The 72,089-nt window shown below is 39.1% G+C and overlaps 1 protein-coding gene across 2 annotated transcripts; it reads right to left on the minus strand.

Annotated features, from left to right (window-relative positions):
- Window positions 1–290: 290 nt before the first annotated feature.
- BTLA (B and T lymphocyte associated) lies at window positions 291–36,549 on the minus strand. Of its 2 annotated transcripts, XM_005201353.5 has the most exons (7): window positions 36,410–36,549; window positions 32,896–33,075; window positions 17,374–17,697; window positions 13,334–13,369; window positions 11,282–11,422; window positions 9,734–9,780; window positions 291–4,631 (listed from the first exon to the last, which is right to left on the minus strand). In XM_005201353.5, exons 2-7 carry the CDS (start codon window positions 32,981–32,983, stop codon window positions 4,356–4,358), a joined length of 912 nt encoding a protein of 303 aa, XP_005201410.1. In that variant the 5' UTR covers window positions 32,984–33,075; window positions 36,410–36,549; the 3' UTR covers window positions 291–4,355. The 2 variants fall into 2 exon arrangements, with proteins under 2 accessions (XP_005201410.1, XP_015326794.1); XM_015471308.3 differs by lacking the exon at window positions 11,282–11,422.
- Window positions 36,550–72,089: the final 35,540 nt, after the last annotated feature.

Here is a 72,089-nt window from a genome sequence, read left to right on the forward strand (position 1 = left end):
GTCATATCTTAGATTTCCCGAATTAGAATTTCTTAGTGCTGGGAGCTGGTAATCTGCAGTTTTTAAAGTTCTTCAAGTTGTTTTATATTCCATAAGGTTGGAGAATCATTCTTCTCTTTCATTTTCACACTTTATATAAAGCAATAACAAATTGATTCCAAATGTTTTTAATAACTTTATCTTATTGGGAATAATCAGCAAGTTTAATATTCATTAAATTATTATATTTTTCATATTTTATTAATGATATAAACAATGTAGATAATACTGAAATAGATTTATTGGGGACATATATAACTCTGACACATTTTATTAAGAAGGAATAAAAAATGTAAATGATTTGTGGTTTGGGCAGTGTGGTACAAATGTTTAAGTATAAATCATGTAAAGTTGCAATCATTATTAATGCTATCTTTACCACAAGATATGCTAAGAATGTCTCAATAATAGAAATATTTTGTTGTTTAAATTCAAGAAAATCATGAAGAAACTGTTCAGCTTTGTGTGTTCATCTGATAAGGACAGCTAAATATATCCTCCCCATACTTCCTGTTTTTATTTCTAAAAGCATAGCAGCCATTCTAGTATATCTTTTGCAGTTAGTTGCCCATAAGTGTGTCTTGGCTGAAAGAGCTTACCTAGAACTGGTTGTTCAAAACGCTAGGAGAGGTGCTATCATACTGGCTAGATGACAGTGACTCTAACACAACTTCCACAACCCAATCCTATGCAGCAAAATCTGAACGCCAGTGTTAAATAAGAAAATCTCTGCTACCAAATCTCAATTGTGTCTTTCTGGAACAAAAACTTTTATGGAATGTCATACTCCCATCCCCACATCTTGTGGAATCTTTCCCCAAAGCCACAAGGCCTTCACCGAGGCCACAAAGGCGGAGCCATATCCAAAGTCATTTCCAGAACTGACTGAGCCCCTTTGGACCATTGCCAAAGCTCTGCTGAACATCACCAGGAAGCTTCCTGACCCATATTAGGCAAAAATGCTCACTCTGGTACTCACCTTATAACACCCTAATCAATCACCCAACCTTCCGCAGGAATTTTCTTTATCTTGAGGCTATAAAAATTGGCTACTAACCCACTAAAAGAATCAACTCTTGCTAGCCTGTCAGGAGGTCAGCCCTCTGTGCTTGCAGCGACCACATTCTCTCTGCCCTTTATTCTTAATAAACCCACTCCTTTCTGTGATACTCTGTGTCTGGAAATTCTTTTCCAACCAACATATTAACTGCCATGACATAATACATTCTTTTCATATATTTTCTTTAATGACCCATTTACTCTAATAGTTTGAGTTTCTTTAGTAAGCTTAAATGGAATGTCAGTTTTTTCAGTTTTTTTTTTAACCATTTCTGTAAATCATCTATCCTCCCTTCTATACAATAACACACACATACTTTCTCACAGCCCACATTCACTTGTGCAGTAGTTTATGTATTTGCTCAAATATATCCTAACCTTTGTTATCCACTTTGTATGAGATCTATTGCATTATTCTCAGAAGCATCTGAGCATCCTAAGAGCCTCAAGCTGTTGAATGTTACAAGCTATTTTTGAAATAATTAGACCATGTACATTGGAAATTCATAAATTCATCTCTTCTTGCTTTACTTTTAAGTGGCTGCAACCTCATTATTTTAAAATAAATAGCTATCAAATTGCACTACTTTACCATGTATGATCTGCCCCTAATCTTTGGTAAGAAAAACAGCAAGATACAGATACAGTAAATCAAAGTATGTTGACCCATACTGGCCAATTAAATATTCTGGACTTTTCTCCATTCCATCAATTGTGCTTTTAATTTGGTATCAGGTAAACAACGATGCAGTTTAAGCCATTAATCTGCACTTACTTGATTATACCTGTTGACAATGATTTTTACATTTATTCAGACACCCACTAGTATATTATTGAGTGTGCATGTGCACTCAGTCATGTCCAACTCTTTGTAACCCCATGGACTTTAGTCCACCAGACTCCTCTGTCCATGGAATTTTCCAGGCAAGAATACCAGAATGGGTTACCATTTTCTACTCCAGGGGATCTTCTTGACCCATTGATTGAATCCAGGTCTCCTGTATTGCAGGCAGATTCTTTACCAACTGAATCACCAGGGAATCCCATGCTGCTGCTGCTGCTAAGTCACTTCAGTAGTGTCTGACTCTGTGCGACCCCATAGACGGCAGCCCACCAGGCTTCCCTGTCCCTGGGATTCTCAAGGCAAGAACACTGGAGTGGGTTGCCATTTCCGTCTCCAATGCATGAAACCCATAGGTTGGTGCAAAAGAAATGGCAGCTTTGCACTGTTGAATTTTGCTCTTTGATATTGGAATACATTCTAAATAAATATGGTTATGTTATACATCATTTTAATGTGCATTTCTTGCTTTATGTTTTTCTGCTAATGACTCATTACTTGCTATTTATTTTATATTTATTTTAGACTATAGAAGTGATGTTAGACAAAAAGCAAATTCGTGAGATCCTTTTATTCGAGTTCAAAATGGGATGTAAAGCAGCAGAGACAACTCGCAACATCAGCAATGCATTTGGCCCAGGAACTGGTAGCAAATGTACAGTGCAGCAGTGATTCAAAAAGTTTTGCAAAGGAGACGAGAGCCTTGAAGTTGAGTACAGTGACTGGCCATCGGAAGTTGACAACGACCAACTGAGAGCAAGCATTGAAGCTGATACCCTTACAGCTACAGGAGAAGTTGCCAAAGAACTCAACGTCAACCATTCTATGGTCATTTGGCATTTGAAGCAAATTGGAAAGGTGACAATGCTCTATAAGTCAGTGCCTCGTAAGCAGACTGCAAATCAAAAAAAAAAAAAAATCATCATTTTGAAGAGTCGTCTTCTCTTACTCTATGCAACAATAACAAAATGTTAATGATTGAGAAATGTCTCAATCAGATTGTGATGTGTGACAAAAACTGGATTTTATATGACAGCCAGCAATGATCTGCTCAGTGGTTGGATGAAGAAGAAACTCTAAAGCACTTCCCAAAGCTAAACTTGCACCAAAAAAAAGGTTATGGTCACTGTTTGGTGGTCTCCTGCTGGTCTGATCCACTACAGATTTCTGAGTCCTGGCAAAACCATTACATCTGAGGAGTATGTTCAGCAAATCAATGAAATGCACAGAAAACTGCAACTCCTGTAGCCAGCACTGGTCAACAGAAAGGACCCAATTCTTCTCAATGACAATGCCTAAGCACATGTTGCACAACCAGCATTTCAAAAGTTTAATGCATTGGGCTATGAAATTTCACTTCATCTGCCATATTCACCTGACCTCTTGCCAACCGACTACCACTTCTTCAAGCATCTGGACAATATTTTGCAGGGAAAATGCTTCCACAACCAGCAGGAGGCAGAAAATCCTTTCCAAGAGTTGTCAAATCCTGAAGTATGAATTTTGTGCTACAGGAATAAACAAACTTATTTCTTGTTGGCAAAAATGTGTTGATTGTAATGGCTCCTATTCTGATTAATAAAGATGTCTTTGAACCTAGTTATAATGATCCAAAATTCACAGTTCAAAACTGCAATTACTTTTGTCCCAATGTAATAACTCAGTAGCATTATGTCACATTCATATATATTAGTCTATGTTATCCACACACAGTCACTTTATAAATGCATCATACATTAATTGCTATATTTACTACCTCTATTTGCTTAGTAATCTAACAGGATAGATATAAGCATTTGCTTGTCAGGCATGGGGAACATCTACCCTGTATCCAGTTGGTATATTCCACATCTTTATTGCATCATTTATTCTTTCCATTCTTTTCTTATATCATCAAGTTTAAAATTATTTCTCCTTTACATTTAAGAAATTCCAATATTAGATTGATAAAAATTTCTTATTATGGAAGACTGGAAACAGACACACAATCATCACTGTATTTATGTTTAGTTATCTGAATTGGGACTTCTTTTTCAAGAGTATATAGTGAACTGATCTAGAGAATCTAAACCTTTCTGTCCTACATTCTCTGTAGTCCCAAAGAAAATATTGAGTTTGTGTAGCAGGTTAAATGTAGCTGGTTCGAAAAATGATGTCTAAAAATGACATCATTTGGTTTTGGGAAAAAAAAGATTTTACTGCCCAAGGCTATAAATATAAAAAAGTCCCAAAGAAGTTTCTGGGAGAAATTTTAGTCATTTGTCCTGTGGATGCTTAAGACCCAAGCACTGAGGTGAACCTCCTGAAAGTGAAATTTCTCAAGCCAAGGACCACTGTTTGACTTTCTGTTGGTCTTCAGTAGTGGTGCTGACTAACAGATCAGTTGCTGATCACTGGTGGGAGATCAGGACCGGATTTAGCTCCTCACACATATGGTCGCATACTCCGTAGGTGCTTCTTGTACATGTGTTGCCTGTCTTGGGTTCATTCCAATGACCGAATGCTTCAGGGAAGCATAAATAATGCCCTGTTTGTTTTCTTCCAGACTTGGGTTAAAATAAACCCCAGACTCTCTCCGGACCCTGAACCAGGGGTCGTTATCATAAATTCCAGTTTCCAAATGCAATGTTTGGGAACTTTCCATGATGTCGATTTCAGTTGGCTCACTCCTAAAGAACTGGGGAACATCAACCTAAAAGAGAGGAAAAAAAAGATTTCTTTAATTACAACTTAAGGATGTGATAGTGCATATCCACTAGGAAACCATGAGTGTAGGCTAAATTGAGTGGTTATACATGGAGAGAAATAATCTATTCTTCATTGTAGGTGTTGACATCTACTCCTTAAAGCAGATTCTCACTTATTAAAGGGTGAAAGGCTTAAAGACCACTATGTTCTTCTGAAAGAGTTATTTTGTGCTTTAAAAAAATTATTTATTTTTAATTGGAGGATAATTGCTTTACAATATTGTGAAGTTTTCTGCCATACATCAACATGAGTCAGCCATAGCTATACATATGTCCCAACCCTCTTGAACCTCCCTCCCATCTCCCACCCCATCCCAACCTTCTAGGTTGTCACAGAGCACTAGGTTCAGCTCCCTTTTATTTATGGTCATTTTTGAGCTCACAGAACCCTTTTTGACCCCTCTTTGAAATGGAAACCACACATCAGATTAATGAGAAAAGCATAAAATATCCCTTCAGAACATCAGGAGATGTGTAATATAATGTATAGCATTAACACAGTTTAGAATAAAGCAATTAAAGATAAAGCAGAACCATTACTCTCTAAGGGACAAAAAGAATATACTATGAAGAATAAATATTATCCAAGATATATTATTATGATTTGAAACCTGGGACTGGAAGTTGCTGTCAATTTGATGTGGGTGGACAAAGCTTGGGGAAAAGTTCTAAAGATATTCCAGTTGTTATTTCCACCACACGGATTTTCTAACACTTCCAAATTGAGTCAAATATCTTAAAGTTTTCAAGAAAGATGTGAACTTACGTAAACTAAAAGTACTGAAACCTGATTTTTTAAAAAACTTTTTTCAATTATTTGTTAGCTGTTTCTACCTATACAAGGGACCCGGCTGGTAAAAAATGAAGATACCATGTTAATGCTAAGGCTTATTTCAATTTTCTAAATCCCAATGTTACCAATTTATATTCTTGAGGTTCAGCCTAATTTCTTTGAGGTATCAGGTCCTTAACCTGATATGCCTAACCTGATAACCTATATCCCTTACCTGCTCTTTTGTCATCCACATTGTGATGTATACAGAGTTCTATACTGGTGGCTCAGTGGTAAAGACACTGCCTGCAATGCAGGGTACCCTGGTTTGATCCCTGGAGAAGGGAATGGCAGCCCACTCCAGTATTCTTGCCTGGAGAATTCCATGGACAGAAGAGTTTGGCTGGCTATAGTCCACGGGATCTCAAAGAGTCAGTGTTGACTGAGTAACTAACACACACCCACACACACACACCATGCAAACATGTCTAACTTTGTTCTGACAAATGAAGTATTAACTGTTGAGTATACTGCCTCCCTCGGATGGCCTAGCTGCCTAGGAAATAACACCAAGGCTGAATGATTGAAAGAAGCAAGATTCATTTAAGCGTCTTCATCTCTTGACTCAGATGGAAAGTGTCTCAAAGAAGCCCTACTAAAGTCTCTGGAGGAGCTCTGGAGAAGACTGTCATGTGACCTAATAACTGAAAGGTTGTTGCTGAACCACGAAAGATGCCAGGATTCTTGGCCTTCAGAGGAGAAGAATTCAATGGGGGGCCAGAGACAAGGCTTGATGGCTCAGAGCTTTTGTGTAATAAAGTTTTATTAAAGTATAAAAGAGATAGAGAAAGCTTCTGACATAGACATCAGAAGGGGGCAGAAAGAGTACCCGCCTACTAGTCTTTAGCTGGATGTTATATAGTTACTGCTGCTGCTGCTGCTGCTGCTGCTAAGTCGCTTCAGTCGTGTCTAACTCTGTGCGACTCCATAGACGGCAGCCCACGAGGCTCCATCGTCCCTGGGATTCTCCAGGCAAGAACACTAGAGTGGGTTGTCATTTCCCTCTCCAATGCATGAAAGTGAAAAGTGAAAGGGAAGTCGCTCAGTCGTGTTCGACTCTTAGAGACCCCATGGACTGCAGCCTACCAGGCTCCTCTGTCCATGGGATTTTCTAGGCAAGAGTGCTGGAGTGGGGTGCCAATGCCTTCTCTAGCAGTCTGTTAATGAAAGAAAGGAATGTCTCAAAACTCAGAGAATGGCACTAGGCTCCTTACCCACAAGACTCATTTTGAGATAGTTTTGGCACCAGGGGAGTCATCCTGGGCCATGAAATGATTGATTTGAATCTTGAAGAAAAGCAGATTACCATGCAAATAGTTTTGTTTACATGGCTTAAGAGAGCAATGTATGACTATAACATATTGTTTTGTCAAGTCAGTTCTGAGCCTTTAGGTGAACTGACTTGAGGACAGAAACTGGGGTAGATGCATAGTACAGAACATGGCTTAAGACAAACATTTCCATAAGAAAAATGTATTGGTTAGCTCAAAATTTGAGAAAAGTTAAGTTCAGGCGGAACCAGGTGTCATTATGGCAACACAGTATTTTAAGAAAAACCTCTTTTTAAATTTGTATAGAGAAGGGGAAAAAATATATCACTAGTTTGTTTCCTTCTGCTACTTAAGAGAGAGAGAAAAAAATGTCTGACACTTGCAGCCTATTTCCTCCGTTTGGAGACCCCTGGCCTTCCTGCCTGTTACCCTCTCATATCTAGCCGTAAATCTTTAACATATCAACAAGGTCTCTGTTGTATTTTTCAATCTATGTAGTTTGTCAACTCAATTACCTGCCTCCCATCCCCAAAGGTGGCTGGTTTCCATGGAAAACTTTGTTAGAGTAAATTAGGTAAAAGAAAGCATGGTGGCTGAACCTATTCTGTGGCACCTGATCAAAGTGGGTGGGTGCCACAAGGCTGGTGCACAATGGTATGGTGGGTAGAGATGGCAAAACTGAAGCAGCTGTCTTATTCTATATTTGTATAGCACTCCACAGTCTGTAATGGAGAAGGCAATGGCACCCCACTCCAGTACTCTTGCCTGGAAAATCCCATGGATGGAGGAGCCTGGTGGGCTGCAGTCCATGGGGTCGCTAAGAGTTGGGCACGACTGAGTGACTTCACTTTCACTTTTCACTTTCATGCATTGGAGAAGGAAATGGCAACCCACTCCAGTGTTCTTGCCTGGAGAATCCCAGGGATGGGGGAGCCTGATGGGCTGCCATCTATGGGGTCGCACAGAATCCGACACGACTGAAGCAACTTAGCAGCAGCAGCCACATTCTGTAAAGCACTTCAGAAAATATGCAATTCACTTGTTTATACTAAACAAGTACTTTCATACCCTCAAAGGACATCCTGGAATAGGATTAAAATTTTGACTTTTAAAAGTATGTTTCATATTATCCTTTTTCTAATTTGGATTTCTATTCTGCTGGTTCACATACAATTCCCTCTTGACAAAATTTGAGTCTCAAAGATCTAATACAGTATCTCTTTGATTATTTTCTGAAATGCTTGATAACTCAAATGGGGCAAAACTCTGAAATCCTATGAAATACACGAAGATCATAAAACAAAATTCCCCGATAATTGTACACATAGAAAAACCCCCTCTTGAGTTCAACTGCAAATCATAAATAATTCATCCAGTTTACAGAGAAAGAAATGTAACTATATTTTAGCCAACCTGGGCTTTACATGTCCAGTAAATTATTTAGATTTTTGTTTTTACCTTGCCAAAGCATGATTGATCTTAGTTCCCTGACCAGGGATAAAACCCAAGGCCCCTGCAATGGAAGTTTGGAATCTTAACCACTGGACTGGTTAAGGAACCAGGGAAGCCCCTAGACCATTGTTTTAAATGTTGTCATAGCTTTTAGGGCTGATTGTAACAGAGTGTATTTTGTTGTTGTTCACTATAGAAAGAAAGGAAATCACATTTAAGAAAATTTCCCTATGTGAAGAAACAAAACCTTAGCACCCAACACAATAATACTAAAAATTTCATACAAGTTTCTTAATTTGAATGTATTTACTTTTATTTAATATTAAGCTACCTGGTGGGGAATGCTGAGTACCATTTAATATTATATGTAGAACTATTGGTTATATCTGCCTCTGGCATTTCTGGAAATTTTAAGACGTTGAATACATCTTTATTACTACTCCTAATGGAAAAACCCATATCCACATAAATTCTTTTTGTGGTACCTTGTTTATGACTACTTGTTTTTAATCAGAGCTACATAAAATTTTTTTCCAGAAATATGTTGCTTCATTTTGCATTCTATTTTGAGTTCCAGTCTTTACAGAACATTGAATCCAAAAGAAAGGTCTAAACTGGTATTCCAAGAACTTGGGAAACTGCTCTGCTTCCGGAGAACCCTTTGCTTTGTCTACCAGGTCTCCTCCTTAATGAGCCCACACACATTATGAGTGATTTTTGCATAGTAACTAGACCTGTGATCATGCTTCTTTATCTGCTGGTATGACTCATTAAGAAATCATACTTGATTTTATGAGGTTATTTATAATTCATTATTTTATTTACTCCCACCTGCAGGAGATAGTGAAGGGCAGGGGAGCCTGGCATACTGCAGATCATGGGGTCACAGAGAGACGGACACGACTTAGTGACTGAACAACCCTTCTGGAAACACTTAAGGCACTTTTGTGAGAATAAATCAATAGCCTGAAGTCACATAACAGGTTGAGAACAGAGTCAACGTTGTATAGTTCAGCCTCTGACTTTTCTGCTTAGGTTCTACACTGCCTTCTATGCCTTATAAGCCTCACTTATGAGATTTGCTAATCCCAAGGAAGAGCTTCCCAGGTGGCTCAGTGGTAAAGAATTTGCCTGCCAATGCAGGAGACACAGGTTCAGTCCCTCAGTCTGGAAGATCCCTTGGAGAAGGAAATGACAACCCACTGCAGTGTTCTTGCCTAGGAAATCCTTGGAGAAAGGAGGCTGGTGGGCTACAGTCCATGGGGTCGCAAAAGAGTTGGATATGACTTAGCCACTAAGCAACAATCTGGAAGCATCTTTGCTACAGACTAAAGTAAACGTAAAATAAACACATTTTAAAAAGTAGGTAAATATATATAGCATTTAGAACACTACTTGGCACATGGTGTTACATAGACCCAATTAAATTTTTAAAAAGATATAAATATTAGCATGGCATAACACAGGTTGTGTTATATACCATCAAACATACCAGGTTAGTATCCCTTCCTGTTGAATTAGAAAGCTTCTTTTGTCTCCCTGCAATTCAAAAAGAAAAATAAAATAAAATACCAAAAGAGGTAAAGAATAGCACAAAATAAAATTCTTCCTCAATTCCTTGTAAGTTAGGGTCATTTAAGAATATAGGTTCTAGAATCAGATTGCTAGGTTGAAATTCAGTCCCAGAGGTGGGGACACCTCCCCACGCAAACTCACCCATGTGCACACCATCCACAGCGTTATTATTAGTTTGGACTTCTTTATTTGCTATGTCCATCATGATACACAAATCTCTGTTTGTGAGAATTCGTGCTGTCCATTTTGTTCATTGGTTCTTCACTCCTCACTCCAGAACGGCCTATGGCGTAGCCAAGAGGAGGGCACAGGACCTAGCCCAGCACCTTAAAAACCTGGGACTCTTTTTTCTGGGGACATTCTGTATGTAATGCCACACTCACAGCTTTCCTTTCACCTACACAGCTGGGATCTCCTCTGGCCTAGTTCCCTTGGATGTGGTAAATCAAAAGATTTATCCTTGCTTTTTTTTCTGAAGCTCCAGCTACCTCAAAAAAGGCAGTGGAAACTGGAGGGGGGGCCATTGAAAGAGCCTTGGTGTTGCAGAAGTGGAGTTGGAGTCACAGAGGAGTCTCTCAGCATCCTGAGAAGGTTCTAGGCTCCAGAAGTCCTCACCACAAAACACCAAGAGCACTTTTGCTCAGACAAGGCTTTCTCTTGTGGCAGAAATAAGGATTGCTCTGTCCAGCTTAGTTTCTATAGCTACACTGTGGCTGCTGCTGTGGAGAAAGGAATTAGACAAGATGACTGAGGGGAAAAAGGAAAGAGAGAGAGGACTGACCTGGTTTCGACCCCAGCTAGACCAGATTCATCATACCCCTCTCTCTTAACGTGTTTAAGTGTTCACTAATGACCTTAAGTGAATTCTTACAGAAAGAGAAAGTAATTGTTTTCAAACTATCACCTCTCTGATCATAGTCAAAACCACGTTTTCAAATGCATTAATGTTGGGTAGGGATTCAGTTCAAGCGTCTGTTTATGATGGCAACAGTAAGCACAGACATAAGAATTTCCTCTGGGGACATTGGGTCTTCATTTAGACAGGTGTGTGGATGACTGGCATAATGTGATATGACTGTGGAAAACAGGACCAGACAAACTAATTCAATGCAGACATGTTGATCTGCGAAATTATTTCAGCCTCCTTTTCAACACCCTGAATGTTAGAAGAATTCTTCCTATGATGGACCCAAGTAGAATGAGTAAGTCCCAGCAATATTACCTCCTCACCACAAGCCTTTGTTGTGGTGAGCATGCCTCTTCAAGACTAGAGGAGATCTGAATTCATCCATTTGGCTTTCTGGTGGAAAGATGAGTTATTCCCCAGGAAACCACTGTCCATGGTTTATAGTAGAATATTGTGGGAAAAACCCACAATATTGGGAAACTAACTAAAAATCTATCAGCCAATGTAAATGAACCCCAAATGTGTGGCACAGAGCAGCAGAGAGAAGATGGAACTCACCTCGGTGCCTTCTAAGGCAGCAGAATAGGTAGAAACAGGTAATAAGTAGAGGTAAAGCCCCCAAAGGAAGCAAACTATAAAGGATCCATTGTCGGTCCACCATCTCTTCCTTGGAGAGTGGTCTTGAGGCATTCTTTGTATCTGAAATGTTCGTTAATACTCAAGACGGTTAGAAAATATGAGACAAATGAAGTAACACCCTCTGAACTGTCAGAACTTGAATGGAGTTCTAGCTGATGCTTCTATTTCTCTTTTAAGAGGTTTCTCCCAAGAAGCCCAGGACTTAGTCCTCTCCCCCACCTCTTGCTTTAATGCTGAGTGTATATGCTGCTGCTGCTGCTGCTAAGTCGCTTCAGTCGTGTCCGACTCTATGCGACCCCATAGACGGCAGCCCACCAGGCTCCCCCATCCCTGGGATTCTCCAGGCAAGAACACTGGAGTGGGTTGCCATTTCCTTCTCCAGTGCATAAAAGTGAGAAGTGAAAGTGAAGTTGCTCAGTCGTGTCTGACTCTTAGCAACCCCATGGACTGCGGCCCACCAGGGTCCTCTGTCCATGGGATTTTCCAGGCAAGAGTACTAGAGTGGGGTGCCATTGCCTTCTTCAAGTGTGTGTATGAGTGGCTATAATTTATCTTTCAATTCTGCTAGGGCTGCTGCTGCTGCTGCTAAGTCGCTTCAGTCGTGTCTGACTCTGTGCAACCCCATAGACGGCAGCTCACCAGGCTCCCCCGTCCTTGGGATTCTCCAGGCAAGAACACTGGAATGGGTTGCCATTTCCTTCTCCAACGTATGAAAGTGAAAAGTGAAAGTTAAGTTGCTCAGTCGTGTCTGACTCTTAGTGACCCCATGGACTGTAGCCCGCCAGGCTCCTCCATCCACGGGATTTTTCCAGGCAAGAGTACTGGAGTGGGGTGCCATTGCCTTCTCCGTCTGCTAGGGTTAATCGCCTATAAAACACTATCCATAACAGCTCTCAGAAAGTATTTCACCATGCCCTTTCATTTACAATGTCTCATTTAATTTTCATAATGATCACTTAAGAAAACTAAGCAGAGAACAGTAAACAGAGGAGAAGAAAAGTAAGGAATTTTTTTTTTTTAAATCCAGTCACTTGTTCTGAGAAGAGTAATTGTCCCAAGACTTGCCAGAAGTCTAACAGCTAGTAAATGGCAGTTGCTGGGACTCAAGCCAACATGTTTTTGAAACAAAATTGAAGTTCCTTTAACACAATGCTTTGTGTTGTCTCATTAACCCTGATATTTCCAAGTACTTTTATTATCTTCAAATATCTTTGGTATCTCCAGATATGCTTCTATGGGCATACAACTGGTTCCCATTATTATTGATCAATGTTAATGTGCATTATGGAGAAGGAAATGGCAACCCACTCCAGTACTCTTGCCTGGAGAATCCCATGGACAGAGGAGCCTGGTGGGCTACAATCCATGAGGTCGCAAAGAGTCGGACACGAGAGAGCGACTAACACACACACAAACACACACACACACACACAATGTGCATTAAGGCCCTGTTTTTTCATGATAGGTTGTATCATGTACTAGTGTGTCGTGCAAGAACTTAACAGATAACAAATGAAGTCAAAAAAATGAAAGATAACAAAATAGAAAATATCAGAATTCATCATAAATCTTTTAACTTTGTACTTGTACTCAATTTTGTTTGTTCAGGAAGGCTTTATTTCTAGATATATTAACCTAGTTATACATTCATTCCTCATATCCTTGGTTTTGGGGTTAATGTGGTCAGGAGCTACTGGATCTGGGCATGAAGTAGTTTGGTAATTTAGTGCTAACAAATACTGTATTGTTCATGTGGCAGCTGCTATTTTGTTTAGGCGAGCAGCCAACTTATTACGAACAGTGACAAATTTAGCTGTCTGGGGGAGGGGAATGGATAGGAGCACAGGACTCTCCCACAACAGATAACTTAGTACAAACAAATCCACTCAATGAAGAAGATGCAACCTGTTTTACTTTCCAGCCACATAACAATCTATTTCCTTGATTTTATTTGGCAAGTTTGATACTTACTTATAAGAGGATGTTCTGAATTATTTTGAGTCCGTTCTGAAACAGAAAAACAAGATAAAGAATTGAAATTGGTTGTGAAAACAACGAAGGTTCTACTCAGGTTTGTCCAAAATCAGAGCTAGTCTCCGAGAAGATATCTGTATTTACATACTAACAGAGAATTCAATAATTCAGCTGAAAGGCAGTTTGGAAAATGTGTAGATCATCACTTCAAGTTCATGGACAAAAGTCCCTGGGTTTATTTTGAGTCTTAAAGAAAGACTATAAAACACTGCTACACTTAAAATGAAAAACCAAAATGTGTATAGCACAGGGAACTCTGCTCATTGTTATGTGGCAGCCTGGATGGGAGGGAAGTTTGAGGGAGAGTGGATACATGTATATGTATGGCTGAGTCCCTTTGCTGTTCACCTGAAACTATCACAATATTGTTAATCGGCTATATTCCAATACAAAATAAAACTTAAAAAAAAAAAAAAAGGGAGAGAGAGACTGTATAAATACAACCCAACCTTCCTCTGATTGCTTTGACTCCCTCTTTCCACCTCCTTAAGTATAAGGAAACAATTCAGCCTATAGGACTTCTTTTAGCACTTGGAATAACAAGATATACATTCAGCAGGTGCTCCAAGGGAGTATAGAATGAATGCCACGAGGAAAGAAGGCTTTTGATGATGTGGTGGGAACTAATTCTGAAAAAAAGATAGTGCTTCTCACCTTCTGCCCACTCCTACACCCCCACTCTCCTGCTAAAATCATCACCATCTGCCTTTGTGAAGCTCCTAATCAGGGATTGATTGACCAAAGGCAGATTGGAGAGAAGAGAGTTGCAGGCCAGTGTATGTTTCAGTGACTGTTCTGTTGACTTTCCTCTCAAGACTTTGCAAACTGCTTTTCTTCCTTCTGGGAGATAATTGCTCTCCTGGATAACAATTGGATAAGCACCCAAACCCGGACTCTGTCACAATCCTGCTTTCACAGGGACTAATCGACCCAGGGATCAAACCTGGGTCTCCTGCATTGTAGGCAGACTCTACCGTCTGAGCCACCAGGCAACCCATTGATTTTTAACTTAAACATAAAAAGCAAAGCAGAGTCAGGCACAAAAGCAGGAAAAGTTCCAATACTCCATAAGAAAGATATTTCAAGGGAAAAAATGAAAGATTTTATATCATAGCTCCAAAATTTATTTACCAAAAGCATGGTCCTGAAATATAATTTCAGAGTATATTTTTCTCCTTACATGATGCTCAGTTCATTGAGTACTCCCTGATACAGAAAGAAAATAATTTTCTTTGACACTCTTCTTGTTATGTTTGTTTTAATCACTTCACAAAAGGAAAATCCACACCCAATTCAAAGACAATTCTAAATGAGTCATTTGACTATTGTAAAGGAAGCAAGGATGATCCAAAGAAATATGGCATAGTTCCTGCTTGCCAGTGTATCATAAGCCTTCATGGGATAAAAGACATTTCCCTACATATCTGTGGTACAAGGAAATCTGTGATAAATGAGAGGCAAGACCTTAAACGACCCAAAAATTACTAGGAAAGAGAAGTCACTTTCTCTAGGATAAACATAGACAACTTCATAAAGAATTAGAAAATGAGTTGGGTTTGACAGGAGAGGTAGAATTTTGATAAGTGGAGGCAGATTGGTGTCAGCCCAATAGTGTAAGCACTGGGAATGCTCTGCAGGGGACTCAACTAAAGAGTGGAATTATGAAAGAAGCCTATTAGGCAAATTAAGTATGTCAGGAAGATTTTTGGCTGAAATGAACCAAAAGTGGGGATAATTAAAAGATAAGTAGTTTATACAACTAATTAGAATATTTAGAAGGGAGATAGTGAAGGTCTGACCTGATCATGAAACTCCAGGAGGAACCAATTACAGAGCGGAAGGCTGTTGACAGACAAGAGTACAGAGTCTTGGAGAATTTCTAATGGGCTCAGGAGCACAAATCATCAATGTGATAAGAAAGGGGATGATAAGAAGGTGAGAGAGTAGGAAATTAGAAGAACAGAAATCTTGAGAGGGAACTTAAAATGCCCTTCATGTCTCCTGCACTGCTCTTAGATATCCCCTCTCACTACTTCACCCTTCACACTCTTCTCCAGTCATCCCCTTGGGACATACAGTTTAGGAGGGAATGCTGCCTCCCTTCCCTCTGAAGTTAGGCCTCAAGGGAGACAGATTGTAGATCTTAATTTCAGCTCTGACTTAACATCTATCCTTCTCAAACTATTCCCAAAAATTGCAGAGGAAGAAAAGCTTCTGGACTCATTTTACCAGGCCAGTAATATCCTGATAGAAAAATAAGAAAACTACAAGAAAAGAGTATTTTAGGGCAATATTCCTGATGGACATACATGTAAAAATCATGGTGAATGATCCTGATGCAAAGAAAACAAAGATATCATAAAAAAAGAGAAAACTACAGGCAAACATCAATGATAAACATAGATGGAAAAATCCTCACAAAAATAATAGCAAACAGAAACCAATAATACACTGGAAGGATCATATACCATGACCAAGTGGGATTTATCCCATGGATGCAAGGATGGTTCAATATCTGCAAATCAGTCAATACGATATACCACATTAACAAATTGAAGAATAAAAACCATATGCTCATTTCAATAGGTACATTAAAAGCTTTTATGAAATTCAGTGTTCACTCATGATAAAAACTATCTGCAAAGTGTGTACAGAGGAAATACACCTCAACATAATAAAGGCTATATATGACAAGTCCACAGCTAACATTGTAACCAACTGGGGGAAAGCTAAAAACATTTCCTCTAAGATCAGAAACAAGACAAAGATGCCAGTTCTCACCAATTTTATCCAATGCACTATTGGAAGTCCTAACCATAGCAATCAGACAGAAAAAGAAATAAAAGGAATTCAGATTGGAAAGGAAGTAAAACCGTCACTGTCTGTGTTGATAATACAAATTTGTTGAATTCATTTATTGGATCTAGTATAATGGTTTGTGCAGATTTTTAAGGATTTTCTAATATTCAAAATCCTGTCATCTGTGAAAAGAGATAGTTTCACTTCTTCCTTTCCAAGTTATTAATAGATGTCTTTTATTTTTCTTACCTACTTTCTCTGGCTAGAACCTCCAGTTCAATATTTAATAGAAATGGCAAAAGTAGACATCTTTGTCTTGTTCCTGTTCTTGAGGGGAAAGCTTCCAATTTTTTATCATTGAGTATGATATTAGGCTCCTCTGTCCTTGAGATTCTCCAGGCAAGAATATTGGAGTGGGTTGCCATTTCCTTCTCCAGGGGAACTTCCTGACCCAGGAATTGAATCCAGGTCTCCCACATTGCAGGCAGATGCTTTACCAACTGAGTTATGTGGGAAGCCCAACGATATTAGCTGTGGAATTTTCATAAACCAACTATTTTTAAATCTCTTCTGCTTTTCTCTATTTGTTTTCCATGTTTCATTCAACACAGTTTGGCCCAACATGACCTGTCCTTCCTCTGTTGTTGAGCCTATTGAGGGCCTCTGAGGAGGGACTGGGAGGCAGCGAAACCCATGAGTATTCGCAAGACTCATCAAGTAGTCAGATTGTTTGTGTGCTGATTGCCCTCTGTGCAAGCTGTGAACTATTAACAAGAGTGTAATTGTCTGAGCAGCACAAACATAAGTTCAAGGATTTATAATAAAAAAGTCAAGGACTGATAAATATAAGAAAAAAAATTTAAGGGCAAAAAGTAAAAAGCTGTCTACTATTAAATTTGATATTCACTTTGCAATTTTTTTCTCATGATTCTGTGATAAAATTTTAGTCTTATCAAATAAATGTTATATCCCCTAGAGGCAAGACCAACGATTTTATTATATATTTTTCTCTGCTCTTCACTGTCTCACTCAAAAACACACAGACACGTAGGTGACCACACATCACAATCTAGATTTCACATGAGTTCAATGTCTAACATAATCACTTGAGAATCAGAGCCCTCTTTTTCTTAAAACATAACAAAAAAAATTAGATAGTCTTGATATCTAGAACTCACCTGTCACATTAATGGTAATTGAGTGGCTTTCAATGAATCCGGATGAAGAGTTCACAAAACAGCGGTATGACCCACTGTCACTAGCAAGCACTTGATTAAAATGCAAAATAAAAACTGAAATAAGCTTCCTTTCTTCCCAACCCATAGACCCCTGAAGTCTGTCCCCAAGATGTAAACAATTGTTTCCTTCAAGCTTGCACCAGCTCACAGTAGGTCTATCAGCACAATATTTCATAGGGCATTCCAGTTCAAATGGGTCCCCTGATGATACAACGTACATGGAATATTTCTTAATGTAAAGTTGTATATCACATGACTTGTCTCCTGGAAGATAAAAGCAAAATTAAAATCAATTCTGTTTTGGAAGGACTAATATTTGCCACCTCAACAGTTTCTGTGAAAGATTTATTAAACATGATTCTATAATTTTCTCAGATAACATTTTACAGTATATTAACCCTTACTAGCAGAGTGTCTGCTATGACACATAGTAGATACATGATAAATATTTGTTAAAAAAATTAAACAATTTTCTCAATTGTTCAATAATTTCCTCAATTTCTAAAATGTTAACAGTTTATTATAAAATTATTTTATTCTAATTAGGTTTATTTTATTATCATGTAGCTACTCTAATGTGAGAGTCACTCAGTAATGTCCAACTCTATGCAACCCCATGGACTATACAGTCCGTGGAATTCGCTAGGCCAGAATACTGGAGTGGGTAGCCTTTTCCTTCTCCAGGGAATCTTCCCAACCCAGGGATTGAACCCAGGTCTCCTGTATTGCAGGCAGATTCTTTACCAGCTGAGCCACAAGGGAAGCTACTCCAATAGCAGCAAATAATAATAACTTCTTGCTACTTACATTCCAGAGACTGTTCAAAACATACTACATAGTTTAGTCACTTAATCCTCACAATAAAACAATATATTATTATGAATCTTGTTTTCTGCATAAGGAAACTGAGGTAATAAAGACCTTACCTAAAGTTATATTCTAATAATTAAAATAATCAAGATTTAAACTCATACTAGAGTCCATTACTCTATAATTCATTATCACTACTCTGCTGTTGTTTCTTGAGTAGTAATTACATTTTCTATTACTAGCTCAGGTATAGTTCAATAACTGGGAGACAAGAAATTTTTGTAGACAAATATTTCACTATGATAGTTGGCATTACATTTTTTTAAACTTGTGTTTCAATGGCTTTAATGACACCTACCTTGAAAATTTTCCATTCCTTTTTCTATGTAGGAGACATGCAATACAAGATAAATTTCCGAAGAGAGGATGTTTTGAAATAATTGAATTTTTTATGTTTTCCTAAGTGGGAGGAAGAGCAGTTATCCACCTCTTCTGGAATTTCTGCCTACTGACCTGACATACAGGAAATATATTTTCCTTTGTTTTGGTGGGAAGAGCAAATTTTCCTGGAAACAGGTTTTTCTATTATCTTCTCTGAGCCTTCTGTTAGTAATAGTCAGTTGCACATAAAATCTGAAGCTAAGAAAAAAATGTTTTAATTCTCTATATTATTGAATAAGTTCTGTTACCCTTATCAGGAAAGGTTATACTAGGTAACCTCAGCATCTGAAATATAATTTATAGCCAAGATATATGAAAAAGAAATTCTCTCTAAGCAAACAAAATAAATATTACAAGATTCAAAATTTATCTCATTTTTATTCACAGTTCTTACAATTCCATTATTTCCTATTTAACCCAGAGCATAATTATGTTATATAATACAGATTAATAACTTATTATAATGATAACATTGAATCGACGATAAAATTTTATGTTTAATATTAATACCATCCAATTTTAGAAACAAATAAGTGTTCAGTCTGTTTTACAAAAATTTCATCAGAAATGGTTGCTTCAAAAAATGTTTTGGCTTCCAAAGGGGCAAATTCAATTGTTTAGAATGTACATTTATGTGGAAGTATCCATCTATTAATTGCTGGAGAATATTGTGTTTTTTAACTGTGTGGATCACAACAAACTGGAAAATCCTCAAAGAGATGGGAATACCGGACTACCTTTCCTGTCTCAGACATGCAGATGATACTACTCTAATGCAGAAAGTGAAGAAGAACTAAAAAGCCTCTTGATAAGGGTTAAAAGGGAGAGTGAAAAGTTGGCTTAAAACTCAACATTAAAAAAACTAAGATCATGGCATCTGGTCCCATCACATTGTAGCAAGTAGATAGGGAAAAAGTGGAAGTAGTAACAGATTTTATTTTCTTGGGCTCCAAAATCACTGCAGATGGCGACTTCAGCCATGAAATTAAAAGACACTTGCTCCTAGGAAGGAAAGCTATGATAAACCTAGACAGCATATTAAAAAGTAGAGACATCAGTTTGCCAACAAAATTTCATATAGTCAAAGCTTTGATTTTTCCAGTAGTCATGTATGGATGTGAGAGTTGGATCATAAAGAAGGCTGAGCACTGAAGAACTGATGCTTTCAACTTGTGCTGGAGAAGAGCCTTGGACTGCAAGGAGATCAAACCCATCAATCCTAAAGGAAATCAACCCTGAATATTCATTGGAAGGACTGATGCTGAAGCTCAAGCTCCAATACTTTGGCCACCTGATCTGAAGAGCTGACTCACTGAAAAAGATCCTGGTGCTGGGAAAGATTGAAGGCAAAAAGTAAAGAGGGCAGCAGAGGATGAGATGGTTAAATAGCATCACAGACTCAGTGGACATGAATTTGAGCAAACTCTGGGAGGTAGTGAAGGACAGGGAAGCCTGGCATGCTGCAGTCCATGGGGTGGCAAAGAGTTGAACCCGACTTAGCTACTGAACAACAACATTGTGCTTTTTAAGACTTATGCATAAAGGGAGCATGAGAAATTGCACCAGTTCATGACAACTGCTGAATCTTTTTGTCAGTTACCTCATGAGTGCACATAAATCATGAAATACTCTACTATGGGCCCAACACTGTATGCTAGTAGCACTGATGAGCATCCTGACTAGTTCCAGGATTCCATGACTGTGGGCTTGGGAGGAGTGCATAAAGTGGGTTAGGAGTGGAAATGAGCTAGCTGTTAGCCCAGACAAATCAATGACCTGCAATGGAATAATAGAAACACCACTGTGGTTCTTGTATGTTATCAGAAGGATGAAGATCATTGGCTGTCACACTGAGTAGCATAGGAATTTTTCTTGAGTGGAGGGTAAAAAAACAGATGGAGACTTGTGAACAGGCATTAAAATTCATCAAGGGTATTCCCTCTAGAAAAAGACGTTAACACTGTCTACCTGCCTGAAACTAAAATGGATGTTTGCAGTCAGGAATAATGCACTGAAGTAAATGATACAATTCTAATTTTCCATCTGACAAGCATGTTGACACTTTTTTGCTGCTTTTCCTGAATTCTTAATATGTATAACCATTTTATGGGCTTCCCTGGTGGCTCAGATGGTAAAGAATCTGCCGGGAATGCGGGACACCTGGATTCTATCCCTGGGTTGGGAAGATCTCCTGGAGAAGGGCATGGCAACCCACCCCAGGATTCTTGCCTGGAGACTCACCATGGACAGAGAAGCCTGGTGGGCTACAGTCCATAGGGTCACAAAGAGTCAGATACGACTGAACGACTAAGCACAACACAGCACATAATCATTTTATGATGCTCAGGATATCCAAAGCTGTTCCTAAGGGATTTGTCTTGTCAAACATCTTCTGAAAAAGAATAAAGATCACAGTTGCTTTTGGCTGGATTTATAGTCAATATTAGTTATTGTTTCTGCTGTTTCCTCAAATATTTATATCTAATGGGTGGGACATTTTCAATGCTAAAAATAATTAAAATAAATGCATGCAGTGAATGATGAAACCTCTACTATCTCCAGGCTCTCATAGGATGAAGTATCCCTTTTTAAGTCACTATAGGTTTAGGACGCCTCTTCTTTTAAAAATTCTCATGAAAACTGCTCCTGCATTATTACAGAATATATATTCCATGGCTAGGGTATACCTAGTATAATTGATGCCCAGAGTGCATCATTTTTAACAACCTTTTTTTTTCTATATTCAGAAATAATCATGAAATGAAACATATAATAAAATGGAAAAGAAACTGACTTTTTTTGTCATTAAACTTCATATATAAAGCAATGCAGGGACTTCCCTGGCAGTCCAGTAGTTAAGACTCTGTATTTCCAATGCAGGGGGCACAAGTTTGATCCCCACTGGGGGAACTAAGATCCCACATACCACATGGCTAAAAAATTTATTTAAAAAAAAACAAAGAAAGTTTTAAAATATCTGAAAAAGAGAATGCAAAAAAAGGAAAAGTGCATAGGTATTTATTTAATACTTTTATATGTATCTAAACAGTGTGAGGCCTGGCGTGCTGCAATTCATGAGGTTGCAAAGAGTCGGACACAACTGAGCGACTGAACTGAACTGAACTGAAACAGTGTAAACTTGGATCCTTTAGTTGTAGCCTGATATTGTGGTTTATATAAGTAATTTTCCAGTTTTTAAAGTTTTTAAAGTTCTATAAAAAATATAATATAAACAATTACTATACTGTACCACTACTACTATCATAAAGTTTTATTTTCTTGATTCATTCTTTAATTTTAAAACAACACTTTAAAGATTATAAAATTTAAATCTATAACTATATAGCTATTAGTCAATAAAGCATTTCAATTTAAAACATTTCAGATATAAACTTTAGTTCATGCATGAAAAAATATTGCACCTCACAGCCTGTGTTTTGTTTCATTGTTTTGAATTTTAAACAAATATTCAAAATATTTACATGGAACAAAAGAAATGGAACTTTACATTGTGTTTCCTTGTCTCTCTAATCACTATGATATTATTGCTTATTTAAAATCTACTGTTTTAATGCAGAAATATGTAGTACTACAGGGATTTGAGACACAAACCATGCCTAAAGCAAGCTCAAGTAATTCTGAACATTATGAATTTACTCTTGAAGTGAACATGCCTGTGTGCATGCTAAGTCGATTCAGTTATGTCCGACTCTTTGTGGCTCCATGGACTGTAGCCCACCAGGCTCCTCTGTTCATGGGTTACTCCAGGCAAGAATACTGGGATTCTTACAGGGTTGCTATGCCCTACTCTAGGGGATCTTTCCAACCCAGAGATTGAACCCCATAGCTCCTGCACCTCCTGCATTGCAGATGGGGTCTTTACTACTGAGCCACCAGGGAAGCCCATACATAGCTGAATTTGTATGTGTGCAGGGCCAACTCTCTAACAGGGATGTTTTCTAAGTTAACTTTCATGTAGATGCAATATTTATCAAAGGTAAAGTACTGAAAAATGTACTCATTTGAAACTTACATACATATTACTAAAACTCAGGAGTAACCATAGTAATTATTTAGAACTTAGACCAAAATATTTGGGTGTGGAGGAAATATTTTATCACTGATATTGTTCAGAATTGCTGGTATGTGGTCATTAAAAGTAGACTGACTTTTGTTCTTTGTTTTAAAACTCTGTACAGATAATGTACTCCCTTATTGCTCATGTCCCAGGAGTGTGGACATCACATTGTTCATGATTATTTAGTAATGGAACAGTTTCTAGTGCTAAGGGGATACAGAAAGAGCTTCACTTGGCTCTTCAGTTTTCCAATATGATTTTTTTTCTTTAAATTTTGACAAGATATAATCTCTCAGAATTTTCAGATCTCTTAGAGGGAGAAAGCCTTTCTGTCTGGACTATCAGAGAAAACTTCAAGGAGGAGGTTGAATCTTCTCTGCCTCCAAATCTTACCCTAGGGCAGTTCTGGTGCCCTTTCCATTATTGCAGTATAATATCACTGTCTACCTAATCACGTGGCTGGAGCCTGGGTGCCATCCTTGTCTCCTGCCCCATTCTATCAGCCACCAAGTTAAGTTAATTCAGCATAAAAAATATCTTTTGAATTTGTTTTTATGCCACTGCCTTAATTTGGGTCTCATTCTACTTCATGAGGATTATTGTCACAGCTTAACAACTAGCCTTCTGCATTCCAAACTTGACCTTTTTCCCCTTCTGCAACCAAATTCATTCTCCACATTACTGCCACAGTTTATATTCTTAAAATTTAAAGTCAATTGCACGATTTTTTTTTGCCTGAAACCCTATAGTCTTCAGTACCTACTTAAAAATGTCCAGCCTTCATCAAATGGCATTTATCCCCTGCTTCTTTATGTGAACTTATTCCCCTCCCTTACACAACACACTCTAGTAACCCACATCCACTTGATGCCACACCAAATGCCCCATGCTATTTTGCGTGACATGCCTTACTGTATTATAGTTAAATAAGTGTTTATGCTTCGGTCTTCTGATCTTCCCATCTTCCCAGGGATGGCAAAAGGAGATCTTCTGCTTCCCAAGGATAGCAAAAGGAGATGGCCTTAGAAAAAGTATGAAAGTGAGAAGCAGGATGTACCCTGAGACTGAACAGAGAGAGCTTCATGAAGAGAAAAATCCCCTGCTCACAACTCTATGCTGTCTGTGCACTAAGGACACAGAACAGACACAGCTGAGTCCTCAGAGTGTGCGTGCTTAGTCCCTCAGTCCTGTCCAACTCTGCAGCCTCATGGACTGTAGCCCACCAGGCTCCTCTGTCCATGGAATTCTTCAGGCAAGAACACTGGAGTGGATTGCCATTCCCTTCTCCAGGCGATCTTCCCAACCCAGGGATCAAACCCAGGTCTCCTGCATTGCAGACAGATTCTTTACCATCTGAGCTACCAGGGAAGCCCTGAATCCTTTGGTATGTGGACTCAAAATGTCAAGGTGAAGGATATATGCATCTCAACATATGCTTTAGTGGTTATAACCTAAGCATGAAAGAAAAACTAGATCTTATAAGTATGTAGTGTAGAAAGGCCTGATTTATGTTCATTTGGGGTGAAACTCAAAATATTTAAGAAATGACACTCTGTGGTCATCCAGATACCTAGACCAACCAATTAGAGAGGCATGCCAACCACAAAAAACTGGATGGCCCAATATCTTCCAGCTAAGCAAGCCTAGCCACAGGTGTAAATGCCATAAGGGGCGGAAGAGAGTAAGTAATCTGTAAAACTCAATAACAACTAAGAAAAAAAGAGGTTTATGGTTATGAATCTTAAATGAAATACAGTTATTTCTTATTTTTAAAGATTATATACCTTGATTATAACTATTCCCATGAGGAAAACCCCGACAGATTTTAACCTCTCTATTGAAAAATTTTTACATTTATGGAAAATTCAAAATAGTTACATTCACTGAAATAAATGAATGACAGTAAAATGACAGTAATGAAGCCTGAGTACCTTAATTTGACCTAAGGTGGTGTTAGAGTTGACCATAAATATGTACATAAATAATTTTTTTAAAAGCTAAAATGACTGTGACAAGTATGTGTGCATGCTAAGTCACTTCAGTCGTGTCCGACTCTTTGCGACTCTGTGGACTGTAGCTGGCTAGGCTTCTCTGTCCATGGGATTATCCAGCCAAGAATACTGAAGTGGGTTCCCATGCCCTTCTCCAGGGGATCTTCTCAACCCAGGGATCAAGCTCAAGTCTCTTATGTCTCCTGCATTGGCAAGCAGGTTCTTTACTACTAACATCACCTGGGAAGCCCATGACACTTATAATATGCCAATAATTTTCCCTTACATGAACCAGGATTTTAGCTTCTATCAGAAGGTACTATGGTAGAAAAACAACTAACAAAAACTTCAGATATGTGATGGGGAGGCCTCAGAAGAAGATTAGTCTTCAGACTCAGGAAGAAACAGGCCTTCAGAGGATGCTGGTAGTATGATCTTTCTTGCTTTAGAGTGCAGAGGGGTGGAGCAGAGAGATGGGTACTAATAAGAAAGGGAAACAGGTGCCTCTCCCTTGCAAACTGGTGTGGTTTAGGGGGTCCCATGACACAGTGACTTGAGCATGTTGTTGTTTTTTAGCAGTTAAGTCCAACTCTTTTGCAACCTCATGGACTGCAGCCCACCAGGCTCCTCTGTCCGTGAGATTTCCCAGGCAAGAATACTGGAGTGGGTTGTCATTTCCTCCTCCAGGACTTAGGGCATAGCAAGGCCAATCCACACATAACAACAGCTGCCATGTAATCACACATCAAAGATCCTGGAAAGACATCCACCCAGACAGCCTTAAGGAATCTCATGCACAGCATCAGGAAGCCCACATGACCTACTTCCCATCACAAGCTGGCTCACAAAACCAGAAATGTGGTGACTTGCGATGAGGGGAGGGGAATTCCATTGCATGCAGAAACCACTAATTTAATGTTGTATTATGTAGTGTTGATTAAACTTATTATTTTAACTCTGTGGCAAACAGACCCATACCACAAGTCAGATATTTCTAGAAGTGCTGGGAATATCTGGGGAAATTTGAATAAGGGTGATGCACACATCCATTGTTAAAATCAGAAACTCTATTTTAAAGGATGATCTTTGTTAATGGAAAACCCTGCGGCTTGATTTCAGGGACGCAATGAAGATTTGCTTATCTCAGTTCCCATGGCGAGATGAAAGATTCACACATTTTTACCTGACAAACAAGATGTAATATAATAGAGGTCACAGACATAGAAGTAGTATGAAAAAATAGTTCAAGATTTTTTCCCTTTTCTGTGCATATTGTCTGATACTGGTTGCCTTAGGGATAGGCAATCCGTCCTTGTCTAAACACAAATACACCACACATAGTCACACACAGACTTAGAAGATGTAAAATTCCTTTAGCAAAAATGGAACTGGAAAGAATGAACTTCACCCCAAGAATACGTACGGTATGAATTCATATTTATTCCCTTTACTTAAAAACCAAAGACCATGAAATGAATAGAGAGAATTTTCACACTCATTTTCTATTACTATATTCTTCTTAAAATCTTCTTAAAATGGTATGTGAAAACTTTAAGTTTGCTTTCATGTGGTATTTATAGACCACATTTTGAAACAATTTCTTCTAGGGCTAGAATTTCTCATAATGTGATGTGATTACTTTGGAGAATAGTTTGAAGTCTATCTCTTTAATTCAGTCGTATTGAGCAATCTAAGATTTTAAGCCATATAGCTCTTGGTTTTATCTAGTTTGCCATAATTCTGAAATTTTTTTGACTTGATACAGTCATTCTAGTATCTGCCACAGCTTTGTCAAACAGCAAAGTATACAAAGTGCCTGCACTATTTCCTTTTCCTGAGATATTAAAGAATAGGACAAGCAGAGAACTTCAGTGATCATCAGGTCAGATAGTTTATCACATTTGGAAAATCAGCCTTCAGAATCACTGCCTCATCTTCACTGCCACTTGCCCACAATTGCATCATATTTCACATTATCAAAGTACTATGAAGCCATCCTAGGTGCTCCCAACAGAAGGAAAACAGGGATATGACTAATATTTTTGAGTTCTTATTACATACCATACATAGTTTCTTTTGATCCTCAAAGCAATTTTATAAGGTCGTTGTAGTATATATTATTATCTTTATCTTAAGTGGGAGAAACCAAGTATAGAGAAGTGAAGCCACTTACTTAAGGTCCCCAGCTGGCGGGAGTCAGAGCCAGGACTGGGACTTGAACCCAGGCCTGGCTAGCTCCAAGGCACAAGCTCTTATCTAGAAGAGTAGCTGTGAAAGCACATGGGAACACACAGGAAGGTCGTTGGCACTGTGGCTGGTTCACAACACATAATAATAAGTGCCAGGCATTACTATTTTTTGGATAGGATGAATTCGGCGAAGTGACACAGCAGTTGAGTAATTGTCCAAGGGCACAAGGCCTGTGGGCAGCAGAGGCCAGGTGGAAACCCACAGTGCCTGCCCCAAGTGCCTCTGCTCTGAACATTCACTTCCAACTGCTTTTGGAGATCAGCAGTGATCTGTATATTCACCAGCCAAATAAACGTTATAGAGATAGAAAAAGGGCTCTATTCCATAGAAAAATGTCCTTCTATGTGTGTGTTAGTCACTCAGTCGTGTCCGACTCCTTGTGACCCCATGGACTATAGCTTGCCAGGCTACCCCTGTCCATGGAATTCTCCAGGCAAGAATACTGGAGTGGGTAGCCATTTCCTCCTTCAGGGGATCTTCTCAAGCCAGGGATCAAACTAAGGTCTCCTGTATTGCAGGCAGATTCTTTACCGTCTATATGAGACATGAAATTCTTCAGAATTATACTAATGAAGAAGGCCAGTCTTGGTCAAAACTAGGAAGTAAAAAAAAAACTTTGTTCTGGGTGCTTTCTCCTGCTTTCTCTGAGTATTTCTTCATTACATTTCCACCAAGTAACAAATGACCTCCCTGTGACTCCGCCCTACTGGTCATGTCTTTGTCTCCCCAGGCCAGAGGCTTCACTCCAGTCTTGCAGAGTTCTGCCTGTCCTATATGATGAAGATGAGTATCTGGTGGAGAGTGTGTTAGCCAGTGTGTAATCACCTCTCTGGAATAGCATAAGTGTCTAGCCAGTTCAATAGACCCTACAGAAAAATGATTCTCGTTGACAATTTAGAGGATAGTTCTGGGCAAGGAAGATTCTGGCATAGCTGGGCCAATCCTTCAGAGATGCTAGGCCTTCCACCTTGCTCACAGTGACCTTAGGGAAAAAAGCAGGACAGGAAAAGCCTAGAGCATACCTTAGAAGCTGTGAACAGTAGCATTCAAGAGAACCTTTGGCATTTTATAAGAAACCAACCTGAGTATTTCTAAATATTGCCTTCAGTGTTTGAGTGGCTATGTATGATGTTCAGAGTAACCATCCTTCCATTTTGTGCTATTGGAAGGACACAAGGCAAGTCCATCTCTACTTCTTTTGTAGATACTTCCTCACCTTCCTAAGATATTCTACTACTGAGATTCATTGGTATTCTCAAAGCCCTAGAAGATACTTAGCATTATCAGTGTGGGCAGAAACTGCCAGTGGTCCTCCAATATTAATTCTCCTAATATCACAGAACAAAAAGAAATAGGATAATCACCACCCAGCTAGAATCTAAATGTCCCAGCCCTCCTCATAGCCACTTCTGGGCAATGGGTTGTTTGTGATATATTCAAGTTCCATGTTATGCTTATAAATATGGTTATCAGGAATGAGAAAAGAAGTTAGAGAGCTCTACCAGACAAACCTAATGTTTCCCCATGACTGTCTAGATGGCCCCTCTATCACTCTCCTTGTCTGTGTTTAATGTGAACCTCATATGGTACATGTTTAGATTCTGTGCATACTAACACAATTCCCCTAATTTCTTCCATTGAGAAGCATGGAAATCAGAGTCCATAACCAAGGAGATAATGATATCAAGAGTTGTTTATAGTGACTTCTCTGATGGTCCAGAAGCTAAGACTCCATCCTCCCAAAGCAGGGGGCCCGAGTTCCATCCCTAGTCATGGAATAGATCTCACATGTATGTGCTCAGTTGCTCAGTGGTATCTAACTCTTTGAGACCCCCATGGACTGTAGCCCACCGGCTCCTCTCTCCTGTCCATGGGATTTCCCTTCTCCAGGGGATCTTCCTGACCCAGGGATCAAACCTGCATCCCCGCATTGGCAGGCAGATTATTTACCACTGCACCACCTGGGGAGCTCCAGATCACACAAGCCACAACTAAAAAGAGAAAGACCCCCAAGCTGCAACTAAAGCCAGCTCAGCCAAATACATAAATAATATTTTTTGGTAAAAAGAGTTGTGTATAGACAACTTTTTGTAAACCTCAAATGAGAGATGATCTCCCAATACTGCTTTAAGGAGACTATCAGGCTAATAAAGTTTTGTACTAAATGGGGGAAAAAAGAAAACTAAACCATTATCAGTAAACTTACACAGCACTTACTATGTAATTTTAGCGAATAAACTTCAAGTACTATTTTAACAGTTTCACAGAATTAATTCACTTACTACTAACAACATCCCTATAAGTTCAATATCATTGTTGTCCCCATCATTTAGATGAGGAAAGAGAACCAGAGAGGTTATAATCAGAGAAGCAGTAAATGGCAGAGATGGGAGAGTAATCTAGTAATCTGGAATGATCCTACCTGCTCTACCATTGCCTTTCCAAGAAAAAAAGCAAGATTGGTTTCATTTTTGAACCTGGTTACAAATGCCTGTGAATATTTTTCTTTCAACAACTCTAAAATATAAGTAAAGGTGAAACTCACAAACGATGGAAATTAAGTTGGAAAGTCTCAGAGAAGTAAGATAAACTGACTTCAATATTACAATAGAGGAAATTTTGATAGTGGGACAGAGGAAGTAATAATTAATTAAAGAGTTCAGTGTTAGAAAAGTCTATTCAAGGCTGTGATTAACACAGGAATTAGTCTTTTCAAACCTTAATCCAGGAAATCCTGTAGCTGCAGAATGTATTCCTAGACATTTACATATAAGTCAGTCATATCTTATAGCAGGCACTTTAGTGATAACAATATACAGGCATTTGGCAGAAGGTTAAGCTCTATTTCTGGCATAAAACATGTGTATTTCAAGAGGAACAAATAAGCATATCCAGATAAATAAGTCTGATAAAGACACTGTGTTACAAAACCAGCATATGAAGGAATGAGAGATTCCAAGCACTTTTTGCCCCAGCGTTTCTGCTCTGACCCAAGGATATGGTCTGCTCATACTGGAGAAACACAATCTGGGAGGGAGGTGGAGTACAGATTCAAGATTTCCTCCTGCCTTTATTCAGAACGTGTATAGTCTACACAGTAGCCAGACATTAACTGCAGTGCTGCTGGCTGCTTGATGCTGGAATCCTTGGTTGATGCTCAAATTGAATAAGTTGAGCATCAAGTGGTCCAGGGCCTCTCAGCTGGAGTCACTCACTGAGGATGGGGCAGGCTACTGACAAGAGCATCTCCATTTGGAGCCTTGTTCTTGCCAGCATAATCAGCCCATCTGTCCATGTATATGTGCTAACACTTCTATTACTTTCATTCAGACAGAAATCATATGCCAGATACAAAGGGACAAAGCTCCCCCTAACTTTTTTTGAGAAACACAAAATGCAAGCAAGAATTCTTTCACTATGAAGGAGGACCTTCAACAGGAAGTTTGTAGAGAACATTACCTTTTTCACAACCTTATTATTGATGCAGCCACATTCCTAAGAAGATATACACATACCTCACATTGCTTTGAAGTGGAAAGGAAACATTATTTTAAAACTATTCTTAAAGACTTTGAAACTTTGTGCCTGTGTAAAGAATTCAGTAACTGCATCACAGGAAATCCCTAAGATATAAAGGTTAAACTAAATGAGGTTTAAAGGAATAGAGTCATCAGCTGTCAGGAGTACAAATCTCACCAGCCTATATCGTTGTTGTTCAGTCACTGAGTAGTGTCCTACTCTTTGTGACCCCATGGATGGCAGCACGCCAGGCTTCCCTATCCTTCACTATCTCCCTGAGTTTGCTCAAACTCATATCCACTGAGTCTAGTGCCACCTGGGAAACCCCTCAACAACCTATATCCCTAATTTAATTCAAGTAATGCTGCAATCCAAAAACATATATAAGCTATCTGGCTAATCCTTTGTCCAAGGCTTTCTGTTTTATTGTTCAAATAATTCCAGTCACTATACTTTGGGCTAAATATTTTGTACAATATACTTCATTTATTCATTCTATTTTTAGCTTCAAAACCTCAACTATTTTAAATGATAATGTTAAAACTTGTTTCCCATTTATTTGAATATTCTGTGGGTTGTTTGGTATAAAGAATATTAGCAAAAATAGCATTAATGTTTGTGGTTTAGTCACTAAGTTGTGTCCAACTCTTATCAAACTTTTATTGTGTGAGTTTACTATGCTATGCACTTTACCTTTTGTATCTGTAGTCTTCACAATAGCCCCATAATTTAGGTAAATTATTATTATCTCTATTTTACAAGTGAGGAAACTAAGGATAAGAGAGGATAAGAAACTAAATCAAGGTCATGCAGAAAATGGCAGAGCCAGTCAATGAACCCAGTGCTGACACATATTGAAAGGAGGAGCAGAGTTGAACTCCCTGTGTGATACAGCACTGCACATCCTTCAAACTTCTCTTTAATAATATTTAAACCTCAGTTGTAACTAAAGTGAAAAATACAGCCGGCCATCTAAACTTTTCATCAGCACACCACCAGCTTTGTTGTTGTTTTGCTCAGTTGTGTCCGACTCTTTTGCGACTCCGTGGACTGTAGCCCACCAGGCTCCTCCATCCATGGCATTCTCCAGACAAGAATACTGGAGTGGGTTGCCATTTCTTCCTCTAGGGAATCTTCTTGACCCAGGGATTGAATCTGAGTCTCCTGCATTGCAGGTGGATTCTTTACCACTGCACACTTGGGAAGCCCCTTAATACCAAATACTTACACACATAAAAACGCTTAAGAGAAGGGGATTTTTAAATTTTGCAGCTGTTTGTGTGCCATCCTGGTATCGTGAAGACAAATTCCAAAACACAGTTTCAGAACTGAAGATGACATGCTAAAGGATTTCAGTGACCATATTTTCTGATTTGAAACTTATAAGAGTATGTGCTTGTGGGGATAAGGCAGGCTATTCAAAACCAGGAAATTAAGAACGTCTGTTGTCTTTCATAGCCCCTCCCTCTTTATAATATATGCGCATCTCTGACAAAGTAAAGGAGCAAATGAACTCATCACTTTTTCACTTGTATAAAATTTTTGCAAAACTGGCCAAACATCAATGCAGATTTTAAGCTGTTTTCTATATCACATGACACCTTTTACCTTCAATATAATAAAAGCAGCGACAGAATGCACTGATCCCATATTTCTCAGCATTGTCTCATTCAGTATTCTCAAGACACATGCCCCATGAAGCAATTAGGGAGATTTTATTTAGCCATATGCCTGCAACAAAGGAAACCCAGGTTCAATTCCTGGGTCTGGAAGATCCTCTAGAAAAGGAAACGGCAACCACTCCAGTATTCTTGCCCAGAGAACCCCATGGGCAGAGGAGCCTGGCAAGCTACTGTACATGAGGTTGCAAGAGTCAGACATGACTTAGCGACTAAACCACCATTCCAGAGTAACCATGGAGTCATGTATAATCCCAGTTATCCAACACCTAACGAACACTCCTCTAGTCTCAGTTTGAAAAGAAGAAGCTATTTATTCACCAACAGCATAGCATCCAGAACACTTTTACTAGTATAGTGATAAATTTGTACTGAACTATTTATAGCATTTGCCCAGTTCTCTGTTCTTACGATCAGAATATGTTTTTAAGAAAACCAGCCAAACTCTGACTTAAATACTGTTTTCTAATTTGGTCTATATATGTTTTTAAGAAAACCAGCCAAACTCTGACTTAAATACTATTTTCTAATTTGGTCTATGTTCTTTCTACCATGTCTTCAGTGAGCAAATCCAACTCCTTGATTTCATCTACCATTATCCACTAAGCATAAACACTATATCCTACTAAGATCAGCAAGGGAGAACATTGCTTCCAACATCCCCTGAGAAATATATAAGAAGTCGGTGTCTTACCATTGATACTCCAAATGCCTACATGAGGAATTAGGAAGAAGCCCCAGAACAATTTCCCAGTTCCAAGCACGGTGAGTGATGCCTTCATTTCCTGTTTATATCAGGGATGTTCAGGTAGAAAGCTTCCCTTTCTCCCCTGAATCTTTCAGAGTTGGATCAGGTTATCTGCTTCAATGACATCTATAAAATAAATAAAGAGAGAGGAGGTGGGAGAGGACAGTAAGAAGAGCCCAAATATTTTGTGAAACAAAACAAAGACTAGGTGGTACTCTGTTCTGTGGTTTTTGTTTCTTGTCAAATTGACTGTTCAGTTTCAAATGCTTCGATCCGTAAAGCAGCTCAGTCCTTAAATACACCTTTTGTGTCAGCCTTTTTGCCCCACATTGGGGTTTTTCTCATTCAAAGTTCAGTGAAATGAACAATTAAATTCTAAAGAAATTTATATTGGTGAAATATTTAGGTTGAGATTTTAATGAAACCAAGGTCAGAAAATTCATGGTAAAAACTACCTATGATAAGTATATATTTCCCCCCTTTTGACAGTTTGTGATTTTGAAACTTCTTTTATGTTAGAAATTTTAGATTTATCTTCCCAAACATCATGTCATAAAAAGATGAGAATGCTTCTTGTCATTAGGCCAGTGGAGATTCATCTGAGGTTATGCAGAAAAATGAGTGATAAGAAACCCTGCCTCAACAAAGGAAGGAAAGGCAACTGTCTTCAGTCTGTAGATAAATATCAATGGGATGAGATCATCATTAGTACTGGCTACATGTTTTCTCTAAATATTCAAGTTTTGAGCTAAATAACATCTTGAATATCAACTAAAGGAAACTTCCAATTTCAACATTCTTCATATGGCTACTATCTGAATTAAATAGAATAGAAACAATAAAGGAAGAAATGGAAAAGTTCAGGATCAGATAGCTCAGGATCAATGTGGAACCATTTTTGTCAACTCCACTTCTAATAATAGAAGATAGTTAAATTCACTCATTTGAGATTCCAAGTTAAAAATCTAGATTTGTGACATATGTGGTCATTGACAAAAGTTGATGTTGTAAGTCTTTGTCTGAGAGGCTGGTGATTTTCTTCCAAGGCCAAATTTCATGACTTTAAGTACTTAAGGTTAAAGGTTAACTTAAGAGCTTCCCTGGTGGCTCAGACAGTAAAGAATCTGCCTGCCATGCAATAGATGCAGGTTCAGTTCCTGGGTTGGGAAGATCCCCTGGAGAAGGAAATGGCAACCCATTCCAGGATTCTGTCCTGGGAAATCCCATGGACAGAGGAACCTTGGACAACAGGGGTTGCAAAGAGTCTGACATGACTTAGTGGCTAAATCACCAATACTGAGGTTAAAAGACAGTTATCATGTATTCACTGATTCAGATAGACACTGTGAATGGCTGGAGGCCCAAAGATGAAAAATCACTTTTCCTGATTTTAAAGAGGTCAGTCAACCAGCACTGCACTTTCCTCATATCAGCCTTTATGGTTGAGACTTAAATATTCAGGCATTTCAACCATCACACTGTAACCCAGAGAAACTACATGTAGCTTCTTAGTACTTCCATTACTGGAGTAAACATCCTGCAAAATATTTATGTAATGTTTACACAGCTTTCTTCCCCATGCTTAAGGTGGAATACAAATGACCTATAACAGCTGAGGGAAGCTCATTGTGCCTTTAAAATTGTCCCAGAAGTTAAAAGACATAAGCCACAAGGCCAAGGATCTCAGAATATTATCCCAAATCAGAAAGAAGTTCTAAAAATGTTGTTTATCTCAGCTAAAACCTTCATGATTCCCTAAAGATTTTTTCATATAAAAATGTCTATGCTAATTAGATAAAATTTGGAAAAAAATTATGTAACACCTAATGTATTTTTAAAAAGATATCTATTTGTGACGTTTATCAGAATGACTGGCTCTTTGTACCTCCAGAGCTGGAGTCTTTAGAGCCAAATATTCATGTTTTAAAGAAATCTCTATTTTAAAGGTGATTCTGATATAACCAGTTTGGATAAATATTTGTAAACAAATTATAAGTTATCAGGGAGCATGGACTTTTGAGTCACAAAAGACTTGCTGTCAAATCTTTGCCACTTACTAGCTGCAGATTCTCTAATACATTTCCCAGATTCTGAGAGCCTGCGGTAGACACAGACACACCACTCAGATTTCTTTTCAAGGACAGATTTGCTCTTAAGAGAGAGCATCCAGGTGTATACTCCTCCAGGATCTGCTCAGCTGAGATTCCCCTTGTACAAGCTCATGCTTTCCCATAACAGCCTGCATCCAGTGATGGAACAAGGAAAGTGTATAAATGGCCAGCCATATTGACTCCACATGGGATGCTGATGGCCAATACTTGACTGAGAGCTCCCAGCTGACACAGCTAAGATTACGTCAGGCTTACAGTTTGACGTCTTTCTCTGCCCGATCTCCCTTCCACCACCTTTCTTTCACAGATGTTGATCTGTAGTCTATTTCGATGTCTGCTTCCAGAGAACTAAATCTGTTCTACATCTCCATTTTCTGTTCTTAGAACACAGATGGTAATATCTGTTATGTTGGCTAACTGAGGTAATGTATGCAAAGTGATCAGTAACTTGTATCAATAATTATTTCTGAACCAAAGATAGGTGTTCCTTTGGACAAGATGAATACCAGTAAGCCCTGTATTAATAAAATGGTGGAACAAGTTGAAAATGCTTATTTGCTAATAGCAGTCATCGTTGCACAGAGAATGGGACTGAAAAGCTTTGATTAGAGGAGAAGAAATGTAACAGCTTAAAGAAGGTATGAATTCCAGAAATTTTACAAGGATGGATCAGCTTCATAAAGAGGCCACAGAAATGAAAGGCAAAAAGAACTAGAGGCTTGAGAACAGGAGATGTAAAAAGGGTCTCTCTACTGGGCCTGTCCCTCAGGGAAAGAGCTGTAATCCTCCAAAAGCCTGGAAGAGGTCAAAGTATAGTAGTTGTGTATTCACAGCATGACTGGAGGGCTGGATGGGTAAACAAGGCAGGGGTCACTTACTGACAGTGGAATACAGAAAAGGATCACAGTTATTGCCACCACTCCTGAGATGGGCAAGGATGCTGACTTGATATCGAGCTCCTCCCCTTGGCTCTTTAAAGTGTCCATTTGATGAGAGAACCAGTCTCATACTACGAGGTGGATGGTATAAAATACCTTTGGCTGCAAAAGATTGAAGATGCTTTGGGGAAAAAAAATTCCTTGCAATCAAAAAGTATATACACATGCAATACACCCAAACACCCTGCTCCCCTTACTTCTGTATTGGTAGACTTAAAATGTATTCTGATTCTGTTATTTACTAGATGTGTGTCCTTTGACAAGTTACTTAATTCTGAATCTATTATCTCTTTGAGTCCCATTATTTCCTCTGTAAAGCAGGAATCATTAGACTTACCTGGAACCTTGTCATGAAGTATTCAATAAGAGACAAAAATAGTAACATATTTTAACAAACATGAAACCACTTACCATAGCCACAGGAGCACAAAACTAGGATCCTGATAATTGTGTTTTCTTTTCTTTCCTCCCACTCAGATGAATTGTATAGATTGCTTAGGTCTTGTTTACTTGTATCCTTGAAACATGGGCAGGGAGAGAGAAGACTTCTCCTTAGGCACCTGTGTGTGCTATATTTGTATATGCTTCTATTTTTATGCCATTTTGTATGTTTATTTCATTGTTTTTGTCAGGAAACCAGTTTATGCATGCATCATTGCTCTGCAAAATTGTTTCATCTTCTGCTTTTGTGGGCGTGCACATGCTTTGATGTGCCTGCAGCTTCAGATCTCAGCAAAATGTTAGGGTCTGAAGCCATGAACTTGTTCTTCCAGGAGGGACTAGGGGGTTTACATGGAAAAGACAGGTGGCATACCTTGTAGATTTACAAATATAAGGGTTGTAATTGACTAAAAGCCCCAGGTTCTGCACACTGAGATTGATCACCCTATTTGTGCCATGAGGTTCTGCTTCCTAGCCAGTGACTGAGTACAACAGAAACACCAAGGCAGGTCCATTTCTGAAAGACACAGGACTGTTCTTTATTATTATCATTGGGGTATTATTGCTTTACAATATTGTATTAGTTTCTGCTGTACAATAAAGTCAATCAGCTATATGTGTATCCAAAATCACTGTAGATGGTGACTGCAGCCATGAAATTAAAAGACGCTTACTCCTTGGAAGGACCGTTATGACCAACCTAGATAGCATATTCAAAAGCAGAGACATTACTTTGGCAACAAAGGTCCGTCTAGTCAAGGCTATGGTTTTTCCTGCGGTCATGTATGGATGTGAGAGTTGGACTGTGAAGAAGGCTGAGAGCCGAAGAATTGATGCTTTTGAACTGTGGTGTTGGAGAAGACCCTTGAGAGTCCCTTGGACTTCAAGGAGATCCAACCAGTCCATTCTGAAGGAGATCAGCCCTGGGATTTCTTTGGAAGGAATGATGCTAAAGCTGAAACTCCAGTACTTTGGCCACCTCATGTGAAGAGTTGACTCATTGGAAAAGACTCTGATGCTGGGAGGGATTGGGGGCAGGAGGAGAAGGGGATGACAGAGGATGAGATGTCTGGATGGCATCACCGACTCGATGGATGTGAGTCTGAGTGAACTCCGGGAGTTGGTGATGGACAGAGAGGCCTGGCGTGCTGCAATTCATGGGGTCGCAAAGAGTCAGACACTACTGAGCGACTGAACTGAACTGATACATATATCCACTCCTTCTTGGACCTCCCTCCCACCATGCCTCCATCCTACCCTTCTAGGTCATCACAGAGCACTGAGCTGAGTTCCCTATGCTATCTAGGTAGGTCCCCACTAGCTATCTATTTTACACATTGTAGTATATTTATGTGAAATCTAATCTCCCAATTCATCCAACATTCCCTTCCGCCTGTTTCCACATGTCCTTTCTCTACATCTGTGTCTCTCTTCCTGCTCTGGAACTGGGTTCATCTGTACCATTTTGCTGTTCAGTTGCTTAGTCATGTCTATCTCTTTATGACCCCCATGGAATGCAGCACCCCAGGCTTCCCTGTCCTTTACCATCTCCCAGAGCTTGCTCAAACTCATCCATGTCCATTAAGTCAGTGGTGCCATCCAACCATCTCGTCCTCTGTCATCCCATTCTCCTCCTGCCTTCAATCTTTCCCAGCATCATTTTAATGACTTACTTTAACTTAAAGACTCCTCTAGAATCTCGCCAAACCTCCCTTGCAGTAGGCAGCACTCAAGCATGGTTCCCTGCTTCCTACTTTCACTCAGGATCACACTTACTTTGTAATCTAATAGTTCTCCCTGGCTTTTTTTTCCTCATAGGAATTTCCCCTAATCTAATCCTTGCATATTTCAAGGAGCCTGCTTTTTGCATCACCCAGTCTAACACATCAATTTTGCACAGTTATGACAATGTTGAATATACAACTTTTTATTTTGCTTTTCTACATGCCTTGTTCAATGGGTAATATTCTTAATAAGGGGAGTCTATTTTGTAGAAAGTGGGAAGACATGAAAGCTAGTTAGTAGAAATCACAGTATTAAGTTAGTCAATTTGGGAAAAATTGTGAAGATCAGCCAACCAATGGGAATAGTAGTAAAAAAAAAAAAAAATACACAGGCACATAAAGCAGGCACAAACTTGAAAAATTCACATCCTTTTAAGTATAACAGTGAAAGTAGCTAAGAGCACAGCAGGAATCAGACCAAATAAAGTGAAAGTCTTTTTGAGAGCTGTACTAAACATGCTTCAGGAGAAGGCACCCCACTTCAGTACTCTTGCCTGGAAACTCCCATGGATGGAGGAGCCTGGTAGGCTGCAGTCCATGGGGTCACTGAGGGTCAGACATGACTAAGCGACTTCACTTTCACTTTTCACTTTCATGCATTGGAGAAGGAAATGGCAACCCACTCCAGTGTTCTTGCCTGGGGAATCCCAGGGACGGGGGAGCTTGGTGGGCTGCTGTCTATGGGGTCGCAAGAGTCGGACATGACTGAAGTGACTTAGAAGCAGCAGCAGCAGCACATGTTTCACTTGCATTTGTTGTAGCACTAGAATCCGCTCCTTATTTACATGGCTTTATGAGAAAAAGAACATGCAAATGAAGTAAATAGTATTTCATAGCTAAGCAAAATGGAGTTAGCTTTATTTTGGAATAAGTCAAAAAGAATATGGGAGAAATTTGTCTTGAAGTTACATGTTGTGCAGTTGCTAAGTTGTGTCTGAGTCTTTGCAACCCTGTGGACTGCAGCACATCTGAAATTATATAGTTATATATCCAGCAGCTTCCTGGATGCCCAACTGTGCCAGACATTTCAGTTGCTTAGTAATGAAGAGATCCCCAAATGAGAGGTCTAAAGGAAGATTCCCAGGGGACCAGAAAAGCAGGGAGGACTCAAGGTCAGGGCAGAAACTAATTGCCATTCACCAATCAGTTCAGAAGTATAGCATTTCATTCTGCATTTCATAGACTCATATAAATGGTATCAGTGGTAACTGACTAGATTTGGGGCCTGGTTATCCTTTTCATGCTAATTGGAGTCAGTGCTAATAAACTTAAATAATTACATATTTAAATTTTCTCCCATGATGGTTTGAAAGGAAACTCAGAAAGACCAGGTCCAGGAAAAGCATGTTCTCCCGACTTCTGAGCTGACTTTCAGCTGCTGCTCAGTTGCCTTGTAGGACTGCTTTCCATGCCCTTACCTTAGGCATTTCTCCAAGTGATTTAGGAAAAAATACTCCCCAGTAGCATACGTTTAAGTAGCTGAGTAATATTTCATCTTATAGCAGTATTTATTTAGTCATTTTCGTATTGCAGAATGTTTAAATTTTCTTAATTTTTCACATAAAGATAAACATTTTTGCTCTGCTACATTTTGGATGATTTCCCAAATGTAGTATTACTGAGTAGAGCATTTTTAGCATTCTTGAAACCTTGTGCTACATAAAGAAAGACCAATGTACATTTCTAGAAGCAAGATATGAAAGCGTCCAGATTTGGTTAACTGTACCCTTACCATTAGTAATATCTTGTTATTATCATCATAATTTTAAAAGTAAACCTTTCCATTTATTTTGGATTTTTATGCTTAATGTTTTTATCATTTGTGAATTGTTATTCTTGTACAATTAACTGTTTATCAAAATAATGGAATCAGTTTTCTTACTATTTAAACAAAATTTTTATATTGCATATGCTAAATATATAAACTCTCATCACCTTGCCTATTATACTTTCAGCAAATTGTTTTTGCCATTAATCATTTTAATAGTAGTTTTCAATTTACTGAAGGCACCTTTTTTTAAAGGCAACCCTATCTAACAGTAACCACATGTAACAATTTGTATTGCTTTTAAATTAGGAAAAAAATCTTTCCTGGATGATTTCTAATCAAGATGTCCAGATAAATGGGGTCAGCCTCCCAAATGTGTCCACATCCTAAGCCCTTTAACCCCTGCTACCTTATATGCCAAAAGCTAATTCACAGATTTGATTAAATTAAGGATCTTGAGAGAAATTATCCTGGATTAGTCAGGTAGGTCTGATGTGATCACAATTATCCTTATAAGAGAGAAACAGAAGGAGTCAGGGTTGGAAGAGAAGGAAATGTGACAACAGAAGCAGAGATTGAAGTGATATGGCCACAAGCCTAGGAATGCCAGCAGCCTCTAGAAGCTGGAAGAGACAGGAGTGGATTCTTCTCTCTGGAGCCACCAGAAGAAACCAGCTCTGTTGACGTCTTGATTTTAGTCTTGTAAGACTCACTTTAGATATCTGATTCTCTAGAACTGTAAAAGAATACATTTGTGCTGTTTTAAGCCAGTTTGTGCTATTACAGTGGCAGTAGAAGAGTAAAGAATAATGTTTTGTTCTCCATCATGCAAATTCCCAGCAAAGGTCAAAATGTTAATGTCCAGTAAATCTTCTGTGCTAATACAAAAGGAAACTTGCTACATTCTAAAACTTTCATGGAATTTCTTTTAGAAATAGTGTGGGTGAGGCTGAACCATAAGAAGCTAGAAATTCTCAAGCCTAGCTCATCTCCTGTGAAGCTTTGTGAATCTGGTAACTATGGAGACGACTAGGCAGCACTTACCTAACCTTCCCTAGGAAAAGTGATGGCATGGGTCAAAGGGCTATTCTAGGATTAATCACTTGAGTTCCATATCAGTTTAGATAGAGTTCAGTTTTGTGCTTCCCTGGTGGCTCAGCTGGTAAAGAATCCGCCTGCAGTGTGGGAGACCTGGGTTCAACTCCTGGGTTGGGAAGATCCCCTGGAGAAGGGAGAGGCTACTCACTCCAGTATTCTGGCCTGGAGAATCCCATGGACTGTAGGGTTGCAAAGAGTCAGACACGACTGAGCGACTTTCACTATGTATAGTGGAAAAGTCCAAAGTAGTAATGGTTTTAATAAAATAGAACATTGTTTCTTTTACATGCAAAAGAAGTATAGAGGTAGGTGGGACAGGGCTGATATTGTGGCTCCTCATTAATCAGCACCCCTGAATCCTGGTTTTTCCTGCTTCACTATCTTAACTGTAACATCCATCTTCTGGGGCCAAGATCTCAGATGAGCAGTCTCAGCTCCAGGCATCATGTCTAAGTTATAGGTTCAAAGAAGGAGGTAGAGGACAAAGGGAGCAGACCTTGGGGGTGACTGAGATGCTTTAGGGAGATTTTCTGGAAATCCAATAACCAAACTTTCACTTAACAACACTCTGAACATGACTTAATCATATAACCATATTTTCCTGCAAGGAAGACTTGGAAATAAAATCTTCCATTTTAGGCAAGAAAAATATACACAACTAAATTTCTAGATTCCATTACTAAGAAGGCCAAGGCTTTAAGCACTTACACATCCATGAACACACATCCCTCTTCAAAAGAGAAAATATCAACATCTTACCTTGCTAGTTTGTCCAAAGTTGAGATATTTGAAGGACACATATTCTCTGCATCAGATTTGCATGTGGCTTCTCATGGTTCTATGACTTATGAACTAAAAGTTAAGGTTTATGCTCCCTACATTTCTATGATAGTGTTTTTTTTAATTCATAAGTATTTTTGATTATTGAGTAAAGTGTTATTTGCAGTGATATAACACACTTCAGTGTTCTTGCCTGGAGAATCCCAGGGATGGGGGATCCTGGTGGGCTGCTGTCTATGAAGTCGCACAGAGTCGGACACAACTGAAGCAACTTAGCAGCAGCAGCAACAACATAAAGGAGGCCTGCTTTTAGAACAACTGGAGTCCAAGTGAAGAATGAACATAGTACCCATAGTTTAAATTATTATATGACAATAATAAATTCTAGTCAGTTAATATTTTGTCCATTGTGATATAAATAACATATTTCTCCATATCTTTTCTAGACTATGGAGCCTCAGTGTTCCATATTATAGAGAAAGGTACTTCAAACCCAAAGCAAAAATGTTGATATGATTTCTTTTCAGCTTGTAGGAAAAAGATAACACACATTTCTATATAGAAAAGGGTATAAAGGAAATGCAGGTAGCTACTGATAAGAGCAATGATGTCCTGCTGCAACAGTGGACAAGTTCCTACATTTGTGCTTCCAATTGCCCTAACCTTTGGGCTCTGAAGTCTCTTCCTAGTTTTTGAAGATTAAGTTTCTTGGACAGCAGTCTCTGAGGCTGAGATGAGCATGCAGGAAATTTAGTAAAGAGTGCTCTAGGGATCACTGAATGGAAGGACAGAGAAGACAGGAGTATTAAGCAGAGGGATAATGAGGCTATGATACAGTCTCAGGAAAGGCTTCAGCCAACAAGAGGAACATCTGGAACTGGACTAGTCCCTTAGAGAAGTTTCAAGTTTGGCTGAGAGGACTGGGACTTTAGGTACTTGTGTTAACAAGTCATTGGATGCAGGCTGTCTTCAGGAAGGGTGGTGTGTCCTTTAGTGAAGTATTGATACTTCTCTTCAGTAATTTCCCAGATAAGACTGACAGCTGAGAACACTCCCAGCAGCTGAAGAGTTGTCCTTCAGTCCTAAAGGGGGTCTGGATTGTGCATCATATCTTCTAACACATCGGTCCTTTTTCCTTTATGACCACAGTTGAGCGTGTGTTGTGAATTTTTAAGCCAGAAGACTTACTGGCCACTATCCTTTGTCCACCCTCCAGCTCTGTTAATGAGAGCTATCTTGCACCTGTTTTAAAAAGGATTAAATGGGAAGATAATGCTTAGTTTGATCTTTATTAATAAGCTAGCTCCCGGTATCAGACAAACAACTCTTAAGGGACTTGCTTGAAAAAACTTGAGATCTGAAACTTATTTCATTCTAAGGCTAAACATTAGTCTTTACTGTTGGAGTAATAAAACAGTTGATTTTTTTTTTAATAGACTTTGTTTTTTTAGAGCAGTTTTAGGGTTCACAGCAAAATTGGGAAGAAAAAAGAATTCCTATATACTCACTTCCCCTACACAAGCACAACGTCTCCCACCATCAATATCCTGCCCCAGAGTAGAAGGTTTGTTACAACAGATGAACAAAAATCAACAGATAATTACCACACAAAGTCCATAGTTTATATTATGGTTCAATCTTGGTGTTGTACCTTCTATGGGTTTTGACAAATGTGTAATGACATTTAACCACCATTATAGTATCATACAGAGAAGGCAATGGCAACCCACTCCAGTACTCTTGCCTGGAAAATCCCATGGACGGAGGAGCCTGGTAGGCTGCAGTCCGTGGGGTCCCTAAGAGTCGGACACGACTGAGCGACTTCACTTTCACTTTTCACTTTCATGCATTGGAGAAGGAAATTGCAATGCACTCCATTGTTCTTGCCTGGAGAATCCCAGGGACGGGGGAGCCTGGTGGGCTGTCGTCTATCGGGTCGCACAGAGTCGGACACGACTGAAGCGACTTAGCAGCAGCAGCAGCATAGTATCGTACAGAGTAGCTTCACTCTCCTAAACTCACTGTGGTCTGCTTATTCGTCTCTCTCTTCCTCCCATCTGACCCCTGGCAAACACTGTGGCTACAGTTTTACTGTTTCCAGAATATTATAGAATTGGAATCATACAGTATGCCACCCTTTCAAGTTGGCTTCTTTCACTCAGTATAAAATACTTTTAAGTTTCCTTTATGGCTTTTTCATGCCTTGATAGCTCCTTTCTATTTAATGTTGAATAATATTCCATTGTCTGGATATACCCCATTTTATTTATCCATTCAATTGAAGGATATCTTGGCTACTTTCAAGTTTTGGCAATTATGAATAAAGCTGCTATAAACATCTATGTGGAGGTTTTTGTGTGGACATAAGTTTTCAACTCATTTGGTTAAACACCAGAGTTGAATTTTGTTAACTCTGCAAGATTACAAATTACTGAAGACTCAAGATACTTAGATTGCAGTCAACAAGTCTTTGACCTCTTTTAGCCAAGTTCTATTTAATTTCGCCTATAGTTTGAGTTGATCTGTATCTTGCCAGACTTTGATGAAAGCAGTAATAACCAGCACATACACATTAACATTTTGCATTTTCCCTAACATATTGGTTAATGTAACAAGCTTGGTCAGCATGAGTTCTGCCATCTAAGGATTGTTGAACATCATATAACTAGGTTCACAAACTTCCCAGTCTTCAAAGTCTAAATTCTTAGTATTGTTTCCCCAGCTTTCTCATGAAACCAAAGCCAGTTTACGCTGTGATGCTTTCTGCACACAGTCCTGGTAAAAATGACTGAATTTCAGATAACAGAATCATCTGTAGCTAGTTTAACCAGAAAAGAATTCATTTCAAATTTCTTGAAGTGCCAAGAAACCAACGTAGATGTTACATAATGAGGAGAAATAGAGTGAAGAGAAATATCCAGTTGTTGTTCAGTCACTAAGTAGTGTCTGACTCTTTGTGACCCCATGAACTGCAGCACACCAGGCTTACCTGTCCTTCACTATCTCCTGGAGTTTGCTCAGACTCATGTCCATTGAGATAGTGATGTCGTCAACCATCTCATTCTCCGTTGCCCCCTTTCTTCTTTTGCCTTCAATCTTTATCAGCATCAGGGTCTTTCCAATGAGTCATCTCTTCGCATCAGGAGGTCGAAGTGTGGATTGTTATAACAAAATCACACTGCTGCCACTGCACTCAACACACGTGAGGCCTGAGACTAGGCCATCATCACTACTGTTCTAGAAACAAAACAAAACAAATACCTCAATGACTGTGCTTGTCAGAAAAGTCACTTGTCTGGGGCTTTTTGATGTATGTTCACAGCCATATTCTGAGTCTCACACAGAATCCTATCTAAAGAGAGTCCGGGGAATGTGATCATCATTTTCTGCCTCCGGGGTCCCAGAAGGCAGGAGGAAAAGGAGTTGGAGTTCCATGAGGAATGGTTTTCACTGCAGGGTGATTTCATCCCTTCAGGATAGTGGATAATGTCTGGAGATACTTTTGTTTGTCACAACTGAGGTAGGAGTGAAAATAACTTTTAGAGGGTGAAGGCCAAGGATGCTGCTCAATATCCTACAATGCACAAGATGGACTGCAAATAAAGAATTATCCAGGGACTCCTCTGGTGGTCCAGGGGTTAAGAATCTACCTGCCAGTGGAGGGGACATGGGTTTGATCCCTGGTCCCAGAAGATTTCATGTACCATAAGGTGACAAAGCCTTTGTGCCACAACTACTGAGCCCGCATGCCTAGAACCTGTGCTCTGCAACAAGAGAAGCCACTGTACACCTTGACTGGAATAGCCTCGGCTCACCACAACTAGAGAAAAGCCTGAACAACAGCAAAGACCCAGCGCAGCCAAAAATAAACAAAAAAAGAATTATCCAGCTCAATATATCAATGGTACCACGGTTGAGAAACTCTGGTGTATGGTGAACCAATCTACTGTATCTGCCTTAAAATTCCAACTCAGATTTATAGTCCCTGGTGTTTGTGGAAGCCCTAGGTGTCACTTCTGGAGACTTGCAACACAGTCTTACTCCAAGTATTGAGGACGCACACAATGAAGACACAAAGAAGAGGGGAAAAAGGCAGTGACTCTGTTTTGTCACCTGAGTCTTAGGCTCCCACTCACTTCACAAGGCTCCTCCATTCCTGCACCTTGGAAACTTCTCATAAGCAAATTTTATGATAAATTTCTCATAAGAATTTTTTTTAACTTTACAATATTGTATTGGTTTTGCCATATATCAAAATGAATCCACCACAGGTATACATGTGTTCCCCATCCTGAACCCTCCTCCCTCCCCCCTCCCCATACCCTCCCTCTGGGTCGTCCCAGTGCACCAGCCCCAAGCATCCAGTGTCATGCATCGAACCTGGACTGGCGACTCGTTTCATATAAGATATTATACATGTTTCAATGCCATTCTCCCAAATCATCCCACCTTCTCCCTCTCCCACAGAGTCCAAAAGACTGTTCTATACATCAGTGTCTCTTTTGCTGTCTCGTATACAGGGTTATTGTTACCATCTTTCTAAATTCCATATATATGCATTAGTATACTGTATTGGTGTTTTTCTTTCTGGCTTACTTCACTCTGTATAATAGGCTCCAGTTTCATCCACCTCATTAGAACTGATTCCAATGTATTCTTTTTAATGGCTGAGTAATACTCCATTGTGTATATGTATATTCATCTGCTGTTGGACATCTAGGTTGCTTCCATGTCCTGGCTATTGTAAACAGTGCTGCGATGAACATTGGGGTACACGTGTCTCTTTCCCTTCTGGTTTCCGCAGTGTGTATGCCCAGCAGTGGGATTGCTGGGTCATAAGGCAGTTCTATTTTCCAGTTTTTTAAGGAATCTCCACACTGTTCTCCATAGTGGCTGTACTAGTTTGCATTCCCACCAACAGTGTAAGAGGGTTCCCTTTTCTCCACACCCTCTCCAACATTTATTGCTTCTAGACTTTTGGATCGCAGCTATTCTGACTGGTGTGAAATGGTACCTCATTGTGGTTTTGATTTGCATTTCTCTGATAATGAGTGATGTTGAGCATCTTTTCATGTGTTTGTTAGCCATCTGTATGTCTTCTTTGGAGAAATGTCTATTTAGTTCTTTGGCCCAGTTTTTGATTGGGTCATTTATTTTTCTGGAATTAGGCTGTAGGAGTTGCTTGTATATTTTTGAGATCAGTTGTTTGTCAGTTGCTTCATTTGCTATTATTTTCTCCCATTCTGAAGGCTGTCTTTTCACCTTGCTTATAGTTTCCTTTGTTGTGCAGAAGCTTTGAAGTTTAATTAGGTCCCATTTGTTTATTTTTGCTTTTATTTCCAAGATTCTGGGAGGTGGGTCATAGAGGATCATGCTGTGGTGTATGTCGAAGAGTGTTTTGCCTATGTTCTCCTCTAGGAGTTTTATAGTTTCTGGTCTTACGTTGAGATCTTTAATCCATTTTCAGTTTATTTTTGTGTATGGTGTTAGAAAGTGTTCTAGTTTCATTCTTTTCCAAGTGGTTGACCAGTTTTCCCAGCACCACTTTTTAAAGAGATTGTCTTTAATCCATTGTATATTCTTGCCTCCTTTGTCAAAGATAAGGTGTCCATATGTGCATAGATTTATCTCTGGGCTTTCTATTTTGTTCCATTGGTCTATATTTCTGTCTTTGTGCCAGTACCATACTGTCTTGCTGACTGTGGCTTTGTAGTAGAGCCTGAAGTCAGGCAGGTTGATTCCTCCAGTTCCATTTTTCTTTCTCAAGATTGCTTTGGCTATTCAAGGTTTTTTGTATTTCCATACAAAACCTGACAAAGATGCCACAAAAAAAGAAAACTACAGGCCAATATAACTGATGAACATAGATGCAAAAATCCTTAACAAAATTCTAGCAATCAGAATCCAACAACACATTAAAAAGATCATACACCATGACCAAGTGGGCTTTATCCCAGGGATGCAAGGATTCTTCAATATCCACAAATCAATCAATGTAATACACCACATTAACAAATTGAAAAATAAAAACCATATGATTATCTCAATAGATGCAGAGAAAGCCTTTGACAAAATTCAACACCCATTTATGATAAAAACTCTCCAGAAAGCAGGAATAGAAGGAACATACCTCAACATAATAAAAGCTATATATGACAAACCCACAGCAAACATTATCCTCAATGGTGAAAAATTGAAAGCATTTCCTCTAAAGTCAGGAACAAGACAAGGGTGCCCACTTTCACCATTACTATTCAACATAGTTTTGGAAGTTTTGGCCACAGCAATCAGAGCAGAAAAAGAAATAAAAGGAATCCAAATTGGAAAAGAAGAAGTAAAACTCTCACTATTTGCAGATGACATGATCCTCTACATAGAAAACCCTAAAGACTCCACCAGAAAATTACTAGAACTAATCAGTGAATATAGTAAAGTTGCAGGATATAAAACCAACACACAGAAATCCCTTGCATTCCTATACACTAATAATGAGAAAATAGAAAGAGAAATTAAGGAAACAATTCCATTCACCATTGCAATGAAAAGAATAAAATACTTAGGAATATATCTACCTAAAGAAACTAAAGACCTATATATAGAAAATTATAAAACACTGGTGAAAGAAATCAAAGAGGACACTAATAGATGGAGAAATATACCATGTTCATGGATTGGAAGAATCAATATAGTGAAAATGAGTATACTATCCAAAGCAATTTATAGATTCAATGCAATCCCCATCAAGCTACCAACGGTATTCTTCACAGAGCTAGAACAAATAACTTCACAATTTGTATGGAAATACAAAAAACCTCAAACAGCCATAGCAATCTTTTTTTTTAAATTTTATTTTATTTTTAAACTTTACATAATTGTATTAGTTTTGCCAAATATCAAAATGAATCCACCATAGGTATACATGTGTTCCCCATCCTGAACCCTCCTCCCTCCTCCCTCCCCATACCATCCCTCTGGGTCGTCCCAGTGCACTAGCCCCAAGCATCCAATATCGTGCATCAAACCTGGACTGGCAATCTTGAGAAAGAATTTTTTAATAACAATTTCTCATAAATACAGAACTCTCTTCTTCAGTCAAAACTGAAGAATTTAAACAGGTCCTATATCAGTCTCTCACCAAAACCATCTGAGCTTCTGTTTTAGATTGTTTTCCCAGAAGCAAATCTCAGTTCAAGGACTTGAGTATAAGCAGTTTTTTTCAGAAGTGTTTCCAACACGTGAGAATGAAAAAATTAGACAGGAATGGGAAGGAAGCAAATATGTGGTTTGTTTTCAAGACAATTACCACTGTAGATAAGGCACTTAATCCCCACCTCCAGAAACTCTGAGAGCAAACACAAAACATAGGGACTGAGGAAGCTGTTGCATATAACATCAGTTTTGTACCGCTCCTGTAACAAACCGTTACAGACACAGTGGCTTAAAATAACACAGTATCTTACAGTTCTGGAGGTCAAAATTCCAAAATGTGTCATATTGGGCTAAAATCAAGGTGACAGCAGGCTGCAGCTGAAAGCTCTTGAACAGCATCCATTTCCTTGACTTTTTAGCTTCTAGAGACCACTTACATTCCCTGGCTGGTGTCTCCTTTCCTCCCTCTTCAAAGCTAGGACAAGGCCTTGGATTCAGAGCCAACTTGAAGAGGTTCCTATTGGCCAAAGATAAGATACATAAGCAAATAAATGGGTAGCTGCAATATTTTAAAATCAATCAAATGTGATCAATGAAGTAGGCAGGAAGAGAATAAAGAGCATGTCTATCCTAGCAAAGCCAAGAGAGAAAGCTTAGTGTCACTTCAAGGGTTTTTCCTTCCATGTTAGATTGAGCATAGTGATTATTGAATTATGATTGACTGCAAAAATGATTCTAGAACAATCTATTATTCAAGAAAGATCAGAACAGCTAGGGGTCAGCTGGAACTCTACTCAAAGTAAGGAGTAGATTGCTGCTACTTAATAAATTTTGAAGGAATGGTGAAAGATAAAAATAAAGTTATGTTTTGATTATAATCCATGTGTCAATGTTATTCAACATACCAACTACATGCATAAAATATGTGAACTCCATTCCCATGGAGCAGATAATCTAGGAAAGATTTTACATGTGCACAAATAACTATATTGCAAAATAATATGAAATAAGTGTCACAATGGAGGCACAACCAAAATTCTTTAGTTCAATAGGCAGAAATATCAGTTCTGACAATGCTGAGAAGAGCAATATCTGAGCTGGGTTTTAAAGGATGAGTGGCATTTAGCGGGCAGAAATGAGAGGGAGAACATGCTAACCTGAAGAAATAACTTGAACAGAAATGCAACAGAGAAAATGAAGTGAATGTCTTAAAACCCGTTAGGAAATTCCACTTGTCTGGCAGCAGATGGTATGTAATGGAGGAGTAAGAAGCAAGACTGGAAACATGGATTGGGACCAGGAAATTGGACATGGCCTTTATCATTGAGTAAAGGTTTGGAATTTATCTTACAGTTGGTCATTGAAGGTTTTTAAATAGGAAAAAGTTCTACCAACTAAAAGAGCATTTTAGGAGTGCCTGAAGAATATGTTCAAAAGAAGGGCATGTGGAAGCAGAGAGACCAGCAAGGAGATCTCAGCCATCAAAGAACTGAACTGCCATGGTGGCAGAGGGGTGAAAGAAGAGGGAGGTGCCAAAAATATTTTGAAGGAAAAATTAAAATATGCTTTTGATGAACGATGATGAACAATTAGATAGGGCACTGAGAAAGTGGAAGGGAGTAAGGATAACTGAGGGTCAGAGACTGAGTGCTTGTGCTAGGCAGAAGAGAATTTTGTGCTTTATAAACTTGAAGTAAGTTGATGAAGAGAAACAGGACAATGAAAATGAGAGACTGGAGTCACAGAGAGGGCCTGAGGCAGGAAATAGAGTTTGGGGAGACAGGTCTATAAATACAACACAGAGAGAGGAAATGAGGACTCAAAGGAGTGGAGAGAAAGAAGAGAAGGGAATCAGCGGCGAGCCCTGGGGAGAGAATGACATTTGTTGTGACAGGAGGAAATGGATGGAGAGCAGGATGCAGCAGGGCAGGGACCCAGCGCTGTTCTCTCGGATATGCCAGGGTCTCCCAGTGCTTAGGCTGCCCCCAGACATGGATTAAATCAACCCAACTGCTCTACCAGGTACTATCTGAGAGTTGGCACACTAATTGTGGTGAAAGACCAATTTTCTTCTTTCCAATGTGTTGCCATCTTTTGTAAAATCAATAAAAGTTAATTAATAGAAAAATGATCCAGTGCTTGGATGTTGTGGCAATGTCAAACGGCTGTGGAACTTTCTGTGGGCTTTCAATTTCTTTACTTAAAATTTCTGTACTTACACATTTTGAAAATAAAATAAACACCAGCACACCTGAGTAGCACTAAGAGGAAGTGAACCAGGATGCTATTCTGGTCTCTGTCAATAGCACTCTGTGTAGGCAAGCTTTTTTAATTTCACTGGGCTTACATTCCCTTGTTTGTAAAGCTGTTATTCAGTTGCCAAATCATGACCCCATGGACTGCAGCACGCCAGGTTTCCCTGTCTCTCACCAACAAGGGAATTAAATTTGCCCTAAAGTCTAAAATGTGTGGTCCTTAAGTATTAGTTCACACTGAAAGGCCCTGACTAAATTATCATTTTTGTCCAGACTCTCCTCCTTGCCCAACTGAGAAAGGTGTTCTCCTGGGAGCCTCCCCTCACCACTGACTCTAATATTTTGAGGTGTATTGCTGTATGTTGAGGCTGGAGGGCTAATTAGGAAAAAGCAAGTCTCCAGGGAGCCTCATTTTCTTCAAAACTCTTCTGAGCTAATCTCGAACTATCTCTAATTGTGGCACATAATAAAGACAGGAAATCTAAAACAAAAATATTAACCCTGAAACAAAGGTCCCAGATTACACAACAGGATCCATGACTCAAGCTCAGGATTCCAGGCTACCGGCGTCCTGCACACATCTGAATGTGTGCATTCCCACATCAGCCAGCTGACTCGAGATGGTCAATGGCATTTACCATATCCTGTTCATCATCTATGGTCATCATATGTGTTCATATATGCTCATCATATATGTTCATCAAATGCTAACATAACCTGAGGCATAGTGGAGATGTCCAATAACTCTTTCTCAAATAAATAAATGAACGAGAAAGACTCGTTTCCTTTAAAAGAACTCCATACCTCAGGCTAACACTACTAAACTTTTCTTTATTCACTGTTCCCCTGGCACTTATTCTGTGAAGAAATTACCTGTTTCTGGGACTTCCCTGGTAGTCCAGTGGCAAAGCTCTGGGCTCCCCATGCAAGGGGAGGAGGACTAGATCTCTCATGCCACAGCTAAGACGTGGTGCAGCCAAAAAAAAAAAAAAAAAAAAACACCCAAAACTGTTTCTTGCCATTTACTACAGGAATTGTGGTTCGTATCACAATAGAAAATGCCTATCTGGGCTAAATTGTGTCTTCCTTCACCTCCCCCTGCTATTCCCCTGCCTTCCAAATTTATGTGAAGCCCTAATCCCAGTGTGACTATGTTTGGAGATAGAACATATGAGAAGGCAATAAAGTTTCAGAGAAACCATAAGGAGATAAGGCTGGTGGCCTGATAAGAAGAGGAAAAGATTTCCTTCTCTTCCCACCAGTCTCTGCACCCCCAGAGAGGACAGGCCTTGTGTAGACACAGTGAGAAGGCGGCCACCGGCAAGCAAGAAGAGTCCTCACTAGAAACAGATTTTCCAGCATCTCAGTCGTGGACTGTGAGATGGATTGTGAGAAACTAAATTTTTGTTAAGACACACAGTCTGTGGTATTTTGTTTTGGCAGCCCAAGCACACTACTATAATACCCTTACTTGATTTCTACCATGCAAACATCAGAAAAAGGTGACTGAGATCCCCTCACATAGAAAGCTTCTAATTTCCTTTACCACCACCTGAAGGGATCAGGGGATTATGTTTCTGGAGTTTATATTTCATACCTTAGAATCATCATTAACACAGGTATAGCCCACCTCTCAAGGACAAAGCTATTTTTTTACAACATGAGGCAACTGCCTGTACTAACTCAATCGTTTTTACCCTTTTTGCAATCACAGACTCCTTTGATAACTGTGAAGTCAAGTGGGCCTTAGAAAGCATCACTACGAACAAAGCTAGTGGAGGCAATGGAATTCCAGTTGAGCTATTCCAAATCCTGAAAGATGATGCTGTGAAAGTGCTGCACTCAATATGCCAGCAAATTTGGAAAACTCAGCAGTGGCCACAGGACTGGAAAAGGTCAGTTTTCATTCCAATCCCAAAGAAAGGCAATGCCAAAGGATGCTCAAACTACAGCACAATTGTCCTCATCTCACATGCTAGTAAAGTAACGCTCAAAATTCTCCAAGCCAGGCTTCAGCAATATGTGAACCGTGAACTTTCAGATGTTCAAGCTGGTTTTAGAAAAGGCAGAGGAACCAGAGATCAAATTGCCAACATCCACTGGATCATAGAAAAAAGCAAGAGAGTTCCAGAAAAACATCTATTTCTGCTTTATTGACTATGCCAAAGCCTTTGACTGTGTGGATCACAATAAACTGTGGAAAATTCTGAAAGAGATGGGAATACCAGACCACCTGATCTGCATCTTGAGAAATTTGTATGCAGGTCAGGAAGCAACAGTTAGAACTGGACATGGAACAACAGACTGGTTCCAAATAGGAAAAAGAGTTTGTCAAGGCTGTATATTGTCACCCTGTTTATTTAACTTATATGCAGAGTATATCATGAGAAACGCTGGACTGGAAGAAACACAAGCTGGAATCAAGATTGCCGGGAGAAATATCAATAACCTCAGATATGCAGATGACACCACCCTATGGCAGAAAGTGAAGAGGAACTAAAAAGCCTCTTGATGAAAGTGAAAGTGGAGAGTGAAAAAGTTAGCTTAAAGCTCAACATTCAGAAAATGAAGATCATGGCATCCGGTCCCACCACTTCATGGGAAATAGATGGGGAAACAGTGGAAACAGTGTCAGACTTTATTTTTGGGGGCTCCAAAATCACTGCAGATGGTGACTGCAGCCATGAAATTAAAAGACACTTACTCCTTGGAAGGAAAGTTATGACCAACCTAGACAGCATGTTCAAAAGCAGAGACATTACTTTGCCAACAAAGGTTCGTCTAGTCAAGGCTATGGTTTTTCCTGTGGTCATGTATGGATGTGAGAGTTGGACTGTGAAGAAGGCTGAGCGCCGAAGAATTGATGCTTTTGGACTGTGGTGTTGGAGAAGACTCTTGAGAGTCCCTTGGACTGCAAGGACATTTCAACCAGTCCATTCTGAAGGAGATCAGCCCTGGGATTTCTTTGGAAGGAATGATGCTAAAGCTGAAACTCCAGTACATTGGCCACCTCATGCGAAGAGTTGACTCATTGGAAAAGACTCTGATGCTGGGAGGGATTGGGGGCAGGAGGAGAAGGGGATGACAGAGGATGAGATGGCTGGATGGCATCACTGACTCGATGGACATGGGTCTCAGTGAACTCTGGGAGTTGGTGATGGACAGGGAGGCCTGGCGTGCTGCGATTCATGGGGTCGCAAAGAGTCAGACACGACTGAGCGACTGATCTGATCTGATCTTGATAACTGACAAAAGTTCTACAGTAGCATTGTCCTCCTGAACTTCCTAGGATGATGAAAATGCCCCATATTGGCATTGTCCAATACAGTGGCTACCTGGCCAGAAATGAACTATCAAGCTTTTGAAATGTGGTTAGTGACAGAGGATGAGATGGCTGGATGGCATCACCGACTCGATGGACGTGAGTTTGAGTGAACTCCGGGAGTTGGTGATCAACAGGGAGGCCTGGTGTGCTGTGATTCATGGGGTTGCAAAGAGTCAGACACGACTGAGCGACTGATCTGATCTGATCTAGTGCAAACTAACGAACTGAATATCTAATTTGTTTAATTTTAATTCACTTAAAATTAAATAGTCCCCAGTGGCTAGTGGCTACTATATTGTATACCACAGCTCTTTAGTGTATAGACTTCTAAAAGTGCACATATATATTTACAATCAAAATGTTGCAAACCACTGTTCAGGGATCCAATAACAGCCGTTAACAACAGTTTTATCTACTCAGGTCAGGTGGCTTGTATTGAAAACAAAAACCTATGTAAGAATGAATTTTTTTTCAGTGTACAGTTGACGTGTGGTCAGTAATTAGAAGTACATAGAGCAAAGAGGACACTAATAGATGGAGAAATATACCATGTTCCTGGATTGGAAGAATCAATATAGTGAAAATGAATATACTACCCAAAGCAATTTATAGATTCAATGCAATCGCTATCAAGCTACCAACGGTATTCTTCACAGAGCTAGAACAAATAATTTCACAATTTGTATGGAAATACAAAAAACCTCAAATAGCCAAAGCAATCTTGAGAAAGAAAAATGGAACTGGAGGAATCAACCTGCCTGACTTCAGGCTCTACTACAAAGCCACAGTCATCAAGACAGTATGGTACTGGCACAAAGACAGAAATATACACCAATGGAACAAAATAGAAAGCCCAGAGATAAATCCACACACATATGGACACCTTATCTTTGACAAAGGAGGGAAGAATATACAATGGATTAAAGACAATCTCTTTAACAAGTCGTGCTGGGAAAATTGGTCAACCACTTGTAAAAGAATGAAACTAGAACACTTTCTAACACCATATACAAAAATAAACTGAAAATGAATTAAAGATCTAAACGTAAGACCAGAAACTATAAAACTCCTAGAGGAGAACATAGGCAAAACACTCCGACATACACCACAGCAGGATCCTCTATGACCCACCTCCCAGAATCTTGGAAATAAAAGCAAAAATAAACAAATGGGACCTAATTAAACTTCAAAGCTTCTGCACAACAAATGAAACTATAAGCAAGGTGAAAAGACAGCCTTCAGAATGGGAGAAAATAATAGCAAATGAAGCAACTGACAAACAACTGATCTCAAAAATATACAAGCAACTCCTACAGCCTAATTCCAGAAAAATAAATGACCCAATCAAAAAATGGGCCAAAGAACTAAATAGACATTTCTCCAAAGAAGACATACAGTTGGCTAACAAACACATGAAAAGATGCTCAACATCACTCATTATCAGAGAAATGCAAATCAAAACCACAGTGAGGTACCATTTCATGCCAGTCAGAATGGCTGCAATCCAAAAGTCTAGAAGCAATAAATGTTGGAGAGGATGTGGAGAAAAGGGAACCCTCTTACACTGTTGGTGGGAATGCAAACTAGTACAGCCACTATGGAGAAGAGTGTGGAGATTCCTTAAAAAACTGGAAATAGAACTGCCTTATGATCCAGAAATCCCACTGCTGGGCATACACACTGAGGAAACCGGAAGGGAAAGAGACACATGTACCCCAATGTTCATCGCAGCACTGTTTATAATAGCCAGGACATGGAAGCAACCTAGATGTCCATCAGCAGATGAATGGATAAGAAAGCTGTGGTACATATACACAATTACTCAGAGTATTACTCAGCCATTAAAAAGAATACATTGGAATCAGTCCTAATGAGGTGGATGAAACTGGAGCCTATTATACAGAGTGAAGTAAGCCAGAAAGAAAAACACCAGTACAGTATACTAACGCATATATATGGAATTTAGAAAGATGGTAACAATAACCCTGTATACGAGACAGCAAAAGAGACACTGATGTATAGAACAGTCTTTTGGACTCTGTGGGAGAGGGAGAAGGTGGGATGATTTGGGAGAATGGCATTGAAACATGTATAATATCTTATATGAAACGAGTCGCCAGTCCAGGTTCGATGCATGATACTGGATGCTTGGGGCTGGTCCACTGGGACAACCCAGAGGGATGGTATGGGGAGGGAGGAAGTAGGAGGGTTCAGGATGGGGAACACATGTATACCTGTGGCGGATTCATTTTGATTATATGGCAAAACCAATACAATATTGTAAAGTTAAAAAATTAAATTAAGTTAAATTAAAAAAAAGAGAAGTACATAGAGCAGATTAAGAAACCCAATTTCTTTCTTTTTTTTTTTTAATATGTATTTGGCTGCATCTTAGTTGCAGCATCTGGGATCTTGATTGTATCATACAGGATCTTTCATTGTGATGCATGACTCTCTAGTCATGCCGCATGAGCACAGTAGTTGTGGCAATGGGCTTCATTTGTTGCAGTATGCAGTTTCTCAAGTTGTGGCACTGGGCTTAGTTGCTCTATGGCATGTGGGATCTTAGTTCCCTGACCAGGCATTGAATCTGTGTGCCCTGCATTTCAAGGTGGATTCTTAACCACTGGACACCAGTATGCATGTTTAGCTGCTCAGTTGTGTCCGACTCTTTGTGACCCTATTGACTGTAGCCCACCAGACTCCTCTGTCCATGGGGATTTTCCAGGCAAGAATATGGGAGTGGGTTGCCGTGCCCTTCTGCAAGATATCTTCCCAACCCAGGGATCAAAACCAGGTCTCTCACATTGCAGGTGGATTCTTTACTGTCTAAGCCAACAGGGAAGCCCAGAAAGCCCCCCAAAGCCCAACTTCTGTTTCCAAAAAATAGTTAACTAGTGCTTCAGTTCAGTTCAGTTCAGTCAGTCAGTCATGTCCGACTCTTTGCAACCCCATGAATCTCAGCACGCCAGGCCTCCCTGTCTGTCACCATCTCCCGGAGTTCACTCAAACTCACATCCATTGAGTTGGTGATGCCATCCAGCCATCTCATCCTCTGTCGTCCCCTTCTCCTCCTGCCCCCAATCCCTCCCAGCATCAGTCTTTTCCAATGAGTCAACTCTTCACATGAGGTGGCCAAAGTACTGGAGTTTCAGCTTTAGCATCATTCCTTCCAAAGAAATCCCAGGGCTGATCTCCTTCAGAATGGACTGGTTGGATGTCCTTGCAATCCAAGGGACTCTCAAGAGTCTTCTCCAACACCACAGTTCAAAAGCATCAATTCTTTGGCGCTTTCTTCACAGTCCAACTCTTACATCCATACATGACCACTGGAAAAACCATAGCCTTGACTAGACAGAGCTTTGTTGGCAAAGTAATGTCTCTGCTTTTCAATATGCTATCTAGGTTGGTCATAACTTTCCTTCAAAGGAGTAAGCATCTTTTAATTTCATGGCTGCAATCACCATCTGCGGTGATTTTGGAGCCCCCAAAAATAAAGTCTGACACTGTTTCCACTGTTTCCTCATCTATTTTCCATGAAGTGATGGGACCGGATGCCATGATCTTCATTTTCTGAACGTTGAGCTTTAAGCCAACTTTTTCACTCTCCACTTTCACTTTCATCAAGAGGCTTTTTAGTTCCTCTTCACTTTCTGCCATAGGGTGGTGTCATCTGCATATCTGAGGTTATTGATATTTCTCCCAGCAATCTTGATTCCAGCTTGGCTTACTCCAGCCCAGCGTCTCTCATGATGTACTCTGCATATAAGTTAAATAAGCAGGGAGACAATATACAGCCTTAATATACACATCCATCCCAACCCCTCTGGCTAATGAAAGATGTCTATCAGTTCAGTTCAGTCACTCAGTTGTGTCTGACTCTTTGTGACCCCATGGACTGCAGCATGCCAGGCCTCCCTATCCATCACCAACTCCTGGAGTTCACTCAAACTCATATCCATTGAGTCAGTGATGCCATCCAACCATCTCATCCTCTGTCATCCCCTTCTCCTCCTGCCTTCAATCTTTCCCAGCATCGGGGTCTTTTCCAATGAGTCAGTTCCTTGCATCAGGTGGCCAAAGTACTGGAGTTTCAACTTCAGCATCAGTCCTTCCGATGAATATTCAGGATTGATTTCCTTTAGGATGGACTGGTTGGATCTCCTTGCAGTTCAAGGGACTATCAAGAGTCTTCTCCAACACCACAGTTCAAAAGCATCAATTCTGCACCGCTTAGCTTTCTTTATAGTGCAACCCTCACTCTTTCTGTATCTACCCTGATTCTTGGACCTTTGGGGAAACATCAGAGGTATTAAAAAAAAACCCATGGCTTTCAGTTTAATAAACCTGAATTCAACTCCAGCTCCCTCTACTTTATTCAGGATAGATTTTTTTATACACTAACAACTCCCAGGTCTCAGTGTTTAACCAAAGTTTGCTTCTCACTTCTCAAATATCTGCTTGGTGCAACCACAGGGCACCATATTTTCAGTGGTGATTCAACAGTTCAGGCATTCTCCATTCATAGTTTAATCTCTGAGTACCAGGAGAGGGGAAACACTGAAGAATTTTGAGGGACTTTTTACTGTTACAGCTCATTGATAAGAAGTATTACTCAGCTCCATTTAATTACAAGGGAGATGGGAAGCAAACTTTTCAAGTCTAGGCAGGAAAACAATATAAATATTGATGAACACAAAGCATTGTTTTCTGCTATGCTAACCTCATAAACCTGGCAATTAATTTTTCTTAGTTATGTCACTTGGAAAATAGTGATGATTATATCTACCTCATACATGTGTTAAGTTTATTGCACAATGTTTTGCAAATAGAGTGAACTCAGTAATGGTGGATTGCTTTTCTTCAATAGAAAGGGACTGCATAGCAAACTTGCCACAACACAACATACCATGTCTCAGTTCAGTTCAGTTTGGTTCAGTCACTCAGTCATGTCCAACTCTTTGTGACCCCATGGATTGCAGCATGCTAGGCCTCCCTGTCCATCACCAACTCCCGGAGTCTACTCAAACTCATGTCCATTGAGTTGGTGATGCCATCCAGCCATCTCATCCTCTGTTGTCCCCTTTTCCTCCCATCCACAATCTTTCCCAGCATCAGGGTCTTTTCAAATGAGTCAGTTCTTCGCATCAGGTGGCCAAAGTATTGGAGTTTTAACTTCAACATCAGTCCTTCCAATGAATATTCAAACCCAGGTCTCCAGAATTGCAGGAGGATTCTTTACCAGCTGAGCCGCAAGGGAAGCACAAGAATACTAGAGTAGGTAGCCTATCCCTTTCTCCAGGGGATAGTCCCAACCCAGGAATTGAACTGTGGTCTCCTGCATTGCAGGTGGATTCTTTACCAACTGAGCTTTCAGGGAAACCCTACCATGACTCAAACTATCATAAATCTAATCCCTCCTACTTTTAACTATTTTTCCTCCCACTGGTCCTTAACATGGACCTTTTGTTTATTTCTATTAGCATGAATGGGTAATTAACCATAATTATCCCAACCAGTAGCTCCTATAATTAGTAACTATACAGAGAAATCTTTAATATAAAATTACAATAAAGTCAAGTTCTAAAATATCAAACTCATAGATAAAAGGTGCTTTTCCCCTCCTTTCTTCTTATTCATACATGCTACTAGCCTGAAGTGACTAACATATTTGCTATATACTTGCAATTGTTAGTAAAGACAGATCTGAATAACACTATCAATCACTTTGATCTAATTGATTTTTATACAAAAATATATCTTGCAATGACAGAATAGGTATTCTTTCAAATCAAGTGCACATGGTTTAAAGTAGACCAATGATAGAATAACAAGTCTCAATCAATGTAAAATGACTGAAATCATAGAGTCTGCTTTGACAAATGAATTAAATTATAAATCAATAGAAAGATATTTAGAAAAATTCTCTAATTTAGAAATTAAACAACAGACTTCTCAATAGCCTATGGGTCAAAGAAGAAATCATAAGAAAAACTAGAAACTATTTTGAATAGAATGATAGTGAAAATATAACTTATCAAAGTATGTGCTGCTGCTGCTGCTGCTAAGTTGCTTCAGTCGTGTCTGACTCAATGCGACCCCATAGACGGCAGCCCACCAGGCTCCCCCGTCCCTGGGATTCTCCAGGCAAGAACACTGGAGTGGGTTGCCATTTCCTTCTCCAATGCATGAAAGTGAAAACTGAAAGTGAAAGTGAAGTCGTGTCCGACTCTTGCGACCCCATGGACTGCAGCCTACCAGGCTCCTCCGTTCATGGGATTTTCCAGGTGAGAGTACTGGAGTGGGGTGCCATCGCCTTCTCCTATCAAAGTATGTAAATGAAGCTAACTCAGTGCTTAGAGAAAAATTTATAGTTCTGAATGCTGATTTCAGAAAAGAAGAAAGGTCAAATTAATGGGTTAAGTTTAGAGCTCAGAGAACTAAGAAAAGAAAAGCAAAATAAATAATAAAGAGAAGATATAAATGCCTTGAAATAAAACAAGCAAACAACAAGGAAAGTTATCAAAGTCAAAAGTAAGTTCTTTGAAAAGATCAACAAAATTGATAAAGTTCTAACTAGAAAGAATTTTCAATATAAGAAATAAAGTATTGCCACAGACTTCACATACATTAAAAAGACAATAAAAATATAATGGATAACTTTATACAAATTTGACATCTTAGATGAATGGACAAATTCTTTGAAAAATAACACCAACAAACACAAAAAGACACAGACATTTTAATAGGCCTCCCTACATCCATTAAAGAAATTATATCTATTATCAAAATTTTCTCAGAAAGACTATAGATCCAGGTGACTGCACTAGTGTAGTCTATCATATATTTAAGGAATATAGAATCTTAGATGCTGCTGCTGTTAAATTGCTGCAGTCACGTCCAACACTTTGCGACCCAGGCAAGAATGCTGGAGTGGGTTGCCATGCCCTCCTCCAGGGGATCTTCCTGACCCAGGGATTGAACCCATGTCTCTTAAGTCTCCTGCATTGGCAAGCGGGTTCTTCACCACTATTACCACCTGGGAAGCCCAAAATCTTACATAAATTTTATCATAATCTTACATAAATCTGGTCAGTTTATAGAAGATGAAGTTTTCCCAACTAGTTTTATGAGGTCAGTGTGTCCAAAATATCAAAACCTCACAAAAATATTACAAAATATAGAGAAAGAAGAAAGACAGACACAGAGAGAGACTGAATGAAAGGATGGAGAGAAGGGAAAGGGAAAAATTACAGACCAATATATCTCATGAACATAGGTGTAAAATATCCACAAAATATTAGCAAATCAAATTCAGCTACATATAAAATGGATAATACATTATAAACAAATAGTGTGTATTAAGGTTAGTTTAACATTCAAAAATCAATGTAATTCACAAAAGTGGGGGAGGGGGAAGTATTTGATAATTTTAATGGGTAAAAATAAAGCATTTAATAAAATTCAACACTCATTCATGATTTTAAAAGTCTGAGTTTTTTTAAGGAGAAGGCAAGCCTTACTTGGAGTACATATATATAATTTTTTTATTTTCAGAGTTCCTTCAGTGTCACAAAGAGTAAGTTATTTGAATTTTTTAAAGTTAATGTACTGGTGATACACTGCTAATCATCATTCAGAATGGCAACAGGCATGGCAGCCACTTATACCAAAAGTTCTAAATTTATTACATTTAATGATCTGCAACTTGAGAGTCCTGATAATTAGATCTTTTACTTTTTTTTGGCTGCACCACAGGGCAGCATGTTGAATCTTAGTTCCCCAACCAGGGATCAAACCCATGCCCCTTGCAGTGGAAGCAGAGTCTTAACCACTGAACCACCAGGGAAGTCCTGAGAATCAGATCTTAAAAAAAAAAAAAAAAAAACCCTCATAAAAGTTATGAATAGAAGGGACTTTCCACAATTTGATTAAGGTCATTGCCAAGAATTATAAACAGTTAAGATTTCACTCTACTTCCAAGTTAACCAAATCAGCCTGTCATGGATGCTAGCAGAAGACACAAATCTAGTTCCACTGTAAAGTATAGTTTATTTCATTAACAATAGTAGTACCTACCATATTATCATTTTCTTGTGCTACTTTCTCAAACCCCAGTTTCACAGGGTGACACAAGAGGGCTAGAAACCACCTGCACACACAGTGGCTTGCATTGCAGAAGAGAAACACTGTTTAGTGAACCCAAATCTCTTGCAATGGGTTGGACCTGTCTTCAGCGGGTGAGGGAACTGAAGCAGGAGTCTGATCCCCACAGTGGGGCAGTTGTCTGAGTCAGAGGAGAAACATTAAAGGCTAAGAGTGAAACAGCAGATCTGTGGCAGCCTAAATGGAATGAGACTCAGACAGATCTTGCTGTAGCCATACGTATCCTGGACAGGAATGCTGGTCCCCTGGAAGGCACAGCGGCTGGGAGCTGGAGTTTAGGGATTATGGAGCAATCCCAGGGCAAGGGTCGCTGTTGACTGTGGAGAGATGGATTGAGAGGATGTGAAGGAGATCGTGGTGGGAAATGCCATTGGAGAAAAATCAGGCAGCCATGGAAGCAAGGTGATACTGCTGAGTCATGTGAAGGGGATGGAGTCATCACCGTAGCCTCTCTCTCCCCACACAGCCAGCATCCGCAGCTGAACAACAGAGAGGCTGGCCCATCAAGAGCCTGATGCACTGAATTAGAGTAGGACCCCACCCAGGGTACCCCTTTAACTGCCTGACACACGGAACAACAGAGAAGGACCCCAGGCAATGGAGCACTCTAAGTGCCTGAACCAGCAGAGCTAAGGAGAAAGACTGGCCAAAGAGGCCTCCTGATCACCAGCTACAAGAGGCTCAAAAAGACTCTGATAGGGTCATAACATCTGTGGCAGAGGCAGTCTGTGTTCCTGCACACTTGGCACCACCAGGGTACCCACAAGCCAAGCAGCTGGGCCACCTTCACACTCAACTCTCACTGGGGCAGAGCTGCCACAGGCAAAAATAGTCTTGTGCCTATGCGCACAGGGTCACTTCAGTAGTGTCTGACTTTTGTTATTCTGTAAACAGTGGCCTGCCAGGCTTCTCTGTTAGGGAGGGGGGTTCTCCAGGCAATACCAGAATGTATTGGCCAATACCCTTCTAGAGCATTGTATTTCCTGCTGCCCTAGCCACCAACTCCCAAGTACCCAGGGCTTCCAGAACCCCTGCAACCCAAGCAGCTGCTCCACCTCCACACCTGGCCTTCGCAGGAGGAGACCCAAGTCCTCCAGGGTAGCCGCAGGAGCAAACCCCAGTGGGTGACGCACATGTAGAGGTGGAAATAAAACCATAATTGAAACCCAAGGGCAGTGTGGCTAAGGAAGAAGACCCAAAACCTTCCAAACAGCTGTACAAGCTGCAGATTAAATCCACATGATCAATTAGGCAGACTCTTGGTCTATGGAATATATAAAAGGTCATTGAGAGCTCCCACAAAAGGAAATCCACTAGTTCTAATAGTTGTGGACATTGAAGGCAAGAATACACAGGAGTAGGACTCAGATTAGAATCTGAGTTGCCCCCAAAGCAGGTCCAGAGATCAGCAGTGTTGGAGGGTATCCAAGGGAGGTAAGGTGGACTGTGACTCTCAGCGAAGGAAAGGACTCTGATAGCAATGACTAACTCCTACAGCTCAACTCCAGAAAAATAAATGACCCAATCAAAAAATGGGCCAAAGAACTAAATAGACATTTCTCCAAAGAAGACATACAGATGGCTAACAAACACATGAAAAGATGCTCAACATCACTCATTATCAGAGAAATGCAAATCAAGACCACTATGAGGTACCATTTCACACCAGTCAGAATGGCTGTGATCCAAAAGTCTACAAATAATAAATGTTGGAGAGGGTGTGGAGAAAAGGGAACCCTCTTACACTGTTGGTGGGAATGCAAACTAGTACAGCCACTATGGAGAACAGTGTGGAGATTCCTTAAAAAACTGGAAATAGAACCGCCTTATGATCCAGCAATCCCACTGCTGGGCATACACACTGAGAAAACCAGAAGGGAAAGAGACACGTGTACCCCAATGTTCATTGCAGCATTGTTTATAATAGCCAGGACATGGAAGCAACCTAGATGTCCATCAGCAGATGAATGGATAAGAAAGCTGTGGTACATATACACAATGGAGTATTACTCAGGCATTAAAAAGAATACATTTGAATCAGTTCTAATGAGGTGGATGAAACTGGAGCCTATTATACAGAGTGAAGTAAGCCAGAAGGAAAAACACCAATACAGTATACTAACGCATATATATGGAATTTAGAAAGATGATAACAATAACCCTGTGTACGAGACAGCAAAAGAGACACTGATGTATGGAACAGTCTTATGGACTCTGTGGGAGAGGGAGAGGGTGGGAAGATTTGGGAGAATGGCATTGAAACATGTAAAATATCATGTATGAAACGAGATGCCAGTCCAGGTTCAATGCACAATACTGGATGCTTGGGGCTAGTGCACTGGGACGACCCAGAGGGATGGTATGGGGAGGAAGGAGGAGGAGGGTTCAGGATGGGGAGCACATGTATACCTGTGATGGATTCATTTTGATATTTGGCAAAACTAATACAATTATGTAAAAAATAAATAAATAAATAAATAAAAATATTTATTATTCTTATTTTTTGACTTGTTCTGTAGATTCTTTTGGATTTTTTTTTCCTTTTTCTTCACCCTTTGTTGTAGTTGTTGATTTTATTGGCACTATGATATCCAATTAAGCTTTTTTTTCCTCACTTTTTTAATTGTTACAAACCTCTGCCTCTGTGTTGGGCTTTTGCAGTGCTGTGGAGTTTTCCATTTTTTTTTCTTTTCTCTTTTTTAAATTTTAATTTTTTAAACTGATTATTATTTTTGCTACATTTATTCCTTTGTTTGCTTTTCCTACTGTTCTTTCCCCCTTGTAGTTAATCTTTAATGCATATAAATCTTCTTTATTTACTTCTATTTAATTTTGCATATCTGTTCTTTCTTTCCTTCCCTCTCAACATAATTATTACTTTTATTTTCTTTATTCCCCAATTGGCACTTTGCTTTAGTTTTGTTTTCCAGTTTGTGCTTTAGTTAGTTTTGTTCTTAACTGGTAGATATAGTTTTTGGCTTCCTTTGTTTGCCAGGTCAATCTATTGTACTTTTATTTTTGTTGGACTATTTTGACTTTGCTTATGGGTGTATACATATATGTGTATATTCCATTATTTTAAGTATTATTTGCCTGATTTTGTAACTGCCATTTGTCTGAGGTTCATCTTTGGTTTCTCGTTTTTGGATATTTGTTTTAATCTCACTTAATGCCATAACAAACCACTTGTGCAATCTTCTCTCCTGATCAGAGATCAAACCCTGAGCTTTGGAGTGGAAGCAATGACTCCAAGACCCTAGACTACCAGAGAACTATTGCTAGGGAGTATCAAACAGTGAGAACTCACACAAAGGAAACCACTTGAATATAGGACCCAGCAACACCAAATCACCAGTAGCACCCTGTGCAGGACACAACAAACAAAACAAAAATACAAACCCAATCATCAGCAGACAGGATTATCACCTCGCTCAGCCTTACCCATCAGAGGAATAACAAACAAACAAACAAACAAAAATTCAGTACAAATCTCACCCTATACAAGCTCACACAAACCACTGGACCAACTTTAGGAAGGCAGAAACCAAAAGGAAGGAATTCAACCTTCTTCAAGGAAAGAATTCAACTTTCCTGGAAGCCTGGGAAAAGGAGATCTCAAACACAATAAATTTAAAAAAAATAATGAAAAGACAGAGAAATACTACACAAATGAAGTACAAACTAGAAACACAGAAGTCCAAATAAATGAAGAGGAAATAGGCAAACTACCTGGAAAAGAATTCAGAATAATGATAGTAAAGATGATTAAAAACCCTGAAAACAAAATGAAGAAAATGCAAGAATCAATTAACAAAGACCTAGAAGAATTAAAGAAGAAACATAGAGACAACACAATTACTGAAATTGAAAATACTCTAGAAGGAATCAATAGCAGATTACCTGAAGTAGAAGAACGAATCAGTGAACTGGAAGATAAAATGGTGGAAATAACTTCTGAAGGGCAGAATAAAGTAAAAAGAATAAAAAGAACTGAGGACAGTCTCAGAGACCTCTGGGACCACATCAAATGTACCAACATTCGAATTATAAGGGTCCCAGAAGAAGAAGAGAAAAAGAAAGGGTATGAGAAAATTTTTGAAGAAATTATAGTTGAAAATTTTCCCAATATGGAAAAGGAAATAGTCAATCAAGTCCAAGAGGCATAAAGAATCTCATACAGGGTAAACCCAAGGAGAAACATGCCAAGACACATACTAATCAAACTAACATAGACTAGACACAAAGAAAGAATATTAAAAGCAGCAAGGGAGAAGAAACAAGTAATATACAAGGGAAACCCCATATGCTTAACAGCTGATCTTTCAGCAGAAACTCTGAAGGCCAGAAGGGAATGGCAGGATATATTTAAAGTAATGAGAGCGGAACATCTACAACCAAGATTACTGTACCTGGCAAGGACCTCATTCAAAATTGATGGAGAAATAAAAAGCTTTTCAGACAAGCAAACGTTAAGAGAATTCAGTACCAACAACCAGCTTTACAACAAATGTTCAACGGATTTATACAGTCAAGGAACACGAGAGAAGAAAAAAAATCTACAAGATCAACCCCAAACAATTAAGAAAATGGCAATAGGAACATATATATCAATAATTACTTTAAATGTAAATGGATTAAATGCTCCAACCAAAAGACACAGACTGGCGGAATGGATACAAAAACAAGACCCATATACAGGCTGTCTACAAGAAACTCACTTAAGACCTAAGGACACATATAGACTGAAAGTGAGAGAATGGAAGAATACATTCCATGCAAATGGGAAGTAAAAGAAAGCTGGAGTAGCAATCCTCATATCAGACAAAATAGACCTTAAAATAAAGCAATAAGGAAGGACACTACATAATGATCAAGGGATCAATCTAAAAGGAAGACATAACAATTCTAAAAATCTATGCACCCAACATAGCAGCACCTCAACACATAAGACAAACACTAACAGACATAAAAGGAGAAATTGACAGTTACACAATAATAGTAAGAGGATTTAACACCCCACTCACACCAATGGACAGATCATCGAAACAAAATTAATAAGGAAACACAAGTCTTAAATGATACATTAAATGAGATGGATCTTATTGATATCTTCAGGACATCCCATCCAAAAGCAGAAGAGTACACCTTCTTCTCAAGTACGAATGGAACATTCTCCAGGAAAAAAAAAAAAAACTGTAAGAAACACAAACACATGGAGTTTAAACACATTCTAAATAATCTACAGATTCCTGAAGAAATCAAAAGGGAAATCATAAGAAATTTTAAAAAACAGTTGACAATGAAAACACGACAACTCAAAACCTATGGGATGCAGCAAAAGCAGTTCTAAGAGGGAAGTTTATAGCAATACAATTCTACCGCAAGAAACAAGAAAAAAATAAAATAGATAACCTAACTTTACACCTAAAACAACTGAAAACAGAATAACAACAACAACAAAAACCTAAAATTAGTAGAAGAAAAGAAATCATAAAGATTCCAGCAGAAATAAATGACAAAGAAATGAAAGAAACAATAGTAAAGATTAAGAAAACTAAAAGCTGATTCTTTGAGAAGATAAACAAAATTAACAACCCTTGGGCCAGACTCATCAAGAACAAAAGAGAGAAGAATCAAATCAACAAAATTAGAAATGAAAAGGAAATGTTACAGCAGACAATGCAGAAATACAAAGGGTTATAAGAGACTATTATGAACAACTCTATGGCAATGAATGGAGAAGGCAATGGCAACCCACTCCAGTTCTCTTGCCGGGAGAATCCCATGGACGGATGAGCCTGGTAGGCTGTGGTCCATAGAGCTGCTAAGAGTCAGACACGACTGAGTGTCTTCACTTTCACTTTCATGCATTAGAGAAGGAAATGGCAACCCACCCCAGTGTTCTGGCCTGGAGAATCCCAGGGACAGGGGAGCCTGGTGGGCTGCCATCTCTGGGGTCGCACACAGTCGGACACAATTGAAGAGACTTAGCAGCAGCAGCAGCATATGGCAACAAAATGGATAACCTGGAAGAAATGGACAGATTCTTAGAAAAGTTCAATCTTCCAAGACTGAACCAGGAAGAAATAGAAATTATGAACAAACCAATTATTGTAATTGCACTGAAATTGAAGCTGTGATAAAAAATCTCACAAAAACAAAAGCCCAGGACCAGATGGCTTCACAGGAGAATTCTATCAAACATTTAGAGAAAAGCTAATACCTATCCTTCTAAAACACTTTTTAAAAATTGCAGAGGAAGGAACACTTCCAAACTCACTCTACAGGGCCACCATCACCCGATACCAAAACCAGTCACAGACAACACAAAAAGAGAAAACCGTAGGCTGATATCACTGATGAACATAGATGTAAAAATCCTCAACAAAATTTTAGCAAACAGAATTCAGCAACACATTGAAAAGCTCATACACCATGATCAAGTTGGATTTATTTCAGGGATGCAAGGATTCTTCAATATATGCAAATCAATCAATGTGATAAACCATATTAACAAATTGAAAGATAAAAACCATATGATCATCTCAATAGACGCAGAAAAAGCCTTTGACAAAATTCAGCACCCATTTATGATTAAAACTCCTCAAAAAATGGGCACAGAAGGAACCTACCTCAACACAGTAAAGGCCATATATGATAAGCCTACAGCAAACATTATGTCAATGGTGAAAAACTGAAAGCATTCCCCCTAAGATCAGGAACAAGACAAGGGTGTCCACTTTCACCACTATTATTCATCATAGTTCTGGAAGTCCTAGCTAGCTACAGCAATCCGAGAAGAAAAAGAAATAAAAGGAATCGAGATTGGAAAAGAAGTAAAGCTCTTACTGTTTGCAGATGACATGATACTGTACATAGAAAACCCTAAAGATAGTATCAGAAAATTACTAGAGCTAATTAGTGAATTTAGCAAAGTTGCAGGATACAAAATGAATACACAGAAATCATTTGCATTTCTATATACTAACAATGAAAAATCAGAAAGAGAAATTAAGGGATCAATCCCATTCACCATTGCAACAAAAAGAATTAAATATCTAGGAGTAAACTTACCTAAGGAGACAAAAGAACTGTACACAGAAAATTATAGGACACTAATGAAAGAAATCAAAGAGGACATAAACACATGGAGTGATATTCCATGTTCCTGGGTAAGAATAATCAATATTGTGAAAATGACTATACTACCAAACACAATCTACAGATTCTTTGTCATCCCTATCAAATTATGAATGGCACTTTTCACAGCATTAGAACAAAAAATTTCACAATTCATATGGCAACACAAAAGACCCTGAATAGCCAAAGCAGTCCTGAGAAAGAAGACTGGAGCTGGAGGAATCAACCTTCCTGACTTCAGATTATACCACAAAGCTACAGTCATCAAGACAGTATGGTACTGGCAGAACAGAAATGCAGACCAATGGGACAAGATAGAAAGCCCAGAAATAAATGCATGCACCTGACAGCAATATAGCAACAGTAGGGGACTTCAACACCCTGCTTACACCTGTGAGTAGAACATCTATCCAGAAAACCAATAAAGAAACAGCTGACATGAACACTCTAGATCAATGAAAGTTCATATACAGGACCTTCTACACAACAGCAGAAGAATACACATCCTTCTCAATGAGTATATGGAACACGCTGCCCAAGAGAGATCCTGTTAGGACACAAAACAAAGTCAACAAATTTAAGAAAACTGAAACCATTCCAAGTAATTTTTATAATAACTTGGAATAAAACTAGATCAACAACAGGCAAGGCATCTGGAAAATTCACAAATACATGAAAACTAAACAACACGCTCTTAAATAGTGATTGAGTCAAACAGAAAACAAGAAGAAAAGTTTAAAATTATCTTCAGACAAACAAAAATGAAAACATAGCATGCTAAAAACTATGGATGCAGGAAAGGCAACATGAAGAAGGAATTTTTTAGTGATAAGTGGCTACATTAAAAAAAAAAGAAAGAGTACAAATAAACAACCTAATTTTATACCTCAAGAAACTAGAAAAAGAAGAACTAAGCTCAAATTTAGCAAAAGGAAGGAAATAACAAACATCAGAGCAGGAGAAACAGAGACTAGAAAGACAATAGCAAAGACCAAAGAAACTTTAACTAGACTAAGAAAAAGGGGAAGACACAAAATTAGAAATAGACATTACAACTGATAATTCAGAAACACTAAGGATCATAGGAAACTATTATGAATGATATATGCCAACAAATTAGACACTAGAAGAAACAGATGAATTACTAGAAACACACAAGCTACCAACATTGAATCATGAAGAGAAATTCTGAACATAATAATAAGAAAATTGAATCAGTAATCAAAATCTTCCAACAAAGAAAAATCCATGATGATGGCTTCATTAGTGAATTCTAATTCACTAACTAAACTAACTAACTAATTCTAATTCACTAACTAAACATTTAAAGAAAATTAATAGTAATCCTTCTCAAAATCTTCCAAAAATTTGAAGAAGAACGAACACTTTCAAACTTACAAGGCCAGCAATATCCTAATATCAAAACCAGATGAGAACATGACAAGAATTCTTAGAGCAATATCCCCGATGAACATAGATGCAAAAGTCCTCAACAAAATACCAGCAAACCAATTTCAACAGTACATTAAAGGAATCATACACCATGATCAAGTGGGATTTATTCCTAGGATGCAAGGATGGCTCAACATATGCAAATCAATAAATATGCTACACTGCATTAACAAAATGAAGGATAAAATTCACATGACCATCCCAATATACGCAGAAAAACATCTGACGGAATTTAGCATCCTTTCATGTTAAAAACTCTCAACAAATTAGGTACAGATAGAAGGTATCCCAACATAATAAAATCCATTTATGGATAAGCCTACAGCTAACATATTCAATGAGAAAAAGCTGAAAGTTTTTCTTGTAAAATCAGGAACAGAACAAGGATGCCCATTATCCCCAGTGATAAAATTTAATAGCAAAAAAAACCCCACAAAAACAAAAACAAAAAAACACCCACAATCCAATTAAAAAATGAGCAAAGTACTTGAACAGATTTTTCTGAAGAAGACATCCAAATGGCTAACAGGTACATAAAAAAATACTCAACATCACTAATTATCAGGGAAATGCAAATCAAAATCACAATGAGGTATCATCTCACATTTGTTAGGGTGGCTATTATGAAAAAGACCAGTGGTAACAAATGATGACAAAGTTATGAAGAAAAGGAAACACTCGTACATATGTTGTTGGGGAATATAAACTGGTACAGTCACTATGGAAAACAGTA

The sequence above is a fragment of the Bos taurus genome, chromosome 1, assembly GCF_002263795.3.
Source record: "Bos taurus isolate L1 Dominette 01449 registration number 42190680 breed Hereford chromosome 1, ARS-UCD2.0, whole genome shotgun sequence".
Classification (NCBI taxonomy): Eukaryota; Metazoa; Chordata; class Mammalia; order Artiodactyla; family Bovidae; genus Bos; species Bos taurus.

Excerpts from the sequence above, each read along its gene's own strand:
- BTLA (XM_005201353.5), bottom strand. The coding sequence starts at position 32,983 with ATGAAGGCATCACTCACCGTGCTTGGAACTGGGAAATTGTTCTGGGGC. Across the intron at positions 11,423-13,333 it reads TTCAGAACATCCTCTTATAA|ATACAAAGAATGCCTCAAGA; the intron begins GTAAGTATCAAA and ends CGAACATTTCAG. Across the intron at positions 9,781-11,281 it reads CTGCCTTAGAAGGCACCGAG|GGAGACAAAAGAAGCTTTCT; the intron begins GTGAGTTCCATC and ends TTTGAATTGCAG.